The 72089-nt window shown below is 38.7% G+C and overlaps 2 long non-coding RNA genes across 2 annotated transcripts; both read right to left on the bottom strand.

The window, feature by feature from the left end:
* Positions 1–28331: 28331 nt before the first annotated feature.
* On the bottom strand, positions 28332–38337 carry LOC128286463 (uncharacterized). The gene is made up of 3 exons (XR_008277040.1): positions 38266–38337; positions 29360–29401; positions 28332–28480 (listed from the first exon to the last, which is right to left on the bottom strand). It is a non-coding gene; the product is annotated as an uncharacterized LOC128286463 (long non-coding RNA).
* A 31509-nt stretch (positions 38338–69846) lies between these two features.
* Positions 69847–70938, bottom strand: LOC128286612 (uncharacterized). Its single transcript, XR_008277231.1, has 2 exons — positions 70852–70938; positions 69847–70120 (listed from the first exon to the last, which is right to left on the bottom strand). It is a non-coding gene; the product is annotated as an uncharacterized LOC128286612 (long non-coding RNA).
* Positions 70939–72089: the final 1151 nt, after the last annotated feature.

Here is a 72089-nt window from a genome sequence, read left to right as displayed (position 1 = left end):
ATCTAGAGAAAAAAAAAGGAACAAGAGCATTCGGTGATGAAAACAAGTTGTGTTCCTTGGTTCTTCTTGGCCGAATTGAAAGGAGGAAGAAGGGAGTGAAGCCATCGGTCATCTTAGGTCAATATTAAGGTAAGGTGTTCATATTAGTTCTTGAAATTTTAGTTGATCTTGAGTGAGATATCAAGTTATTTTTTTGTAACCCATGATGAAATTTTGATTTTGGATTGAGTAAGGTTTTCGACTATGGTAGCTAATAATGGTGAGTTTTGTTGTTTCATGTTAAAGTTAGGTGAATGATGATAGATGAGTGTTTGAACCATAAAAAGAATTCGGCTACCTTGTTATAAACTAGGGCCGATTGTGAGTTGGTTGTGGTTGAATATTACATGCTTGGTAGAATGGTGGATGAAAGTGCCGAATGTGGTCTTTGGTTTGGCATGAGGTGATAAATAAAGGTTTAAAGGTAGCTTAAGTTAATTGATACTCACTAATGATTTCAAATGGAAGCTTTGTTAAGTGTGAAATGAGTGGCCGAGAGAGAGAACTATAGACTATTGCCGAATGTATGTTGGGTTGATAGAGTCTCCAAATTGATTTTATGTGAGTATGCATGACCGAATATAATCGGCCACATGAGTAAAGAAATGGGTTATTTGATATGTGGTAAAAGTTAAGTGTTAAACGAAATGGAAATGATATCATATTGAATATGTATACTGACCACATGAATGAACACATAGATTGGTGTTGCATGTATTCGGTTATAAGTAAGCATATTGGTGGCTTAATCTTGGCTTAGACAATCGGCTAAAAGAGAGTGTGGGTTAATATGTTGAGTTGATTCATGATTTCATATGTATGTGACTTTAATGTCTAATGTATATATATATGGGTTAAGTACCTTGATTTTCTCTTTTTGATGTTCAAATGATTAAATCAATTTATTTGTTAAATTAAGCTCAAGAGCAAAGGGGAACTAAATCCGATAAAGGGAAGGAAAAAGTGATCGAATAGCCGTCGAAATCGTTCGAAAACATCCGAGGTAAGTTTTAAGTGATTAAACGTTGAGTAAATTCAATCATAATAGGACATAATGAGTTGATTTAATAAGATATGATGTGGCCATGATATGTCTTAAACTCAAATGGTAAGTTCATAAGTGCTTGGACTTGGAAATTTAAGAGCAAATTGTAATAATTTGCTTTGGACAGCAGCAGTAACGTGATTTTAGAAAATCACTATAAATTGTTGGTGTGGAATTATAGGCTGAATAAAATATGTAATAAAAGCTTAGTTAGTCTACTTTCTTATAAAAGAGACCGTGGTAGCAAAGAAATTTCCTATAAAGAGATATTTAAAGTTGTGTGGGACAAAGTGTCGAATGACTCAAATCCCTGTTTTGTTTTTGGAAAATCATTATAATTTGTACAAAATGGTTATAAGATAAGATTTATATGATTAGACTCCTTAATGAGTCTCATTTCAAATGAAATCAAATATAACACATTATGAATTCTGTACAATGAAAAATTTGATTCAGTAGTGAAGAATGGTCGATTAGTCAAACAAAGGAAACAGGGAAATTTAAGAAAAATATGGTATTGATTGGACAAACCTAAAATTCTGGAAATTTTATGGATGGAAGATATACGAGTCTATATTCAGGGAAAATTAACGGAAAGTGATTTGGAGTTTTGTAGTTCCAGTTATAAATAATTTAGTGACTATTTCTCAGGAAAACAGCTCGTAGTGATATGTGATTTTGTTGTAAACATGGATAAAACTTGTTTTAGTTGCTCATAAGCTATTGATTAAACCCATACGTGAATTCTAAATCGTGATATTGTATAACGATATATGAGTGTTAGACGGATCTCTGATGTTAAAATTTGTGAAATTGTAAGTTTATGAGTATTCGAATATGAAATGATAGTATGGCGTGAAATTGAATTATTCATTGGAAAATGATTGATGTAGATTCGGCCAAGACAAAGTGTATACATGATAGTATATGTGGTATGTGAAGTATATTTGGATAATTGTGATGTGAATACATATTTTGGTTTAGGATATTATGTGATGAATGTGAATGTGTATATATGAGATAAGGCCGAATGGCCAATGTGATGAATGTGAACATGCATATATGTGATAAGGCCGAATGGCCAATGTGATGAATGTGAGCATGCATATGTGTCATAAGGCCGAATGGCCAATATGGTGAATATGAACATGCATATACGTGGTAAAGCCGAATGGCTAATGTGAAATATGTATGAGATATGTATATGTGGTAAAGCCGAATGGCTAATGTGAAATATGTATGAGATATGCATATGTGGTAAAGCCGAATGGTCAATGTGAAATATATATATGAGATATGTATATGTGGTAAAGCCGAATGGCTAATGTGAAATATGTATGAGATATGCATATGTGGTAAAGCCGAATGGTCAATGTGAAATATATATATGAGATATGTATATGTGGTAAAGCCGAATGGCTAGTGTGAAATATGTAGGCGATGTGCGTATATTGTGGCCGAACGACCAAATGTGAAAGGTGTGTATTATTAGATATTTGATGAGGCAAATGATTTACAAATATGACAGTCGATGTGAATGTTGTAACATGTGATTAAATGTACATGAAACTTGGAGATTATGTCCGGGTAAGACCCGACGACTACGTGTGTGGAGTATGTCCGGGTAAGACCCGATGACTACGTGTGGAGATTTTGTATGGGTAAGACCCGATAACTTCGTGTGGAGATTTCGTCTGAGCTAAAGGTCTCGCCGATAATCCGAGTAGAGGTTAAAGCTATAAGACTTCGTAATAAGAATTGCTTATAAATATATTCAATGCGAAAGGTTAAACAAGTATGTACTCCAAGTTTATATGTGATCTTGATTTGAACTAAATCATAAGGTAGTTATGTGATGCATACGAGAGCAATCTATGAGACTATTCCTATGATTATGTGACGTCGGATCAGTGTGAGAGGTTATATGAAATCATACGATATATCTATATCACATGAGCTCACTTTTATGTGAAAGTTTATCTGCCTATTGTATATGATGAGATGTGCATATTCGGTAAAGGGATGGTATGCCCGAAGGAAGAGTGAAATAAAAATACGAACAACTATGTTATAATTTGATTGTTTTCTGTTGACACTGCTTAAAACTTACTAAGCATTGTAATGCTTACTCCGTTTACTCTGTTTCCTCTGTTTTATAGATCTCATTGCGAAGCTACAGGCTCGAGGATCGTCAGCAACTAGTCACACTATCACTATCCACCGCTTGTTACTGTTATGTTTAGAATTATTTTATGGCATGTATAGAATAGACTAGTGGCGGAAGAATATTGTTGGTTAATGTATATAAACCATGCGAAAATGGCATCTTTTGAATGTTTACTTAGTGAAGTTTAATTTTACCTCTAGCTGTGCTTAGTACTTATTTAAATGAACGATCTTTATTTCAAGAAAAGTTCAAAATTTTCTTTGTTCGATATGAGTTACAAGTCGGTAATGCCCTTACCTATTCTAGCAACGGTTACGGGATAGGGGTGTTACATTTTAGTGGTATCAGAGCTACGGTTTAGTCGATTCTAGGACTAACGTAGCACGCGTGAGTCTATTTATACATGCCATAAAGTGATAAAATTATAGTGTGATGATTTTTGACTATTAAAATGTGTTTACTGTATTGTAATGAATCTTGATCTCGATCGAGCTATAGCAAGCTTCTGACTATGAGAATTTGCGATATAACTTCACTTAGATATGCCTAAATTATTAAGTTGATCAGGTACGTATCATGTACTCGTATTTGAATTTCGATTTGGATTGAATTATAAGGGTATAAGTGATGCAATTTTGAAAGAGTGTTATGACTACAAATGTGATTTTTGTATGTGGTTATGGAACTGGAAGTTGAATGGTCGATAAGCATGTTGTGTTTGTATTCAAGTAATGTAAATGATATACTAATGTGTATTGCTATATGTGTATATGTACATGAGAATTGAGAGTGATATATCCGGGCTAAGTCCCGAAGAGCATTCGTGCTAGTGATATATCCGGGCTAAGTCCCGAAGAGCATTCGTGCTAGTGATGTATCCGGACTAAGTCCCGAAGAGCACTCGTGCTAGTGATATATTCGGGCTAAGTCCCGAAGAGCATTCGTGCTAGTGATGTATCCGGACTAAGTCCCGAAGAGCATTCGTGCTAGTGATATATCCGGGCTAAGTCCCGAAGAGCATTCGTGCTAGTGATGTATCCGGACTAAGTCCCGAAGAGCATTCGTGCTAGTGATATATCCGGGCTAAGTCCCAAAGAGCATTCGTGCTAGTGATGTATCCAGACTAAGTCTCGAAGAGCATTCGTGCTAGTGATGTATCCGGGCTAAGTTCCGAAGAGCATTCGTGCTAGTGATGTATCCGGGCTAAGTTCCGAAAGCATTCGTGCTAGTGATATATCCGTGCTAAATCCCGAAGAGCAATCATGCTGGTGACGTGTATTCGGGCCTTCGTGCCTAGTAAGCTTTGTGCCGGTAATTTGAGCAAAGTTTAAGTGTTCATTACTATACGAATTCAAATTTAAATGAGATGATATGTTTAAAAGTGTACATACATGATGTTTATAGACTTGGTTAAGTCATTTCAATGTGTAATAACGAATGAATAAGAGCACTATGTGTGTGAATGATTAGAGGCACTGTGTGTGTGCGAATTCCTTTCACCGAGCACTATGAGTGTGAGATCGGTCAGTGGGCACTAAGTGTGTGAAGTGGAATTCATGTAAGACCTCGTCTGGGACGAAGGCATTGATTTGAGATAGTGTGTAAGACCATGTCTGGGACATGGCATCGGCTCGATATGTGAGAATATGTAAGACCATATCTAGGATATGGCATTGTAAGAGCTATATGTGCTTAATGAGTATCCATAATGATTTCGAATGATTCAACGGGTATATTTAAGATGATAAATAAAGTAAGATCAGAATAAGTGATACAGGTATGTACGGAAGGTATGTGAAAATCAAATGAAAGTAAAAATTTGTGAGTTCATATTATATTATGTTATGAATACTAAATAAGTGAATACGTAAAAAGATGGTGGATATGTTGTTAAGAAATGAATTCATATTATAAATGTGTTACGGATTTAGTTTATGGAATGCTTGGTATATGAAGTCATATGTGCTATTGCTAAATGACCCCTATTTTTTTTTTTGTTAATCATATTCAAGAAATTATTTCAATTAAGTTCGACATTTGAAAGTCTGTAAGAATTTTTGATGAATGCTGATAATTTTGGATATATGGGTTATGTACTAAAATAAATCCCATGCCGGTATACTATATGAGGCTTTATGCCAAATCGATTGTATACTGGGTATCGTTATGATGATTGAATGTGCTAAATGAATTCAATGTTCGGTATGTGGAAGTTGATTTTGTTGGAAATAGGTTAAGTTGAATAGTGAGATATGATGGAGTTATAAAGGATATTCATTGGGATGTTTGAGTATATGTGTACTTTCGGTCAGGTTACAGCTTACACATGTTAATATGTGCTTAATATGTGTTTGAAATGCATTTGTGAATTAAATTAAGTGATTATTGCTTATGAAATCAAGAAAATGAGATATATGTGCATACTTGTAGAAATGTTTATGTATTTGTTTTAAGATAAGAAAATGATTTTATAGATCGATGCGAAATCAATAATGAATTACAATTGCTATCGATGAGCTAATGTTTATATGAATATAATTCTATAAGTGGACGTTATCCTAAACTATGCATCGGTAGAAATTTTCGGGGACGAAAATCCCTAAAGGGGGGAAGAGTTGTGACACCCCTAAAGTGACCCTAGTCGGAAAGCGGTTTTGGGACCGCTAAACCGAGTCACCAAATTATTTGAATATGATATTTATTGTCTAAAATATGTGAATATGAATGTGTGAAAGTTTTAAGCTTCGATTTAGTAAATTGCATGTGAATTTAGTCAATAGGACTTATGTGTGACACTTTTGAAATGTGATAGGTTAATCTATAAGGATCTATTAGTGCATGTAATCAAAAGGGTGGACTTGCATGTCAATTTTCCCCCCCTAATTAGTAGTGGCCGGCCATGAGCATGAGGGTGGACAAAATGTTATGGCTAAAAAACATGTCATGAACATGTTGGGTTAATGCTTTATGTTAGGAAAAATAAAATAAGGAGTATGGGCAATAAAATAATAATGGGAAGGTAAATGATGATGAAAGAAAAAAAAAAAAAGAGATTATCATTCATTTTTCTTCCTAGCCGAATCTAGAGAAAACAAAAAGGAACAAGAGCATTCGGTGATGAAAACAAATTGTGTTCCTTGGTTCTTCTTGGCCGAATTGAAAGGAGGAAGAAGGGAGTGAAGCCATCGGTCATCTTAGGTCAATATTAAGGTAAGGTGTTCATAGTAGTTCTTGAAATTTTAGTTGATCTTGAGTGAGATATCAAGTTATTTTTTTTGTAACCCATGATGAAATTTTAATTTTTGGATTGAGTAAGGTTTTCGACTATGGTGGCTAATAATGGTGAGTTTGGTTGTTTCATGTTAAAGTTAGGTGAATGATGATAGATGAGTGTTTGAACCATAAAAAGAATTTGGCTACCTTGTTATGAACTAGGGCCGATTGTGAGTTGGTTGTGGTTGAATATTACATGCTTGGTAGAATGGTGGATGAAAGTGCCGAATGTGGTCTTTGGTTTGGCATGAGGTGATAAATAAAGGTTTAAAGGTAGCTTAAGTTAATTGATACTCACTAATGATTTCGAATGGAAGCTTTGTTAAGTATGAAATGAGTGGCCGAGAGAGAGAACTATAGACTATTACCGAATGTATGTTGGGTTGATAGAGTCTCCAAATTGATTTTATGTGAGTAAGCATGACCAAATATAATCGGCCACATGAGTAAAGAAATGGGTTATTTGATATGTGGTAAAAGTTAAGTGTTAAACGAAATGGAAATGATATCATATTGGAATATGTATACTCGACCACATGAATGAACACATAGATTGGTGTTGCATGTATTCGGTTATAAGTAAGCATATTGGTGGCTTAATCTTGGCTTAGACAATCGGCTAAAATAGAGTGTGGGTTAATATGTTGAGTTGATTCATGATTTCATATGTATGCGACTTTAGTGTCTAATGTATATATATATGGGTTAAGTACCTTGAGTTTCTCTTTTTGATGTTCAAATGATTAAATCAATTTATTTGTTAAATTAAGCTCAAGAGCAAAGGGGAACTAAATCCGATAAAGGGAAGGAAAAAGTGATCAAATAGCCGTCGAAATCGTTCGGCAACATCCGAGGTAAGTTTTAAGTGATTAAACGTTGAGTAAATTCAATCATAATAGGACATAATGAGTTGATTTAATAAGATATGATGTGGCCATGATATGTCTTAAACTCAAATGGTAAGTTCATAAGTGTTTGGACTTGGAAATTTAAGAGCAAATTGTAATAATTTGCTTTGGACAGTAGCAGTAACGTGATTTCAGAAAATCACTATAAATTGTTGGTGTGAAATTGTAGGCTGAATAAAATATGTAATCAAAGCTTAGTTAGTCTAGTTTCTTATAAAAGAGACCGTGGAAGCAAAGAAATTTCCTATAAAGAGATATTTAAAGTTGTGTGGGATAGTGTCAGAATGACTCCGAAATCCCCTGTTCTATTTTTGGAAAATCATTATAATTTGTACAAAAATGGTTATAAGATAATATTTATATGCTTAGACTCCTTAATGAGTCTAGTTTAAAATTAAATCAAATAGAACACATTATGAATTCTGTAAAATGAAAAATTTGATTCGTAGTGAAGAATGGTCAGATTAGTCAAACAGTGAAACAGGGGAAATTTAAGAAAAATATGGTATTGATTGGACAAACCTAAAATTCTGGAAATTTTATGGATGGAAGATATACGAGTCTATATTCAGGGAAAATTAACGGAAAGTGATTTGGAGTTTTGTAGCTCCAGTTATAAATAATTTAGTGACTATTGCTCAGGAAAACAGCTCGTAGTGAATATGTGATTTTGTTGTAAACATGGATAAAACTTGTTTTAGTTGCTCATAAGCTATTGATTAAACCCATACGTGTATTCTAAATCGTGATATTGTAAAACGAAATATGAGTGTTAGATAGATCTTTGATATTAAAATTTGTGAAATTGTAAGTTTATGAGTATTCGAATATGAAATGATAGTATGGCGTGAAATTGAATTATTCATTGGAAAAATGATTGATGTAGATTCGGCCAAGACAAAGTGTATACATGATAGTATATGTGGTATGTGAAGTATATTTGGATAATTGTGATGTGAATACATATTTTGATTTAGGATTTTATGTGATGAATGTGAATGTGTATATATGAGATAAGGCCGAATGGCCAATGTCATGAATGTGAACATGCATATATGTGATAAGGCTGAATGGCCAATGTGATGAATGTGAGCATGCATATGTGTGATAAGGCCAAATGGCCAATGTGGTGAATATGAACATGCATATACATGGTAAAGCCGAATGGCTAATGTGAAATATGTATAAGATATGTATATGTGGTAAAGCCGAATGGCTAATGTGAAATATGTATGAGATATGCATATGTGGTAAAGCCGAATGGTCAATGTGAAATATATATATGAGATATGTATATGTGGTAAAGCCGAATGGCTAGTGTGAAATATGTAGGCGATGTGTGTATATTGTGGCCGAACGACCAAATGTGAAAGGTGTGTATTATTAGATATTTGATGAGGCAAATGATTTACAAATATGACAGTCGATGTGAATGTTGTAACATGTGATTAAATGTACATGAAACTTGGAGATTATGTCTGGGTAAGACCCGATGACTACGTGTGGGGAGTATGTCCGGGTAAGACCCGATGACTACATGTGGAGATTTTGTCCGGGTAAGACCCGATAATTTCGTGTGGAGATTTCGTCTGAGCTAAAGGTCTCGCCGATAATCCGAGTAGAGGTTAAAGCTATAAGACTTCATAATAAGAATTGCTTATAAATATATTCAATGCGAAAGGTTAAACAGGTATGTACTCCAAGTTTATATGTGAGCTTGATTTGAACTAAATCATAAGGTAGTTATGTGATGCATACGAGAGCAATCTATGAGACTATTCCTATGATTATGTGACGTCGGATCAGTGTGAGAGGTTATGTGAAATCATACGATATATCTATGTCACATGAGCTCACTTTTATGTGAAAGTTTATCTGCCTATTGTATATGATGAGATGTGCATATTCGGTAAAGGGATGGTATGACCGAAGGAAGAGTGAAATAAAAATACGAACAACTATGTTATAATTTGATTGTTATCTGTTGACACTGCTTAAAACTTACTAAGCATTGTAATGCTTACTCCGTTTACTCTGTTTCCTCTGTTTTATAGATCTCATTGCGAAGCTACAGGCTCGGGGACCGTCAGCAACTAGTCACACTATCACTATCCACCGCTTGTTACTGTTATGTTTAGAATTATTTTATGGCATGTATAGAATAGACTAGTGGCAGAAGAATATTGTTGGTTAATGTATATAAGCCATGCGAAAATGGCATCTTTTGAATGTTTACTTAGTGAAGTTTAAATTTTACCTCTAGCTGTGCTTAGTACTTATTTAAATGAACGATCTTTATTTCAATAAAAAGTTCAAAATTTTACTGTTCTGATATGAGTTACAAGTCCGGTAATGCCCCTTACCTATTCTGGCGACGGTTACGGGATAGGGGTGTTACATGACACTTCTCTGACCATTCAAACTTAATGTATTTTTCCAGCAACCTCATCAAAGGAGTTGCAATCATCAAAAATCCTTTTACAAAGCGTCAGTAATAGCTGGCAAAGCCCAAAAAGATTCTAACCTCGGTTACATTCTTTGACGGCTTCCACTCGACAATAGTAGATATCTTATTCGGGTCAACTTGGATGCCATCACCCGAAACAATGTGACCCAAAAATCCTACCTCTCGAAGCCAAAACTCACTTTTGTTGAACTTAGCATACAATTTCTTGTCTCACAAGGTCTGTAAAATAGTCCTCAGATGTTCAGCATGCTAAGACTCATTACGGGAATAGGTCAAAATATCGTTAATGAATACCACAACAAACTTGTCGAAGTATGATCAGAAAACACGATTCATTAAGTCCATAAACGCGGCTGGGGCGTTCGTTAGACCAAAAGGCATGACTAGGAACTCAAAATGACCATACCTCGTCATGAAAGCCGTCTTAGGCACGTCTGACTCTTTAACTCACAACTGGTAGTAATCGATCTCAAATCCATTTTTGAAAATACTGTGGCTCCTCTCAATTGATCAAACAGATCATCAATTCTCGGTAACGGATACTTGTTCTTGATAGTTACCTTGTTTAGTTGTTGGTAGTCTATACATAGCCTCATTGAACTATCTTTCTTCTTTACAAATAATACTGGAGCACCCTAAGGTGAAAAGCTCGTTCTTGCAAAACCTTTATCTGTCAATTCTTACAATTGTGCTTTTAACTCTTTCAGTTTGATTGGCGCTATCCTATACGGAGCAATAAAGAGAGGACCTATCCTAGGCACCAGCTCAATACCAAACTCTACTTCTCTAATAGGAGGTAATCCAGGTAGCTCTTCCAGAAACACATCCGAATACTCGCATACTATCGGTACTGATTCCAATTTCAACTCAGAGTCTTTAGTATTCAACACGAAAGAAAGGTAGGCTTCATATCCTTTTCTTATCCACCTTGAGCCATCATTGAGGTAATCACAACCGGCGGAGTATCCAACTCATTTGAATCAATTCGGGGAATCTCACCATCTGAACATTTCTACTCTATATACTTGCTACCACAATTTACAATCACATCATGCACAGCCAACAATTCATGGCAAGTATTTCATCAAACTCATCAAATGGAAATAACATAAGATTAGTCGAAAAACTATGACTTTGAATCGTCAAAGGACAATTCTTACAAACTTTATCAACTAGGACTGACTTGCCTAGAGGGTTTGACACCTTAATCACAAATTTCATAGGTTCTACAGACATATCCATGCTACACACCACGTTCATGCAAATGTACGAATGGGTTGACCTTGGATCAATTAAGGCAATGACACGAGTATTATAGATAAAAAAAATGTACTCGTGATGACATCAGGAGCAGAGGCTTCCTCTCGAGCGCGTCTTACATAAGTTCTTGCTAGGGCTCAAGCCTCTGATTTTGCAGTAGCATCCTTAGCAATAGTTCGACAGCCACTTACACTTCTAGGATGTCTCAGGGGTCTACCTCGAGAAATAGAAGCATTTGGCTGTGGGGCTAATTCAACCTCTTTATTAGCTCGCTCTAGGCAGTCTCTGAGAAAGTGGTCAAGAGACCCACATCTAAAACATACTCCACTCGTGAAATTTGTTGTAGCTTTTACACTTTGGCTTTTGATCATCTACTCTTCCCACACTAGTCACCATAGGGGAAAAAGACTTCGAGTTATGTCATTTGGAGCTTCTTGATCTACCTAAATATCCTACCGATGAAGTGGAGTGTTCTTGATTACTTCTCGATTTCTTTGTGGGGAATAAGTATGCTCTACCGCTAGACCTTTTCTTCGACACTCGAGCTTCTCTTTTGGCTTGCTTTCTTTCATTATTTAGTTCTTCAGCCTTTATGGCCCGATCAGCTAATGCGAACAATTCTCGTATTTCCAGGATCCCAATCAGTAATTTAATTTCCTCATTCTAGCGTTCCTCGAAGTGCTTACACATTTCTATCGCTGATTGAACTCACTTCGTTGCATACTGACTTAACCTTACGAATTCCCTTTCATACTCTGACATAGTCTTATTTCCTGGTTTGAGTTCCAAGAACTCCTTTCGCTTCGAGTCTAAAAACCTTTGACTGATGTATTTCTTTTTAAACTCAGCTTGGAAGAACTCTCATGTAATGTCTTCTTTTGGTACCACTAAGGATATCGTCTTCCACCAGTGGTATGCAGTATCTTTCAGAAGAGACACAACACATTTCAAGCATTCCTCGGGTGTACATAACAATTTATCCAAACCTCGCACAGTTTTTTAGAGCCAGAACTCAGCTCGTTCAGTATCATCCTCGACCTTAGCCCTAAACTATTCATCCCCGTATTTCTTAAGTTTATCCACTGGGGCCTTACTAATACTCACTGGTTCAGGAACCCTTGGTACTTCATTAGATCGGTTAGCAGGTGGAGGTGGACATGGTATTTCAGGGCAATTTCTCAAGTATTCCCCGAACCACTCATCCATCATGTCGAAAAAGGTTGCTCTCGCCTCTTCCCATCCTTCAGACATAGGCCTTCTACTACTACTAGAAATAGCTCGCTGTACTGTAACACCCCGAACCCGAGACCATCGCCGGTGTCGGACACGAGGGGTTAACAAGCCAAGTTCACTTGTTTTGCATTTGACATTTCCAGTCAGGCTGGAAAACTGCGTCACTGTCGCCTTAAAAAATCATATCTCGAGTTTCAAAACTCGGAAACTGGTTTTGTAAATTTTCCCTGAATTTAGACTCATATATCCATCCATGGATTTATTTCTAGAATTTTTGGTTGGGCCAATTGGTACAGTTTATTAGTTAAAGTCACCCATGTTACAGGGATCGACTGCTCTGACCTTCGCGCGGTATAACTTGAATATCTCTCTGTACAGGGCTTTAATGCTGGTACCGTTTGTTTCTAATGAAACTAGACTCAAAATGGAATCTGTACATATAAGGTATGTCTCCTAATTATTTTGGATAATTTATAGTAAATTTTAAAGTTGCGACATGGAACCCAGAAACCGTTCTGGCCCTGTCTCACAATAGCTTTAATATCTCTTAACATGTAACTCCTATGACCATTTCGTTTCTTCCATATGAAAATAGACTCATCAAGGTTAATTTACATAGCTTATTCACTATTTAATTCCATTCCTACGAATTTTGGTGATTTTTCACATTCACGTCACTGCAGCTGGCAGCATCTGTTTTAAGGTAGGTCTTACCTATTTGGTAGTCTCCATGAACCAACTAGTCTTGCCATACATAGGTTCATATATGATCATTTTAACCATGCCAATGGCTGATCATATGACCAACATTCCCATTTCAAGCCATAACCACATCATGACACCAAATATATACATACAAACCACAATTAGTCTAAGTCGATACTTCACTTTTACGAGCCATTTTCGCATGGCCGTACATATATACATCACAACATATTCAACCAACAAGGGTAGTCCTATACATGCCATTTCAAAGTTCAACCAAAATTTATACCAAAATAGAGGCGTGGATAGTGTGGATGACTTCGACTTTATTGATCCCGAATCCGATTGCTATCGGCGAAATCTATAAAACAGAGCCAAAGTAACGGGTAAGCATTTTTTATGCTTAGTAAGTCTCAAGGAATATAATCAGCTCTAATTACAGCAATACATTCACATAGCCAAATGCATCATTTCATTAATACACATTCTTACTTCACACTTCATCATTATATACTTTCACAAAGTATCAATCAATTCAATAACTGAAATTCATTAGTCGATTGAGCGAATGTTGCTCAAACATGTCGACTTTCCAATGCACATATAACGTACCTTATCCTTTGGGCTTTTCGAGTGTACTAATTGAATTCATTACAGCAACCAACACTCACCTCCAGCCCAAGATTCTTGAATATAACCGGATATAATCACGTGCACAAATGCCTTGGTCTTAGCCGGATAGAATAACTTCATTTAATTGCTTGGTCTTAGCCGGATATAGCCACTAGCACAATTGCCTTGGTCTTAACCGGATATAATTTCAGCATAATTCTCTTGGGCTTAGCCGGATATCATTCAATTTCTCATGTACACATACATCAATAATCATTGGACATACATATTTCATTTTCATTACTAAGGCTCAAAACGCAAATATAATCACAAGCATATTCGCCGGGACTTAGCCGGGTAGAATTCAAATGCTCATACATACATAATCAATAATCAATACACATCCATACTTTATTTCACATAACTCAAGTAGGGTCACTTCTTGAGGACTTACCTCGGATGTTGTCGAACGGCTTTTTCGGCTATTCGATCACCTTTTCCTTCCCTTGTCCAATTGTGGCCCTCTTAGCTCTTGAGCTAATTCAAACAAATTCAATTTATTAAAACCTCATTGTGCTTGCTTATGGCGAATATGACAAGGAGTTTAAATGGTCATATGGCCACTCTTTAGCTTGAATACACAATGGTCATGCACATTTTATACTACATCAAGCAATTCAATACAATTTATTTGAGCATCAAGGAAAAGCTAAGGCCTTCAATAGGCTACCCAAGGCGAATATTCATGTACATGTTGAGGTCAATTTTGCACTTAATACCTCACAAAAACAGCATGCATTTTACTAGTTAATGCTTTGCACATTGTATTAAAACTTATAATATAGCATCAAGCACTTATATGTGTGCTAGGCGAATTGTGCTTGCAATTTCACAAGCATTCTTCCACATCTTCTTCTTTAAACCAATATATTCATCACTTACTTCATAGCCAAAACATCATGTGCAAACATATATATACAATATGAGCATGGCGAATTTCAAGGTGTCCATAGCCATCCAAAATACAAATTTTAACTAACATGCAAGAAGCATGAACCATGCTCATGAATGCATCATGGCGAATATGACAATCATGCTCCATTCAACTTCAATCATGGTTAAACACAAAAGAAAACTCAAAATCTTACTCAAGAGTAGACAATCCATCATTGCATGCATCATCATCAAGCTTCACACTTAGCATGCAATGGCTTTATCACCATAACAACTTTGGCCAAATACCATTTCCATGGCATAACAAGGATTTGGGCCATGGCTAACATGCACATCAAATTAGCAACCAAACCATGCATGAAACTCCCAACACAACCTCATACATACCTTAATCTTGATGCAAACTTAGCCAAATCTCCTTCTAGATCTCTTCTAAACAAAGGAAATGAATCAAAATCCCTTCTTCCTCTTAGTATTTTCGGCCAAAAAGGGAGAGAGCAAGCATGAACAAAATTTTTTTGTTTTCTCTTCTTGGTTGCACGGCAATGGGGGATGCTACTCTCTCACACACATTTTTTTCTTTTCTCACCCATGCTTAGTTGTTTATTATTTCTAACATCATCCATTAGTAAAACATGTTGGGAACATGTTCCTTGCCCATAACCTTGTCATGGCGGCCACTCCTCCTTAGGAAGGGGATTATTTGACATGCAACTCCACCTTTTTGTTAACATGTACTAACAAGCCATTTAAAATTAGCCTATCATATTTCACCATGTTTCACTTTGATCCCTATTTAATACTTTCTCATACAAATGGGTAAAATTAGAGAATGAAATTTTCCACATATGCATGCACACACATAGTAAGCATAGAATATAACAATTAATTATTTTTATGACTCGGTTTAGTGGTCCCGAAACCACATTCCGGCTAGGGTCTATTTTGGGCTGTCACAACTCTCCCCCACTTAAGAAATTTTCGTCCCCGAAAATCTTACGTAAATAGGTTTGGATATCGCTCTTTCATAGAATTCTCGGTCTCCCAAGTAGCTTCTTCTATCCGTGCTTGAGCCATAACACTTTCACTAGCGGAACCGCTTGTTTATAACTCTTTCACTTCTCGTGATAGGATACGAATCGGTTCTTCCTCATAACTCATATTAGCTTGAATTTCAATTTCGATGGACTAATCACGTGCGATGGATCGGATCTATAGCGTCGAAGCATCGAAGCGTGAAAGACATCGTGAACCTTTTGAGTTCGGGGGCAAAATCAAGCGATATGCCACTTGGACCGACTTCGCTCGATATCTCATATGGCCCAATGAACCTCGGGCTCAACTTGCCCTTACGGTCGAACCTGAGTATCTTTTTCCAAGGCGATACCTTGAGAAACACTTTATCACCCACCTGATACTCGATATCCTTACGCTTCAGATCCGCGTCGACTTACGACGATCGGAGGCTATCTTGAGACTTTCACGGATTATTTTCACTTTCATTCAGCATCCCTAATCAAATCCACCCCGAAAATCTTGCTTTCACCGAGCTCAGTCCAAAACAATGGTGTACGGCATTTACGACCGTACAAGGCCTCGTAGGGTGCCATCTTAATACTTGATTGAAAGCTGTTGTTGTAAGCGAATTCAATCAATGGCAAATACCGTTCCCATGAACCACTAAACTCGAGGACGCAACATCTTAACATATCCTCAAGTATCTGAATTATCCGCTCGGATTGACCATCGGTTTGGGGGTGAAAGGCGGTGCTGAAATGCAACTTGGTACCCAAAGCTTCTTGCAACTTTTTCCAAAATCGCGAGGTAAATCTCGGATCTCTATCCACACGATGGAAATAGGCACCCGTGTAATCTCACAACTGAGAAGCGTACAATTCAGCTAATTTGTCCATTGAAAAGTCCGTGCGTCGACGGGGACAAAGTGGACCGACTTAGTCAATCGATCTACCACGACCCAAACCGCATCCTTCTTACTTGCGACAATGGCGGTCCGGATACAAAGTCCATTGTGACTCGATCCCATTTCCACTCGGGTATCGTGATTGGTGAAGTAATCTGAAGGCACTGATGTTCCGCTTTCACTTGTTGACATATTAAACATCTCAAACAAAGTCGGAGATGTCTCGCTTCATACCATGCCACCAAAACCGACGTTTCAAATCATTGTACATCTTCGTACTCCCGGGTGGATTGCCATTCGGCTACAATGGGCTTCATTGAATTATCGAAATGAGTTCGAATTTTTGGGACACACAGACGACTTTTGAACCTCAAACAATCGTCATCGTTGATTTGAAACTCCGAGTCCTTGTTCGAACACACGAGCCCGTTTTGCAACCAACTCGTCGTCGACTTTTCGAGCTTCTCGAATTTGGTGTGTCAATAATGGTTTGGCTTTCAATTCAGCCACTAACACACCGTCGGATCGGACGGACAAGTGCACATTCATCGCTCGTAAAGTGAATAACGACTTACGACTCAAGGCATCCGCAACCACATTCGCCTTTCCGGGGATATTCAATGATCAACTCATAATCCTTTAACACTCGAGCCAACGTCTTTGTCAGATTTAAGTCTCTTTGGGTCATCAAATATTTGAGACTTTTGTGATCCGAGTATACATGGCACTTTTCACCAAATAAGTAATGTCGCCAAATCTTCAAGGCGAATCGAGGCGCCAATTCGAGATCATGAGTCGGATAATTTTTCTCATGTGGCTTTAATTGCCTCGACGCATAGGCCACAACTCGACCTTCTTGCATTAATCGCAACCTAACCCAAGTAGAGAGGCGTCGCTATAGATGACAAACTCTTTGCGGACTCGGGTTGCACTAGAATTGGGGCTTCATCAAATAAGTTTTCGATTAATCGAAACTTTTTGGCATTTCTCCGTCCATTCGAACTTAACATCCTTTTGGAGTAGCCGTCATCGGCGTGGCTATCGTTGAGAAGCCTTTTACAAATGTCGATAATAACCAAGCAAGCCCCAAAAGCTCCAAACCTCGGTAATATTTCTGAGGCTTCCAATTAAGTATGGCTGAAATTTTATTGAATTCGACTCGAATACCGATCAGATACCACATGACCCAAGAAGCTAACCTCTCTTAACCGAACTCACACTTGCTGAACTTAGCATATAATTGCTTATCCGTAAAATTTGCAGCACTAACCGTAGGTGTTCAAATTTTGTTCGGTCTCATTTCTTGAATAGACCAAGATGTCATCAATGAACACGACTACGAATCGATCCAAATATGGTCTAAAGATCCGATTCATTAAATCCATAAATCTGTAGGGCATTAGTGAGCCCAAACGGCATCACTAGGAACTCATAGTGACCATATCTTGTTCTAAAGGCAGTCTTGGGTACGTCCGAATCTCGGATTCGCAATTGATAATAGCCCGATCTCAAATCTATTTTCGAGAACACCGAGGCTCCTTCAATTGATCGAACAAGTCATCGATACGTGGTAACAGATATTTGTTCTTTATCGTCGCTTTATTAAGTCGACGATAGTCGATGCACGTACCGCATGGTTCCATCCTTCTTTTCACAAACAACACCGGCGCACCCCAAGGCGAGAAACTCGGGGCGAGCAAAACCTCTATCCACCAATTCTTGCAACTGAGCTTTCAACTCCTTTAATTCCGTTGGTGCCATACGATACGGAGCTATCGAAATTGGAGTGGTACCGGTACCAATTCGATGCCAAATTCTATTTCCGAACAGTGGTAAACCGGCAATTCTTGGGAAAACATCCGGTATTCACAAACCACGGGCACAGATTCGGGTTTCTTTTCTGATTCCTTGTCATCGAGCACGTACGCAAGGAACACTTCGCACCCTTTTCTTACATATTTCTGGGCCAACATCGCTGATATTACAGCTGGTAACTCCATTAAGTCCGTAGACTCAACCCGAATTATTTCATTATTCGCGCACCTCAAATCGATAGTCTTGCTCTTGCAATTTACAACCGCATCGTGCATGGTCAACCAATCCAAACCAAGAATAACGTCGAACTCATCGAGCGGCAAAAGCATCAAGTCCGCGGAAAACAAGAACCTCGAAACACTAGGGGACTTTTCTTGCACACTTTGTTGACAAGCACGTAATGACCCAAGGGTTTGACACCGAATTACAAACTCGAGAGACTCAATGGGCAAAGTCTTCTTTGGATGCTAAGGCTTCACATATATATGAATGAGTAGAACCGGGTCAATCAAAGCAATCACATTTGTATTGAAAAGAGTGAAAGTACGGTAATAACATCCGGAGAGGCAGATCCTCGGCGTGCGGCGTATGGCATAAGTCCTAGCAGAGCACGAGCCTCGGATCGATGGTAGCATCTCTAGATCCTCTCGACCGCCAACGACATTGCCCATATTTCTAGGTGGCCTACCTCGGCGATGGTAGCACCGGGTTTGCACTCGACTTACATTCTGTTCATGCATCCTCGGGCAATCCTTCATAAAGTGGTCGGCCGATCCACACTTATAGCAGGAGCGATCACGAAACCAACAGCTCCCCGAATGCCATTTGCCACAATGTGGACACTCCGCCCTCTCTCGGCGATCATTTCCACCACCGGCGATCGAGGTGACTCGTGTGGTCACAGGGGGTCGATCGCGTCCTCGTCTAGAAAAGCCCGAAACGCCTCTAGACCGGCTCACATCGTCTCGAAATCTCTTCGATGCTTGTTGAAGAGACTTTCCGAGGACCTCTTCGAATTCTCCGGTTCCCACATCGCTTTTTGTTTCTCCTTTCTAAGCTCTTCGGCTTTACAAGCTCGCTCAACAAGTACTACGAACTCTCGTATCTCGAGGATGCCAACAAACATCCTTATATCATCATTCAGCCCATCCTCGAAGCGTTTACACATAATAGCCGGACGAAATGCATTCTCGCAGCTGGCTAAGCCTCACAAATTTTCGTTCGTAGTCGATAATCGACATCGAACCTTGCTTAAGATCAAGGAATTCCCTCGCTTTTGGTCGATGAATCTCGGTGATATACTTTTTTGGAACTCGGTTTGAAAGAATTCCCAAGTCACTTGCTCTCTAGGCACCACAGTCGAGTACTCCACCAATAGTAGGCGGACTCGCGTGGCGGAGATGGTACACTTTAAGCACTCATCGGGTGTCAGGATAGCTCATCAAGCACCGGATAGTGTTATCTAACCAAAATTCAGCTCGCTTCGGCATCATCATCATCCGTAGCCTTAAATTCAGTGGCCCCATGTTTTGAATCCTATCGATTGGGGCTTACTTGACCTTATTTGGTCAATCACCGGAGGTATTGTAGGTGCGGGGTTGCATTTGTCGGGAATGGAGGTTGTGGAACAGTAGTGTTGGTTCGAATGTATTGATTAAACCATTCGTTCATCGCACTATAAAAGGCTTGCCTAGCCTCGTCATTAGGATTGCTGGCCGTAGGTTGAGAGTCCTTGGCGCTGTCCCTTGCGAGGAGCAGCGCCACACTCTCCAGATCATCAGCTATCGCTTCGGTTGGGATCGGGATCCATTTCTATAAACAAACACAAAGTCAAATTGTCGAAATCACCACACTATCGATTCATCATTTAATGGCATGTATAGCTAGACCCCAAACACATCACGGTAGTCCTAGAATCGACTAAACCGTGGCTCGATACCAATAAAATTGTAACACCCGAACCCGAGACCATCGCCGTGTCGGACACGAGGGGTTAACAAGCCAAGTTCACTTGTTTTGCCCATCCATTTGACATTTCCAGTCAGGCTGGAAAACTGCGTCACTGTCGCCTTAAAATCATATCTCGAGTTTCAAAACTCGGAAACTGGTTTTGTAAATTTTCCCTGAATTTAGACTCATATATCCATCCATGGATTTATTTCTAGAATTTTTGGTTGGGCCAATTGGTACAGTTTATTAGTTAAAGTCACCCATGTTACAGGGATCGACTGCTCTGACCTTCGCGCGGTATAACTTGAATATCTCTCTGTACAGGGCTTTAATGCTGGTACCGTTTGTTTCTAATGAAACTAGACTCAAAATGGAATCTGTACATATAAGGTATGTCTCCTAATTATTTTTGGATAATTTATAGTAAATTTTTAAAGTTGCGACATGGAACCCAGAAACCGTTCTGGCCCTGTCTCACAATAGCTTTAATATCTCTTAACATGTAACTCCTATGACCATTTCGTTTCTTCCATATGAAAATAGACTCATCAAGGTTAATTTACATAGCTTATTCACTATTTAATTCCATTCCTACGAATTTTGGTGATTTTTCACATTCACGTCACTGCAGCTGGCAGCATCTGTTTTTAAGGTAGGTCTTACCTATTTGGTAGTCTCCATGAACCAACTAGTCTTGCCATACATAGGTTCATATATGATCATTTTAACCATGCCAATGGCTGATCATATGACCAACATTCCCATTTCAAGCCATAACCACATCATGACACCAAATATATACATACAAACCACAATTAGTCTAAGTCGATACTTCACTTTTACGAGCCATTTTCGCATGGCCGTACATATATACATCACAACATATTCAACCAACAAGGGTAGTCCTATACATGCCATTTCAAAGTTCAACCAAAATTTATACCAAAATAGAGGCGTGGATAGTGTGGATGACTTCGACTTTATTGATCCCGAATCCGATTGCTATCGGCGAAATCTATAAAACAGAGAGCCAAAGTAACGGGTAAGCATTTTTTATGCTTAGTAAGTCTCAAGGAATATAATCAGCTCTAATTACAGCAATACATTCACATAGCCAAATGCATCATTTCATTAATACACATTCTTACTTCACACTTCATCATTATATACTTTCACAAAGTATCAATCAATTCAATAACTGAAATTCATTAGTCGATTGAGCGAATGTTGCTCAAACATGTCGACTTTCAATGCACATATAACGTACCTTATCCTTTGGGCTTTTCGAGTGTACTAATTGAATTCATTACAGCAACCAACACTCACCTCCAGCCCAAGATTCTTGAATATAACCGGATATAATCACGTGCACAAATGCCTTGGTCTTAGCCGGATAGAATAACTTCGCATGCAATTGCTTTGGTCTTAGCCGGATATAGCCACTAGCACAATTGCCTTGGTCTTAACCGGATATAATTTCAGCATAATTCTCTTGGGCTTAGCCGGATATCATTCAATTTCTCATGTACACATACATCAATAATCATTGGACATACATATTTCATTTTCATTACTAAGGCTCAAAACGCAAATATAATCACAAGCATATTCGCCTTGGGACTTAGCCGGGTAGAATTCAAATGCTCATACATACATAATCAATAATCAATACACATCCATACTTTATTTCACATAACTCAAGTAGGGTCACTTCTTGAGGACTTACCTCGGATGTTGTCGAGCGGCTTTTTCGGCTATTCGATCACCTTTTCCTTCCCTTGTCCAATTGTGGCCCTCTTAGCTCTTGAGCTAATTCAAACAAATTCAATTTATTAAAACCTCATTGTGCTTGCTTATGGCGAATATGACAAGGAGTTTAAATGGTCATATGGCCACTCTTTAGCTTGAATACACAATGGTCATGCACATTTTATACTACATCAAGCAATTCAATACAATTTATTTGAGCATCAAGGAAAAGCTAAGGCCTTCAATAGGCTACCCAAGGCGAATATTCATGTACATGTTGAGGTCAATTTTGCACTTAATACCTCACAAAACAGCATGCATTTTACTAGTTAATGCTTTGCACATTGTGGCCCAAAACTTATAATATAGCATCAAGCACTTATATGTGTGCTAGGCAATTGTGCTTGCAATTTCACAAGCATTCTTCCACATCTTCTTCTTTAAACCAATATATTCATCACTTACTTCATAGCCAAAACATCATGTGCAAACATATATATACAATATGAGCATGGCGAATTTCAAGGTGTCCATAGCCATCCAAAAATACAAATTTTAACTAACATGCAAGAAGCATGAACCATGCTCATGAATGCATCATGGCGAATATGACAATCATGCTCCATTCAACTTCAATCATGGTTAAACACAAAAGAAAACTCAAAATCTTACTCAAGAGTAGACAATCCATCATTGCATGAATCATCATCAAGCTTCACACTTAGCATGCAATGGCTTTATCACCATAACAACTTTGGCCAAATACCATTTCCATGGCATAACAAGGATTTGGGCCATGGCTAACATGCACATCAAATTAGCAACCAAACCATGCATGAAACTCCCAACACAACCTCATACATACCTTAATCTTGATGCAAACTTAGCCAAATCTCCTTCTAGATCTCTTCTAAACAAAGGAAATGAAGCAAAAATCCTTCTTCCTCTTAGTATTTTCGGCCAAAAGGAGAGAGCAAGCATGAACAAAATTTTTTGTTTTCTCTTCTTGGTTGCACTGCAGCAATGGGGGGATGCTACTCTCACACACATTTTTTTTCTTTTCTCACCCATGCTTAGTTGTTTATTATTTCTAACATCATCCATTAGTAAAACATGTTGGGAACATGTTCCCTTGCCCATAACCTTGTCATGGCCGCCCTCCTCCTTAGGAAGGGATTATTTGACATGCAACTCCACCTTTTGTTAACATGTACTAACAAGCCATTTAAAATTAGCCTATCATATTTCACCATGTTTCACTTTGATCCCTATTTAATACTTTCTCATACAAATGGGTAAAATTAGAGAATGAAATTTTCCACATATGCATGCACACACATAGTAAGCATAGAATATAACAATTAATTATTTTTATGACTCGGTTTAGTGGTCCCGAAACCACATTCCGGCTAGGGTCTATTTTGGGCTGTCACATGTACAGAAGCTAGAGCATGGCTCTCAGCTCTCTCAGACTCATCTTGGGCTTGATTGGAAGACATTTACAATATTCAAATACAATTAAAAAGGTTAGGAGATGCCACACAATCATAACTTGTATAATGGCATGTATACCTAGACTCGAGACATGCTATGTTAGTTCAAGAATTGACTAAATCGTAGCTCTGATACCATTAAATGTAACACCCTTACTCGTACCTGAGATTGGGACAAAGTACGAGGTGTTACCGGACACATACTCAGACATTTCAGAATGACGAGTCATAAAATTTCATTTACAAATCCAAACCAATTGAACAAATCACATTGTCTCCATTATGGACCTACGAGGTCCAAATCATACATTAAAAATGATTCAGGACAGAACCGAGAACTTAAGAAAATTTTATAAAAATTCCTAGGGTTAAGCCTCACACGCCCGTATGAAGGCAAGGCACACGCCCATGTGCTTGGGGACACGCCCGTGCCTCTCACCCGTGTTGAATTATTAGATTTATTTTCCATTTCGAACCTATAGGGGTTTTCACACGGCCAAGCACACGCCTATGTCCTTAGCCCGTGTCCCTCACATGGCCTAGACACGACCGTGTCATCGCCTGTGTTCAAAAACTCAGACATTCTATTTATGATTTCATCATTCATTTTGAGGCACACAGTCATGTCTCTGCCCATGTGTTTACTACCATGCAAACTGACCTAAAATTTTTAAGTGCAGGGGATACACAGCCAGGCAACACGCCCATGGGGGTTGACCGTGTGTCACACATGGCCTAGACACATACCTGTATGCCTACCTGTATGGACCTTTTTAGGGCTATTTTCCAAGCCTTTGGTCCCCCACTAACAACCATACACACTTATAGACTTCAATAGTATTTAACATGGCCTAATTATACTCTTAAACAGCCTTGGCACAACTCATTTCGTGTTAACCTCATCTCATCAGTTAAGTACATGCTAAATTATCCTTTTCGTATTAGGAATTAACATAGCACATTTTACACTTTACACTTTGGCCATATTATAACCATATACCGTTATATGCTATATCCACTCTCAAGTTATTAGGTCCCATTCAATGACTCCATCCATGATAAACCTCATTCTCATATCTCATGAAACATTTAAACATAAACATGCATCATTAGTAGGTTTACAACCTACATCAATATGAGCCATATCTCATGGCCATATACAAAATAATAAGTATACAATTTAAGCCCTTACATTGGCTAGCGAAATGACACATATAACAAAATAACCAAAAACCCTATACATGCCATTAAACAAAATAAAAGTATCTATATACCAAAGCGAAACAAGTCGATAGAGTGTTGATTCTCCAACTGTCTTCCAATCTTACGAGTCCACGACTTTATAAGACAGGGAAAAGAGAAGGGGGTCGACATTTATATGCTTAGTAAGTCCAAATAATTGGAAAGTAAACTTATCGATTAATTAGCATACAACCATATTAGGCAGTGATTCGAACAGGCTGAAATAGTTTCCCTATCACATGCACTCAATCATCAAGTTAGTCTCATAACAATGCATCATATCATTAGTCTTAGATGAGCTCATCAATTCAATATTTTCATCTTTACTTCTCATGTTAATCCCGTTCAATTTCTCAGAAATCTTGATGGATAGCCCAATTATCGTCAAGTCATACGAGTGATCATCTCAAGTACGCACTCCCGCGAACCTTACATCTTACGGCGAGATTACCAGTCCAGGCTATATCCTCCATAGTAATAACTCATAGAACAATGTCAGGATTGCCTGTCCAAGATAAACCCCTTTTTACGACAATTACTCTCATAAGTTCGGATCTGAATTGCCAGTCCAGGCTAAATTCAGTCCTCAATCGGATTACTCGTCTAGGCTAAATCCTTAATGCATCCATATTCTGCGGGAGGCTCGATCGCTCAAGGAACACCCATCCGGGCTAGATCCTTTCTATTTTGAGATCATCGAATTACCTGTCTGGGCTAAATCCTTTTCTACAACACATGCAGGATCTCATGTCATGTAAGCCATAATTTATCCATCAGATTTCCCTTTTTATTTCAACCGGGACATTTATCATCTTTTCATTTACGCTAGCACATTTCATGGATTATCGTGCAATGAATATCAAAATTTTCATATGTTAAAGTACATGCATTATAAGTATATTAAGAGTTTACTTCAGTTTATACGAACTTACTTGGAAGTCGTTTCAGATTTATGTCTCGGTTATTTCGAAACCTTTCGTTTTCCACGATCGACCTCCAGAATTGGTTTCTTGGGGTCTATATCAATAAAATTAGATTATTAATACATCACATTATTCGTTTTAGGCCTAAAACTCACCCCCCAGAAAAATGACCATATTGCCCCTAACCTTTCACAATATTTACAATTTAGTCCTAAGTCTCGTAAAATGAAATGCATGTAATTCCTTGGCTACCCAAGCCTAGCCAAACATTATTCACACTTATAGCAGCCCATGTTTTTCCTTCATTCCATATTTTTCTACCCACTTTCACAACTTTTACAATTTAGTCTTTTAAGTCATTTCCATAAAAAACCACTTAGTAAAAGTTGTTTACCATCCTTTAAACTCTCATATTTCTTTATAAGTCATCAAAACTCAAACATCTCATGCATGGGTAATTTTTTAAACATGAACCCTAGCATGAGATATGGGTAGAAATAGAAAGAGCATGTTACGAGGATCTTAAAAATACGAAGAACATTAAAAACGGGGCTAGGATTACTTACTATCAAACTTGAAATGTTGGAAAGTCCTAGCTTGGAGATCCCTAGAATTTTGACAGCATAGAGAATAAAATGAGCTGATTTTAGCTTCATTTTTCCCTTTTTATTTATTTTATTATGAAATGACCAAAATGCCCTTCCCTACTAAACTTCCAAAATTTTTCATATATGCCCATTTTTGTCCAAAAACCATAGAAATTGGGTAAAATACTCTTTAAGGACCTCTAATTAAAATTCCAAAGTAATTTCATAAAAATTTCTTTTAGAATCCAAGTTTTGCTATTTATTCAAATTGGTCCCTAATTTCCAACTGGACACCTTATGCATAGAATTTCTTCATGAAACTTTAACACATGCTTATTCTCATATCCTAGACCTCATAATGATCATAAAATAATTATTTTAACATGGAATTTGTGGTCCCAAAACCACTATTCTGACTAGTCCCTAATTCGGGATGTTACAGCCCAAAACATGGGATAAGATGCTAACGCCATTTCCCAGACATGGTCTTACACTGGCTAGTATGTCAAAGTTGATTCCATGTCTCAGAAAGTTCTTACACTAACTTTCATATTTCGAGGCTGATGCCATGTCCTAGACAGGTCTTGCACTGGCTCTCATCTATCAGTGTCGATGCCATGTCCCAAACAGGTCTTACACTGACACACAACAAGCTGACGCCATGTCCCAGGCATGGTCTTACACTAGCTTGTATATCTCGAGGCTGATGCATGTCCCAGACATGTCTTACACTAGCTCTCGTCTCAATGCCGATGCATGTCCCAGCCATGTGTTAAACTGGCTTGTATATCTCGAGGCCGATGCATGTCCTAGACATGTCTTGCACTGGCTCTCATAATGTGGCTGATGCATGTCCCAGACATGTCTTACACTAGCACACATATCACCCAATGTCATGGCATGAATATCCAAATTTATTCCTAATGTTCGACCGGGAGTCTTTATTACATTAATTTCTCAACATGCATACTCATATTCACAATCAAAACAATTTATACAATCTCAATTCAATCACACATCATAATAATATAGTTGCATTTTTAACATACAACTTACCTCGGATTACAAAACGTAGACGACTAGTCCATTTAATCTACTTGCTTGGCCTTCCTCCGGTCTAGGTTCAGATTTTGTATTTCCTGATCTAAAATAATAAAAATTTTACTCATTTAATCACTAAATAAATTTAGACAACCAAAAATTCACATTTTTGGTAAAATGACCATTTTGCCCCTAGACTTTCACAAAATGACCATTTTAGCCCTAGGCTTGAAAATTGATTTTTATCGATTTTCTTCATGTCTTAAGCCTAGCCAAACCCCTTTTACTCTTATAGCAACCCAAAATTTCCATTATTTCACCACATTATTATCTATTTTACAATTACTACAAACTATTCCTTTTTAGGCGTTTTTCATGAACACCGCTTCACAAAAGTTGTTTATTAAACAAGTAAGATTCATTTTCTTCCATAAAACTTCAGCAAATATCATAGATGCTCTCATGCTGAATCTCTATAACATCACAAAACCCCGCCCAGACGTTATGGCCAGATTCGGCATGCCACATCGAAGCGTTCAAAACATTTTATATTGTTGATCCAGGAAAACTTACTTAGTGTTTTAAAAGATAATTTCATTATAGGTTAAAGTGAATGGAAGCTGTGCACCAGGTAGGAAACCGAAAAAGAGGTGGTGAGTCCATCGGACTGCTTAAGTACCAAGCTCCCTTCGGATCTAATCCTAGACATGCATACCGCTATTGCCACACCTTAACATCATAGATATTTCTAGGAAACCGATTTGATTAAGTCATTTTTAGGAAAAGTGATTAATTTTGGAAAATACTTTCATTGCGGAAGCTTTGCTTGTTGTCGTGTTATTTTGAAATCAATTGTTGTTTTTGAAAACGCGCCCTAAAGCTATCCAATTTCAACAGTTAAAATAAGTAATACCTATCTTAGTAATACATATTAAAACCATCAAAAATAATTAAGCGACCTTATTACATTTAAAAACCCAAAACTTCAAACGTAAATAAAAGGATGTCCAGTTCACCAGAAGAAAATCAAACTTTCAGAACGGGTGGCCACTCCGAATTCCCTCACAGCTCCAAGCCCACTATGGTTGGGGATTACCTGCGTGGATGTAAATAAAAGGGTTAAGTTTGGGGAAACTCAGTGTGTAAATTAACCCAACCATAGCCTATATCAGCTCAAACCACTGAAATAGAATAAGTTGGCCTTAGCCCAGGACAGAATTCAGAATAAAGCCCATAGGCCCATAACAGAACAGATATTACATGTTTATGCAGAAACCCAACCCAAATTCATCCATAACCCGTACCAGCCTTACACCATGTAGGGAGACTACTCGACCCACCCAATCGCTACACACCACAGAAATCACAGTGAGGCTGCCAGATATTGTGACGAAGTCACCAGATACAGATATTATGGCAGAGCCACCAGAACAGATATATGTGGCAGAACCACCAGATCAGATAATTGTGGCATAGCCACCATGACAGATATATGTGGCAGAGCCACCAGACAGATAAATTGTGGCATATCTACCAGGACGCTTCCTCCATAGTATAACCCAAGTCCCCATGCAACAGATATATAATCATGGCATACATCGTACAGAATCAGATCGTCATGCTTTTCAGTCAAAAGTAACCCTAGGGGTATAATGGTAATTTTGCATACATAGGGGTATCCAAGTAATTTAACTATTCTTAAGGTTTTCATACATAACATAGTCATTTACATACGATTAGAAACACTACCGCGATTTCTTAACAATTTGGGCCGTTGGCCCATTATCCCGTTTTTGGCCCATTAAGCCCAAAAATATCAAAATGCACAGAATCGCGCACTCTGCAGTCTTATCACTTTAATTTACCATATACATCAAACTATTAATCTCATGAGCATTCAAACAATCGCAAGATCTCAAAATACCGGCTTTTCGGCTTGTGTCGATCTATTCTATAAGAGGTGTTAGTTACACACCTGTTTGCGACGATATGCTGATGAGATCCACACACGAACCGCCTACAATTGGATTACTAACACGTTAATCTAACTATTCAAATACGAACTACGTATTAACCCCTTACAATATTCAGCCAACCACACCTATAGATCAGAGTAAGCTTATAAAAAATCAATAAGCAACTTATTAACAAATTTTTGTCAGTGTTTACAACATAATCATAATTTCACTGCAAGTTGTCTTCCTAAGCAACAGTCAATAAATCATTTATAACTGGAGCTACAAAACTCCAAATCAAGTTCCATTAATTTTCCCTTAAAATAGACTCATATATCTTCTATCCATAAAATTTTCACAATTTTTGGTTTAGCCAATCAATACCAGATTTTTCTCAAAGTTTCCCATGTTTCACTATTTGACGAATCTGACCACTCTTCATTACGAATCAAATTTCTCATTGTAAAGAATTCAAAATATGTTCTTATTTATTTCATTTGAAACTAGACTTAATAAGCTTTAATTACATAATTTATTCAGCTTCTAATTCATCTCCCATAATTTATGGTGATTTTCTAAAATCACGTTACTGCTGCTGTCCCAAGCAGATTTATTACCAAATCACTCTTTCACACATACCTTGCATGCATGTTATTTAAACATGTATATCACCAATCAATCATCACATATCTATGATTTTATTTAAGTATAATCTCCATTTCATCATTTTAAAGCACAACATGTTAGCCGATTTTTTCCATTTAGCATCTAAGGCACATGCATGCTCATTTGTTTGGCTCAACTTCACCTATCTTCCATTTTTCATCAAAAGAACATGAAACAACAACCATTTCCTTCATTTTAATTCATGACTAAATGCTCACAACACAAATAAAAACCAAAATATGCTTCAAGAGTTAATGTAGAATCAAGAAGAACTCATGAACCTCAAAATAGAAGCAAGGTACCAAGAACTTACCTTGAATTTTCCTCCTCCTAGTGACCGAATACTCAAGAGCTTTCTCCTCTCCTTTCTCTTCTCTAACTTTCGGCTATGATGAACAAAGATGGACAAAAATTTGTTCTTTTAATCCTTTTGTTATTTTATTACCCAACATTTTATGACACAAAATAACCTATATTATTAGTGCCATACCTATGCCATAATGTCAATAAAAAAAATGCCCATAATGCTTATCATGCCCATCATGGAACATTTACCTAACCCATTATCATTTTTTTTGTCAATTTGTACCATAAATTATGGATATCAAGTGCACATATTGTCTTCAACAACATGATGGCCAGCCACTTCTTGTAAAATGGGAGGTTTGACATACAAATCCTCCTATTTTGCACTACTATTTATTTGGCCACTACAAATTAGCCTATAGCATTTTCAAACATTTTCACATAGGTCCTATTTCATAATTTCACTCATAAATGACAAAATCAAAGCATGAAATCTTGCCAACATTCACAGAATTCCCAAAAATTGGGGCATTACAACTCTACCCCCCTTAAAGAAATTTCGGCCTCGAAATTTACCTGATCCAAATAATTGAGGGTATTGTTGACGATAGTCTCTTCGATTCCCAAGTAGCTTCTTCCTTCCATGATTACATAAAGCGCTTTCACTAACGGAATGATTTCCTTCGAGAACCTTAACATCTCGAGCCATTATTTGCACGGGCTCCTCCTCAAAGGTCAAATCATCGAACTTCAATTTCGAATGGCGGGACATGAGCAGGTCGAACGATAACGCCTTAACATAGAGACGTGAAAAACATTGTGAATCTGTCTAACTCGAGGCAATTCCAAGCGATAAGCCATGGGCCTACTCACTTCAAAACACGATAAGGCCCAATGAACCGCGGACTCAACTTGCCCTTCTTCTTGAACCTTAATATCTTCTTCCAAGGAGAAACCTTTAAGAAGACCATATCACCCTCGAGTACTAAATCTCCTTACGCTTCAAATCGCATCGACTTTTGCCTATCGATGCTTCTTTTAACCGGTCCCTAATTATTCGACCTTATCCTCGTGATCGACTACCAACTCGGTCCAAGAATTTGTCGCTCTCCTAGTTCGGTCCAACAACTAGGTGTACGACACCTTCGTCCATCTGAGGCTTCATACTGGTGCCATTTGAATACTACTTACCGTAAGCTGTTATTGTATGCAAATTTCGCCAACGGCAAGTAATCCTCCCAACTACCTCGAAAGTCAATCACACATCCCCTCAACATGTTCTCCAGAATCTGACTGACCATCAGTTTGGGGATGGAAAGCCGTACTAAAGTTCAATCGCGTCCCCAACGCCTCATGCAACTTTTGCCAAAACCGAGATGTGAATCTGGGATCCCGGTCAGAGACAATTGAAACTGGAACTCCATGAAGTCGTACAATCTCCGCCACATACAGCTTGGCTAACTTTTGAAGTGAAAAGTCAGTACGTACAGGTATGAAATGGGCTGATTTGGTCAACCTATCCACAATCACCCACACCGAGTCTTTCTTTGATGGTGTCAAAAGCAACCCACTCACAAAGTCCATGGTTACCCTCTCCCACTTGCAAAGTGGTATCTTTACCGGCTGTAACAGTCTAGAAGGTAATTGATGCTCAGCTTTCACTTGTTGGCATGTCAGACATTTTCCTACAAACTCCGTTACTTCTCGCTTAAGTTCAGACCACCAGTACAATTCTCGCAAGTTGTGATACAACTTATTCCCTCCAGGATGCATGGCACATAGTCCCCCATGAGCTTCCTTCAATATTGTCTGCCTTAAATCAGAGTCCCTCGAAACACAAATTCTTCCTCGAAAACACAAAACTCCATCACCATTTAAACTGAACTCAGAAGTTTCCCCTTCCTTAACTTGTTGAAAACGAGTAACCAAAGACTCATCTTCCAACTGCTTTTCCTTAATCTGGTCCACCCAGGTTGGCCTTACTTGCAATTCACCAACAAGCGCCATCATCATCTGAGACTCAAACGAGCAAACATTGCTCTCGGATCGAGATCTGGTTCTACGACTTAAAGCATCGGCTACCACATTAGCCTTGCCTGGGTGATACTCGATCGAACAGTCATAATCCTTAAACAACTCAATCCATCTCCTTTGCCTAAGGTTCAGCTCCTTCTGAGTCAACAAATACTTAAGACTCTTGTGGTTTGTGTATATAATACACCTCTCCTCGTACAAGTAATGTCTCCAAATCTTAAGTGCAAATATCACTGCCGCCAACTCCAAATCATGAGTAGGATAGTTCCCTTCATGAGGTTTAAGCTGTCGTGATGCATATGCAACCACCTTACCCTCCTGTATTAACACGCAACCCAAACCCACGTGTGATGTGTCATTGTACACAGTAAAATCCTTTCCAGACTCCGGCTGAATCAACACAGGTGCTTCAGTCAAAACTTTCTTCAACTTCTCAAAAGCTTCCTGCTGCTTCTCAGTCCATACAAACAGTACTCCTTTCCTTATGAGTTTTGTCAAAGGTGCTGCCATCACAGAAAAACCTTCCACAAACCTTCTGTAGTATCCTGCCAACCCTAGGAAACTTTGAATTTCAGACACCGTCCTAGGTGGCTTCCACCCCAAAATTTCTTCAATCTTTCGAGGGTCCACCTTAATCCCTTCAGCAGAGACCACATGTCCTAAGAAGGTTACCTCCCTCAACCAAAATTCACACTTGCTAAACTTCATGAAGAGTTCCTTCTCCCTTAACACTCACAGCACTATACGGAGATGCTCATCATGTTTCGCTTCAGTTTCAGAATATACCAGGATATCATCAATGAATACGACTAGAAATCGATCCAAGAATGGTTGGAACACTCGATTCATTAGATCCATAAATGCTACAGGAGCGTTCATCAGTCCAAATGGCATAACCAAAAACTCGTAATGACCATACCGAGTCCTGAATGTCGTCTTATGGATATCCGCCTCCTTGACCCTTAACTGATGATATCCAGATCGGAGGTCGATCTTAGAAAATACAGAAGCCCCTCTAAGCTGTCAAACAGATCGTCAATCCTTAGCAGTTGATACTTATTCTTAATTGTCAGTTTGTTTAACTGGCGATATCAATGCACATCCGCATTGTACCGTTCTTCTTCTTCACGAATAGCACCGGTGCTCCCCATGGAGACACGCTTGGCCTAATGAAGCCCCTATCCAACAACTCTTGAATTTGTGCCTTTAGCTCCACCAACTCCTTCGGTTCAATTCAATACGGTGCGATAGACACTGGTGCCGTTCCAGGCAATAAGTCGATTCCAAACTCCACTTCTCGATTAGGAGGCAATCTTGGAAGCTCCTCCGGAAAAACATCTTGGAACTCCTTTACAGTCCTAACCTTATCCACTGGCAATCCCTCCTCTTCTGACTGACTTACAAATGCCAAATAGACCTCACAACCTTTCCAAATCCACTTTTCGACTCTTAATGCCGACACCACATTGGACAAATAATCCCTTCGCTCACCTATCAGCATAACCTCCTCATCCTTTGTGGTCCTTAACACCATTCGTTGAGCAGCACAATCCAGAGTCGCTTTATGCTTAACAAGCCAGTCCATTCCCAAAATGAGATCAAACTCTCCGAACGGTAACTCCATCAGATCTTCAGGGAAAATCTTACCTTGAGTTTCTAAGGGTACATCCCTATACAGTTTGTCTACCGTAACCAAGTGACCCAAAGGACTTAGTACAGATACCCCACTCACCATCTTCTCAGAGTGCACACCCAACAACCCAGATATGGCACATGCAACATAGGAATGAGTAAATCCAATATCCACCAAAGCAGTATATGGCATGCCAGAAACCAAGAACATACCAGTTATGACGTCAAGTGCGTCGCCCTCCTCTGACGACAAGCTGCATACACCAAAACTGGCTGTCGAGCTTCAGCATTTTCGACACCCCTACCAAGTGCCCCCCGACCTCGACCGCTTCCATTTCCACCCCTACCTTGTCCACGTCCTCTCAGTGGTTGGGGCCTACCCCTTACGGGTTGAGCAATCCTCTGTTCAGCAGCTTGAACCTGATCAACTTTCTGAGGGCAGTCCCGTACTCTATGCTCCATAGATCCACATCGAAAACAAGCACCAGAGCGTTTCCTACACTCGCCCAAATATACCTTACCACAGTCTCCACAGATTGATGGTCAGACCACGTTTATCGGCACTGCTCGAACTAGTTCCTCCACTCTTGCTCTCTTAATAATCCTATTTTCACCACCCGAGGGTCCTGAATCCCTCCGAAAATGATTTCGATCCTTCTCCCGATTTTGCTTTTCAGCACGCTTAACCTCCTCAGCGATCCTTACCTTCTCCACCAAGACCACGAAGTCTTGCTCCCTCTGTGGAGCGATTAACACCCTGAGGTCATCTCTAAGACCATCCTCGAAGCGCACACTTCGCTCATACTCCGTAGCAACTATGCCCACGGCATACCGGCTCAACCTCAGAAACTCGGCCTCATACTCGGCAACTGTTTTACCTTCTTGCACCAGATTCAGGAATTCCTTCCTGCGGGCGTCCACATAACTCGTCCCAACATATTTCCCTTTAAAGGCTGTCTTAAACAGTTCCCAAGTTACCCTATCAGCCGGGATCCCTTCTCTCACAGTGAGCCACCACTGATAGGCCTTGTCCCGCAGCAACGATACGGCTCCCTTCAGTTTCTGTTGCACAGAGCAGTCCAAGTCATCCATAAGCCGTTCTGTGGCCTCCAACCAATATTTCGCCACATTCGGGGCTATACCAGACACGCCCCTAAAGTTCTCCGCTCCGTTAGCCCGAAGTCGTTCAGAAATAGATCCCCAAACTCCATTGCCCGTACTTGCCCCGGTAACCCTTTCTAGAACACGAAGCATTGCCTGTGACAAGGCATCATCCTCGGCACCGTGGTCATGAGGCTCTACCTCTGTTACCGGTGGTACCTGTGCATCCACCGCCGGCATATGTCTCGAAGACGAAGATCTCGCTCGAGCACTTCCTCGGCTCCGTCCACGGCCTCGTGTACTCATATCGTATTACCTTGATTACAAATTTTTATGCATCAATTAATATTCCAGTGTTTATTACAGATGTTTTATGAATCAGACAGAAATTCAGAGTTTGTTTTCGCAGAATCGAAGTCTAGCTATAGTTTCAGTCTCTTATCAAATTTTCCTATGGTTTCAGTATCGTATCCTAATAGGGTTTCAGTACAGACAGATAATTCAGGAGAATATTCAGAAAAGTTCAGAGTAATACTTACAGGCTTGGGCCGGAGATTCGGAATGCCACCTTCTAAAGATCTAAATTTTGAAAATCGCGTTTTTCGCAATCTTTATAAAAAAATTTTATTTCATGAAAATCTTTGTTTTTTTTTGTAAACCCATTCCACAGCCGAGTTATTGCAACCTAGGCTTTGATACCACTAAATGTAACATCCCAAAACTCAGCCCAGACGTTATGGCCAGATCCGACATGCCACATCGAAGCGTTCAAAACATTTTATATTGTTGATCCAGGAAAACTTACTTAGTGTTTTAAAAGATAATTTCATTATAGGTTAAAGTGAATCGAGGCTGTGCACCAGGTAGGAAACCGGAAAAGAGGTGGTGAGTCCATTGGACTGCTTAAGTACCAAGCTCCCTTCGGATCCAATCCTAGACATGTATACCACCATTGCCACACCTTAACGTCATGGATATTTCTAGGAAACCGATTTGATTAAGTGATTTTTAGGAAAAGTGATTAATTTTGGAAAATACTTTCATTACGGAAGCTTTGCTTGTTGTCGTGTTATTTTGAAATCAATTGTTGTTTTTGAAAACGCGCCCTAAAGCTATCCAATTTCAACAGTTAAAATAAGTAATACCTATCTTAGTAATACATATTAAAACCATCAAAAATAATTAAGCGGCCTTATTACATTTAAAAACCCAAAACTTCAAACGTAAATAAAAGGATGTCTAGTTCACCAGAAGAAAATCAAACTTTCAGAACGGGTGGCTACTCTGAATTCCCTCACAGCTCCAAGCCCACATTGGTTGGGGATTACCTGTGTGGATGAAAATAAAAGGGGTGAGTTTGGGGAAACTCAGTGTGTAAATTAACCCAACCATAGCCTATATCAGCTCAAACCACTGAAATAGAATAAGTTGGCCTTAGCCCAGGACAGAATTCAGAATAAAACCCATACGCCCATAACAGAACAGAACAGATATTACATGTTTATGTATAAACCCAACCCAAATTCATCCATAACAGCCCCGTACCAGCCTTACACCATGTGAGGAGACTACTCGACCCACCCAACCGCTACACACCACAGAAATCGCAGTGAGGTTGCGGATATTGCATTTAAGTCGCCAGTCTGAATATTGTGGCGAGCCACGTATCAGAGATATATGTGGCAGAGCCACCAGATCAGATAATTGTGGCATAGCCACCAGGACAAATATATGTGGCAGAGCCACCAGATTAGATAAATTGTGGCATAGCCACTAGGACGCTTCCTCCATAGTATAACCCACGTCCCCATGCAACAGATATATAATCATGGCATACATCATACAGAATCAGATCGTCATGCTTTTCAGTCAAAAGTAACCCTAGAGGTATAATGGTAATTTTACATACATAGGGGTATTCAAGTAATTTAACTATTCTTAAGGATTTCCTACATAACATAGCCATTTACGTATGATCAGAAAAACTTACCGCGTTTTCTTAACAATTTGGGCCCGTTGGCCCAGTATCCCATTTTTGGCCCATTAAGCCCAAAAATATCGAAATGCATGTAATCGCGACTCTGCAATCTTATCACTTTAATTTACCATATACATCAAACTATTAATCTCATGAGCATTCACACACTGCAAGATCTCAAAATACCGACTTTTCGGCATTTTGGCTTTTAAACTTGTGCCGATCTAGTCTATAAGAGGGTGTTAGTTACACACTTTATGACGATATCTTGTGAGATCCACACACGAACCGCCTACAATTGGATTACTAACACATTAATCTAACTATTCAAATATGAACTACGTATTAACCCCTTACTATATTCGGCCAACCACACCTACAGATCAGGGTAAGCTTATAAGATATCAATAAGCAACTTATTAACAAATTTTTGTCAGTGTTTACCACATAATCATAATTTCACTGCAAGCTGTCTTCCTGAGCAATAGTCAATAAATCATTTATAACTGGAGCTACGAAACTCCAAATCAAGTTCCGTTAATTTTCCCTTAAAATAGACTCATATATCTTCTATCCATAAAATTTTCACAATTTTTGGTTTAGCCAATCAATACCATATTTTTCTCAAAGTTTCCCATGTTTCACTATTTGACTAATCTGACCACTCTTCATTACAAATCAAATTTCTCATTGTAAAGAATTCAAAATATGTTCTTATTTATTTCATTTGAAACTAGACTCAATAATCTTTAATTACATAATTTATTTAGCTTCTAATTCATCTCCCACAATTTATGGTGATTTTCCAAAGTCACGTTACTGCTGCTGTCCCAAGCAGATTTATTACCAAATCACTCTTTCACACATACCTTGCATGCGTGTTATTTAAACATGTTTATCACCAATCAATCATCACATATCTATGATTTTATTTAAGTATAATCTTCATTTCATCATTTTAAAGCACAACATGTTAGCCGATTTTTTCCCTTTAGCATCTAAGGCACATGCATGCTCATTTGTTTGGCTCAACTTCACCTATCTTCCATTTTTCATCAAAAGAACATGAAACAACAACCATTTCCTTCATTTTAATTCATGACTAAATGCTCACAACACAACTAAAAACCAAAATATGCTTCAAGAGTTAAGGTAAAATCAAGAAGAACTCATGAACTTCAAAATAGAAGCAAGGTACCAAGAACTTACCTTCAATTTTCCTCCTCCTAGTGACCGAATACTCAAGAGCTTTCTCCTCTCCTTTCTCTTCTCTAACTTTCGGCTATGATGAACAAAGATGGGCAAAACTTTGTTCTTTTCATCCTTTTGTTATTTTATTACCCAACATTTTATGACACAACCTATATTATTTGTGCCATACCTATGCCATAATGTCAATAAAAAAAATGCCCATAATGCTTATCATGCCCATCATGGAACATTTACCTAACCCATTATCAATTTTTTTTATCAATTTGTACCATAAATTATGGATATCAAGTGCACATATTGTCTTCAACAACATGATGGCCAGCCACTTCTTGTAAAATGGGAGGTTTGACATACAAATCCTCCTATTTTGCACTACTATTTATTTGGCCACTACAAATTAGCCTATAGCATTTTCAAACATTTTCACATAGGTCCTATTTCATAATTTCACTCACAAATTACAAAATCAAAGCATGAAATTTTGCCAACATTCACAGAATTCCCGAAAATTGGGGCGTTACAATCTCTATGCTTTCTACCATTTTGCAAGATAGCCCCTTCAATAGATAGCTCATGCTACAAGGGCTTCAAAAGTACCAAAATCATCAAAAGTAACCATCTTGATCGCGATTTTCATGTGGGAGGTTTTAAATATTTATAAAGAATCATTCTTGAAACTAACTATTATCACGATGTAGGCAAGTGTACCTATCGAATAGTAGTATAGTTTTAGCAAGACTGGATTATCGAACCCAAAAGAACTAAAAGTACTAGTAATGACTGTCTTTTTATTATCTAGCCTAAGAATAAGGGGGTTTTGTTTTAACTAACTAATTATCTAAACTAAGAATTCACAGAAAATAGAATTGGGGAATTACTTTTAGAAAAACGATTGAATTAAGACAATACCTAAGGAAGAATCCACCTAGACTTCACTTGTTATTCTAACTCTGAATCAGATGATTTATTCATTTAACTTGTTCTATAGAGATCCCTAAGTTATGTTATTATCCCTATTCAAGACTAATAACGTCTAATCCCTAGATTAAATAATTGAGACTTTTCTCTAATTAACACCCTAGGGTTGTATTAACTCGATCTATGGATCCCCTTATTAGGTTTCACCCTAATCCGGCAAAATCTTGTCACCCTATCTCTAGGTGCACAATCAACTCCGCTTAATTATGACAAACGTACTCTTAGACAAGGTTTATTCCTCCTCTGAATAAGAGCTTATCTTGAATCAGTATCTTGGGATATAAAAACAAGAATTAAGAACACATAATTAAGAACAAGTTAAATATTTATCATAAATTCAAAAAATAATAACAAGATTCGTCTTAGGTTTCACTCTGCTTAGGTATTTACAGGATTTAGTTCATAACTAAAAAGGAAACCATCTCAGAAGAATAATGAATACAAAACAGAAAGAAAACCCAAAACTCTTAGAGGGAAACTGAGGGGAGATCTTTAGTCTTGATGGTGAATCCGGCTTCTGAGATGGATCAATCGGCTTCCCTTGAGCAGTTCCCTGCCTCATTCTCTCAGTGTCCTCTCCTCTTCCTTTAGGGTGTATTTATAGGCTTTAGAATGCCTAGAAGCCCTCAAAATTGGCCTTTTCTAAATTAGACTCAACTTGGTCTCGACAAGGACACGCCCGTGTGACACGCCTGTGTGCGATTACTTCAAGCCGTGCTCGAGCCTGTTAAATAGGAAAGGTTGTGTGGTCCACCTGTATGAGTCATGCTTCGATTCTGCCAAATTGACACGGCCGTGTGGTCTGCCCGTGTGAAGAAGTCCAGGCCGTGTTGATTTCGTACTTTGGCCCATTTTCTCCGTTTTTGGCCCGTTTCTCGTTTCTTTCGCTCTCCTATGCTCTTTTAAGTATAAAACATGAAATTAAGGCATTAGGAGCATCAAATTCACCAATTGTAAGGGAAAATCATCCATAAAATGTGTTAAGCATGGGGTAAAAATATGTATAAATTACGGTTTATCTAATACCCCCACACTTAAGCATTTGCTTATCCTCAAGCAAAATTCTCAACTCATAATCAAAATAAATTCTTCTCAACTTAATTTCTATCGATAATATCTCAAACTAATCCACAGGTAATCATATATTGAGAACTCAACCCAAAGAACATCAAAGTTTCAAACACTCCAAGTTGAGCATTTTATTCTGAAAACATAGGTGTCTCCCTTCGTCTAGGTAATTACCTTGAATTGAAAATGTCACAGACTTTACATCCTCACTAAAGATTCACTCAAATCACTCGAGGTGTTTAAGGATAATGAATGAAGCACTCAACAGTTAATAATGAAAAATTATTACCATAGGCTTGCATGAAAATCAAATCTCCACCACTATAAATTGAGATGATACATCAATCAAAAGGTGTTTAGAGAGTTGTAACAAGGCTTGGTTTGGGGCTGTGGTCTCAAGCTGAAAGAAAAAGTTAGAATCGAGATTGAATTGAAAAATTGCCTAACTAGAAAAATAGCTAGTCATCAATTGCGTACAACAAAGCTTTTCTCAGAATATGGAATTTAACTTCTTTAGCTCAGAAGATTACTAATACTAATATGTATACACATTTTTTTTAAGAACAAGGTAGCTTACAAAATAGAATAAAACATAGTTAAACAACTATTTCAATTCAAATCTCGACAAATATGGGGATCAAATTAATTTAAGGGATTTCAACAATAATATGTTAAGGGTTAATATTAAGGGTAATACAAAAAATGGCTTGTTAGGCTCAAGGCGGTTCACTAAGGGTTAATCGTGGAGGTAGGCTTTTCATGGCATGAGTGGGTTAATCCTAAGTGCCTTAATCATTTTGACATATCAAATCAAATGGTGTGATCTTGACATGCATAATCAAGCAAATTCTAGAATAATAGTTCAATACTGACGCACTCAAAGCAATAATAAAAGTGAGCATGAAAGAATTAATAGATGTTCAAAAGGCTCAAAAATCTCACAAGAATTATGGATTTTTGATGTTTAAAACTTGTGAATTCCAACTCAAACTAATACTTAAACTTTGGGGAAACAACCTAAAATTTTAACTTTTTAAAAATCAACTTATCATGCTTGATTCTCTAATGTCTTAAAGTTTAAACAATCAATGCACAAATGTCTATGTTTTAATTCAAGATATATCAATCAAAATCATAAATCAATCAAAATTTATCCTAAATATGATATGAGAGCTTTTCAAGAGAACAAGGCAGTCATTCAGGGATTTGTCTGATAATAAAATGAATACCCCTCCACACTTAAGATGTACATTTCCCTCAATGTACAAAGATAGATATATTGACAAATGTAAGTGTAAGTTCATAAGATAGGGAGAAAAGTGAAACTTCCTGAGTTAAAAATGGATGAAATTCTTGGATTAGCGAGATCGAGTTGTTGGAAATAAAGCTGGAAGACAAACATGATTCTGAAGGACAAAAGGAGAATTGGGGGACTAATTTGATAGTAATCATAAAGATAAGCCATGTTTAAAAACAAAAGAATCTTTAAAAATTAATAAAAGAAAAATGAATAAGATAGATAATCTAAGTTTTCAAGTGGCATGGCCGGTTTACACGCCCGTGTGGATCGTGTCTCGCTCGTGTTTGTCGCGAAGTGAGATGTCGTCACATGGCCTTCGGGACACGCCCGTGTGTCTAGGCCGTGTGGCTACATGATCATGTTACACGACCGTGTGTGATGTGGTTCTCTTCTCCCACGGTCGTGTAGCTCTACACACGCCCGTGTTATTTTGACAGTGTTGTCCACGGGTGCTAGACATGGGCGTGTCACGCGTCCGTGTTCATTTGGTAGATTTGACCACGGCCAGGTCGCACACCTATGGCCACTTATCACATCCCGTGTTGGGAAAGATAACTTTTACCTTATTTTCACATGGTCGTATCGCATGGCCGTGTTCCTGTCAATGGTCATCACACGAGGTGAAGCACGGCCGTGTGATCGGCCGTGTGGAGTTGGGAACCTGTGCGCAAAGACTCTGTTAGTGACCTAAATATTGAAATTTAAATAATTTAAACCGTTAGTACTCGGGTTGCCACCCGAGAAGCGCTTGTTTATAGTCTAAGCTCGACTGTTACCTTGTTGGTTTATATAGGGCGGTTTGTGGAGTCGTAGCTCCTCTCCATCATCTTTAAAATTCTTACCATTATAAAGTTTGAGACAATGTCCATTCACTTTGAAAGTTTCGTGTGATGGGTAACTTACCTCTATTGTGTCATATAGAAGAACAGATTGAATTATGAAAGGTCCTGACCATCGTGATTTAAGTTTCCCAGGAAACAATTTGAGTCTTGAGTTGTATAGTAGGACAAGATCTCCAACTTTAAATTATTTTTGTTGCTTTAAATGAGCGTCATGGCGCCGCTTTGTTGCTTCCTTGTATAGGCATGATTTTTCTTATGCATTGGCTCACCACTCATCAAGTTCATTCAGCTGCATCAACCTATTTTTTCTTACAAGTTCGGGATCAAGGTTTAAAAATTTAATAGCCCAAAAAGCTTTATGCTCTAGTTTGAATGGTAGATGACAACTTTTTCCATAAACAAGTCTGTAAGGTGATGTCCCTATGAGGGTCTTAAAAGCAGTTCTATAAGCCCATAAGGCATTATCTACTTTCATTGCCCAATCTTTTCTCTTTGATTCTACTATTTTTTCAAGGATCCGTTTGATCTCTCGGTTTGCCACTTCAACTTGTCCATTGGTTTGAGGATGGTATGGGGTGGCTATTCTATGATAAACTCCGTATTTCTTAAGAGGTTTTTCAAATTGGGTATTACAAAAATGAGCGCCCCTGTCACTGATAATTTCTATACGTATTTCAAATCTTGAGAAGAGTTTCTTAAGGAAACGTACTACCACTCTAGCATCACTAGTAGGTAGAGCTTGGGCTTCTACCCATTTGGACATATAATCAACTACTACTAAGATATATTTATTCCCAAATGAACTGGGGAATGGGCCCATGAAATTGATACCCCAAATGTCAAATATTTCACATGAAAGCATATAGTTTTGAGGCATTTCATTACGTTTAGACATGTTACCTATCAGTTGGCATTTGTCACATGAAGTAACATACCTGTTCGCGTCTTTGAATAACGAGGGTCAATAAAAACCTGATTCAAGTATTTTATGTGCGGTCTTAGTTCCACTATAGTGTCCTCCAGTTGGCCCTGAGTGTCAATGTTCCAATATTTTTGATGTTTCTGATCTTGTAACGCATCTTCTAATGGCTTGATTTGCACATCTGCGAAAAACAAAGGGGTCGTCCCAAAAGTAGTTTTTCACATCATTAAAGAATCGTTTCTTTTTCTGGTGTGTTAACCCTTTTGGGATAATGTTAGCGGCTAAAAAATTCGCGATGTCTGCAAACCAAGGTATCTTGGATCAGATATAGCAAAAAAATTGTTCTTCAGGAAATGAATCATTTATTTCAACTTCATCTAGTTCTTTGGTATTGGAGTTCTCAAGCCTGGACAGATGATCAGCTGCGAGATTTTTAGCTCATTTCTTATCCTGAATTTCCAAGTCAAATTCCTGTAATAGGAGAATCCATCAAATGAGTCGAGGTTTTTGCATCAGTTTTAGTTAAAAGGTAGCGAAGGGCGGAATGGTCAGTGTAAACAACAACTTTAGACAATATGAGATATGATCGAAATTTATCAAATGCAAAAACCACAGCTAGCAATTCTTTTTCCGTAGTAGTATAATTCTCTTTTGCAGCTGTCAAAGTTTTGCTAGCATAATAGATAGGTTTGAAAATACTTGTCTCTTCGTTGTCCCAATACTGCACTTACTGCAAAATCACTCGCATCACACATTAATTCAAATGGTAAGTTCCAATCAGGTGCAATTATAATTGGAGCATTAATTAATTTATCCTTTAAAGTATTAAATGCTTCTAAACACTCTGATTGAAATTAAAAGGTATATCTTTTTCTAGTAATTTAGTCAAAGGCTTAGCTATTTTAGAAAAATCCTTAATAAATCTTCTATAAAAATCAGCATGTCCTAAAAAGCTTCTAATAGCCTTAACCGAACTAGGAGGGGGTAATTTTTCGATTGTTTCTATTTTAGATTTGTCCACTTCAATCCCTTTTACTAGAAATTTTATGCTCTAATACAGTACCTTCTTGAACCATGAAGTGAAATTTCTCTTGGTTAAGCACAAGGTTCGTTTCCTCACATCTTATTAAAACTCGTTTTAAATTTTTAAGGTAGAGATGGAAAGAGTTACCAAATACCGAGAAATCGTCCATAAATACTTCCATGATATCTTCCACGAGTTCATCAAAGATGGCCATCATATAGCGCTGAAAAGTGGCAGGAGCATTACATAATCCAAAAGGCATTCTACGATAAGCGAACGTACCATATGGGCATGTGAATGTCGTCTTTTCTTGATCTTCAGGAGCTATTGGGATTTGGAAGTAGCCAGAGAGCCCATCCAAAAAGCAGTAGTACATGTGCCCGGATAATCTTCCCAACATTTGGTCAATGAATGGCAAGGGAAAGTGATCTTTTCTCCTCGCATCATTCAGTTTCCTGTAGTCAATGCAAACTCTTCATCCTGTGACTGTCCTTGTTGGGATTAATTCATTCTTCTCGTTGGTCACAACCGTCATGCCTCCTTTCTTAGGGACAACCTGCACTGGACTTACGCAAGAACTGTTAGAAATAGGATAAATAATTCCAGCATCTAGAAGTTTAATTACCTTGGCTTTAACAACTTCCTTCATGTTGGGGTTCAGTCGTCTTTGAGCTTGCACGCACGGTTTGTATTCATCTTCCATCAAAATTTTGTGGGTGCAAAAAGAAGCGTTGATTCCTTTAATGTCAGAAAATTTCCAAGCTATGGCCTTTTTATGTTCTTTTAATACTTAGATCAATTCCTCTTTCTCCTTAGGTTGCAAGTTAGAAGCAATAATAACTGGTAATGTAGAATTATTTCCAAGGAATGCGTATTCCAAGTAGTTTGGTAATTGTTTAAGTTCCAGTTTGGGAGGCTCTTCAATAGAGGGTTTTTGCTTAAGTTCATCGTTTATCTTAATGCCCTCATATTCTACTTGTCTTGAAGAATGCTCATTAGGTTCATCATCTGTCTCCTATTCTTGAGCTAGATATAGTTCCGTCGTGTCCTTCTGTATAATTTCTTGAAAAGAGTCTTGAGTAGTATGATCAATAGAGTCAATAAAATAACATGAATCATCCTGTTCCTTTGAAAACCTCATAGCATCATAAATTTTAGAGATAATCTCCTCGTCACCTACTCTAAGTACCAATTTACCGTCACCCACATCGATTACAGCCCTAGAAGTGGCTAAAAATGGGCGCCCAAAATTATGGGCACTTCCACATCTTCGTCCATGTCAAGCACAACAAAGTCAATAGGAAATATGAATTTATCTATTTTCACAAGTACGTCTTCTATAATACCCCTAGGATATTTAACAGATCTATCAGCTAATTGAATACTCATCCTAGTGGGTTTAGGTTCCCTAAGACCAAGTTGTTTGAATATTTTATATGGCATCAAATTAATGCTAGCACCTAAATCAGCTAGTGCTTTCTCAACATTCAGACTACCAATTAAACAAGGGATAGTAAAACTTCCTAGATCTTTCAGTTTCGTTGGCAGTTTGTCTTCGAACTTCCTTTTATTTATTAGAAGCTCCTTCAAAAATTTTGCATATGTAGGCATCTGCGAGATGGCTTCAACAAAAAGTAAGTTGATATGTAATTGCTTAAAAAGTTCAAGAAACTTATCGAATTGTGCGTCAATGCGGTCTTTTTTCAATTTTACTGGGTATGGAACTGGTGGTTTATATTCCTTCAGCACTGATTTGTCACTATTTTTGGGTTTTTCTTCCCCCCTTTCGCTCATCACGGCCTCTTATGTTAGCTTTTTTTCAAATTCCGCTAACACTTTTCCACTCCTTAGTGTAACTTCTTTTACATCCTCTTTTAATTTGGTGTTACAAGGTAAACTTCCTAGTGGTCTTTCCGAAATTAGTTTGGAAAGCTGGCCTATCTGAGTTTCGGCCCCTTGGATCGACACTTGTTGATTTTTAAGTGCTGTCTCGGTGTTCTGGAAGAGGGTTTCTAACATTGAGATAAATTTAGACAACATCTCTTCAAGGTTCGGTTTCTTTTCCTGTTGATAGGGTGGTTGTTGAAAACCCGGAGGATGTTGTGGTCTTTGATTTCCTTGACCACCCCACGAGAAATTTGGATGGTTCCTCCAACCTGCATTATAAGTATCACTATATGGGTTATTTTGGGGTCTAGAGTTATTATTACCCATATATTGAACTTGTTCCTCCTCGATGCTAGGGTTGAAGGGTTGATACTCTGTGCATGCTCCTCCTCCATTCGTCTCGCACCTCATTACTGGATGTACCTGAGTAGAACCAAGTAAACCATCAATCTTTTTATTTAGAAGTTCTACCTGGTTTGACAGCATAGTAACCAAATCGACGTTATAAACGCCTGTTGTTTTAGTTGGCTTAGTCTTCATGACTTGCCACTGATAGTTATTCAGTGACATCTCCTCTATAAACTCATAAGCATTTTTGGGTGTTTTATTATTGATGGTTCTGCCAGCAACTGCGACAAACATTTGTTGAGTCGAAGGATTCAGGCCATTATGGAATGTTTGAACCTGCAGCCAAAGCGGTAACCCACGGTAAGGGCACCTTCTCAGTAAGTCCTTGTATCTCTCACATGCATCGTAAAGAGTTTCTAAGTCCATCTGCACAAACAAAGAGATATCATTACATAATTTGGCCATTTTAGCCGGCGAAAAATATTTTAATAGAAATTTTCAATCATTTGTTCCCAAGTAGTGATTGATCCTCGTGGTAAGGAGTTCAACCACAATTTAGCCTTGTTCCTCAAAGAAAAAGGGAATAACTGAAGACGAATGGCATCGTCAGAAACGCCATTAATTTTAAATGTATCGCAGAATTCCAGGAAATTTGCCAAGTGAGTGTTTGGATCCTCATCTTGCAAACCATCAAACTGAACAAATTGTTGTATCATTTGAATAGTGTTAGGTTTTAGTTCAAAATTATTCGCAGTAATAGCAGGTCTAACTATACTTGACTCAGTTCCTATTAAAGTAGGTTTAGCATAATCATGCATAGTACGAGGAGTAGGATTTTGATTTGCTAGTTCAACGGGTATCGCAGGAGGTAGCTGATTATCTTGGTTTTCAACCATCTCCTTGGTTAAGGTTTGACTATCATCCTCTTACTCGTTCTCTGTGTATCTTAAGCTTCGCCTTATTTCTCTTTGGTTTCTGCGAACTGTGCGATCGATTTCTTCGTCAAAAAGTAGTGGTCCTGACGGGTTTCTTCTAGTCATAAACTATAAAAACCTGCCAAGACAAAGAAAAAAAATAGATTAATAAATAATAATAAAAATTAAATTAAATTAAATTTCAAGAAAAATAAATGTCTAAAGTAATAAAAATTGAGCGTTCCTAATATCTTAGTTCCCCGACAATGGCGCCAAAAACTTGATTGCGATTTTTGTGCGACAGGTTTTAAATATTTATAAAGAGTCGTTCTTGAAACTAACTATTATCACGATGTAGGCAAGTGTACCTATCGAACAGTAGTATAGTTTTAGCAAGACCAGATTGTCTAACCCAAAAGAACTAAAAGTACTAGTAATGACTGTCTTTTTATTATCTAGCCTAAGAATAAGGGGGTTTTGTTTTAACTAACTAACTATCTAAACTAAGAATTCACAGAAAATAGAATTGGGAAATTACTTTTGGAAAAACGATTGAATTAAGACAATACCTAAGGAAGAATCCACCTAGACTTCACTTGTTATTTTGACTCTAAATCGGATGATTTATTCATTTAACTTGTTCCGTAGAGATCCCTAAGTTATGTTATTATCCCTATTCAAGACTAATAACGTCTAATCCCTAGATTGAATAATTGAGATGTTTCTCTAATTAACACCCTAGGGTTGCATTAACTCGATCTATGGATCCCCTTATTAGGTTTTACCCTAATCTGACAAAATCTTGTCACCCTATCTCTAGGCGCACAATCAACTCTGCTTAATTATGAAAAATGTACTCTTAGATAGGGTCTATTCCTCCTCTGAATAAGAGCTTATCTTGAATCAGTATCCTGGGATATCAAAACAAGAATTAAGAAAACATAATTAAGAACAAGTTAAATATTTATCATACAATTCAGAAAATAATAACAAGATTCTTCTTAGGTTTCATTCCCCTTAGGTATTTAGGGGATTTAGTTTATAACTAAGAAGGAAAACATCTCAGAAGAATAATGAATACAAAACATAAAGAAAACCCAAAACTCCTGGAGGGAAATTGAGGGGAGATCTTCAATCTTGATGGTGAATCCGGCTTCTGAGAATCGGCTTCCCTTGAACAGTTCCATGCCTCCTTCTCTCTGTCCTCTTCTTTTAGGGTGTATTTATAGGCTTTAGAATGCCCAGAAGCCCTCAAACTTGGCCTTTTTCAAATTGGACTCAATTTGGGCTCGACAGGGACACGCTCGTTTGACAAGCCCATGTGCGATTAATTTAGGTCGTGCTCGAGCCTGTTAAATAGGCACGACCGTGTGGTCCACTCATGTGAGTCATGCTTCAATTCTGCCAAATTGACACGGCCGTGTGGTTTTCTTGTGTGAGGGCCGTGTTGATTTCATACTTTGGCACATTTTCTCTGTTTTTGGCCCGTTTCTCATTCTTTTCGCTCTTCTATGCTCTCCTAAGTATAAAACATGAATTTAAGGCATTAAGCGAATTTATCAATTCTAAGGGAAAATCATCCATAAAATGTGTTAAGCATGGGGTAAAAATATGTATAAATTACGGTTTATCACATCTAAATCACTTACTTGAGAGAGGAATAAGTGGTTGAAAGTTTCAAGCTTTCAAAACCCTTAGAATAGCTGAAAATTTTCGTGGTGAAGAAGGTGAAAAGATGATATCCTTCTTTCTTTATTTTATTTTTTTATTTCTAGTCAAAATTTAGTCACCAACTCACCTAACCATTTGACCACTTGATCTTCTTGTCCCTATGGCCGACCATCATCTATAAGAAGCCCTATTTTCACTTAACTCCAGGTCCAATAGAAGCAAGCCCAACAGCCAACCCAGCAGCAATAACGGAAGCGGTGGGCTTGTCGATCGATTCAGAGCCTTTGGAACACAACCAATATCTATTCGAACTCCCTTTACTTGTAGGAGTACATCTTGGATTTGTCGATTATGTTATGGTCGGAGCCCCACTAATGGTGACTTGGTTTGGCACTGGAATGGGTAAGTCACCAATCCCTAAAATGGACTATGTAATGTACTTTATCCGCTGGGTTACGGAGGGGGGCATTTTACCAGAGGTTTATATTGTATCAATCTACCCTTGTGTGCGTGATTCCTATTGAAGCATATACTCGAGGGTGGGTGCAGGGCAAACGATTTCAAAGCGGACTCCCTATTCATTAGATAGAGAAGATCCCCAAGATCTCGTGATCCGTTGCCAAACTTATTCCAATTCAATGAGCATTCTCAATATTATGCCTTCAAGAGGACTCGAACCTCCACGCTCTTTAGCACGAGATTTTGAGTCTCGCGTGTCTACCATTTCACCACTAAGGCATCTTGAAAGTGAATCGTATTCCATGAATATGATATCTATCTAGTGTGATGTATGGAATATATGACAAAGGTGGAGTGTTGGAGTATTTCTATTAATCGGTCATGTCATATAGGCCCGAGTCGGACATCCAATTGCTTCGATTTGAAGTATCCGGAGGATGTCTATATTAAGATTATATTAAATATATATAGATTATATTAAAAATATGGACAATCAAACCTATTTATTTCTCGATTCAATTTTGGTTCTCTAGCTATTTGGTATATCTATCTAGTAAAATAAGACTTTTGTCCTTTATGCAGTTTAGTATTTTTTCCAACTTAAGCTCTCAAACGGCATAATTAGTTCACCAAAATTTTCATACACTCATGTAATCATACTATGACACCAAAAAAATAATAAAAATACTTTCTCAGCCTCGAATTTGTGGTCCCGAAACCACTATTCCTACTAAGGCCGAAATCGGGCTGTTACAATTCTCCCCCTTAGGGATTTTCGTACCCGAAAATCTTACCGATGAATAAGTTGGGATATTGGTCTCTCATGGTCTCCTCAGGTTCCCATGCGGCTTGTTCAACTCCATGTCTATGCCATAGGACTTTCATAAGTGCTATACTCTTATTCCTTAATTGTTTAACCTCCCGAGCCAAAATCTTAATCGGCTCTTCGCCATAAGTCATGTCTGGCTAAATCTCAACCTCAATTGGCGCGATCACATGCGAACGATCCGATCTATATCAACGTAACATGGACACATGAAAGACATCGTGAATCTTTTTCAACTCTGAGGACAAAACCAATTGGTAGGCAACAGGCCCTACTCTCTCAGTAATCTCATAAGGTCCTATAAAACAAGGACTCAGCTTGCCCTTTCTACCAAATCTAAGGACTTTCCTCCATTTCCTTTTGTTTCAAATCTGCGTAGGATTTCTGTCTTTTTAAAGCGGCCTTACAGTCATGAATCACCTTAACTTTCTATTTGGTTTCTTTGACCAAGTCAACCCCGTGAATCTGATTTTCTTTAAGTTCAGTCCAATATAAGGGCGTTCAACACTTACGTCCATACAAAGCCTCATAGGGCACCATTTTCAGACTTGGCTGATAACTATTATTGTAGACAAACTCTACCAGCAATAAATACCTTTCCCAGCTACCTTGAAACTCGAGAACACAACACCATAACATGTCTTCTACGATTTGAATCACTCTTTCTAACTGATCGTCGTTTGCGGGTGAAATGCTGTCCTAAAATTCAGTTTTGTTCCCAATGCCTCTTATAACTTCTTCCAAAACTGTGAGGTAAATCCTAGATCTCTATCTGAAATAATCGACAAGGGCACTCCATGAAGTCTCACAATCTCGGAAACATACAATCCAGCCAATTTCTCAAGGGAATAGTTGGTACGCACTGGTATAAAGTATGCCGACTTGGTAAGCCTATCAACAACAGCCCAAACGAAATCCTTTTTCCTTGGCGTCAAAGGCAACTCTGACACAAAATCCATGGTTACACGGTCCCATTTTCACTTGGGAACCATTACAGGTTGAAGTAAACCCGAAGGTACTTGGTGTTCGGCCTTCACTTGCTGACAAATTTGACACTTAGAAACAAACTCCGAAATCTCTCTTTTCATTCTCGACCTCCAGTACATTTTCTTCAAGTTGTTATATATTTTCACACTACCCGGATGGATAGACAAGCAACCACTATGTACCTCTCGTAAAATCCTCTGAATAAGTTCATTGTCCTTGGGTACACAAACGCTATCTTTGAACATTATACACCCATCGGTACCAATCTGAAAGTCTGATTCACCATATGTATTATTCTGAGTCATCTTGCCTTGCAATTCCTTATCACCCTTCTAAGCTTCACGGATCCCTTGAAGAAACATCGGTCTAGCTCCCAGTTCTGTTAGAACCGAACCATCATTAGCCATAGGCAACTGAGTGTTCATAGCCCTCAAGCCAAATAATGACTTTCTATTCAAAGCATCAACGACTACATTCATCTTTGCTGAGTGGTAATCGATTATCAACTTGTAGTCTTTTATCAACTCCAACCATCTCCGTTGTCATAGGTTCAACTCCTTCTGAGTCATCAAATACTTGAGACTTTTATGGTCGGTAAGTACTCAGCATTTCTCACCATACAAATGGTGTCTCTATATTTTCAATGCGAATACAATGGCGGCCAACTCTAAATCGTGCGTCAGGTAGTTTTTCTCGTGCGGCTTTAATTGTCTCAATGCATAGGCTATGACCATACCTTCTTGTACGCACCCCAATCCATTCAAGGAGGCGTCGCTATTTAACACAAACTGTTTTCCCGATTTTGATTGCACTAAAACTGGGGCTTCGGTCAATAAAGCCTTTAATGTCTCAAAACTCTGTTGGCACTTATCATTCCACTCGAACTTGACCTCTTTTTGTAGCAGTCTAGTCATAGGAGTAGCTATCATCGAGAACCCTTTAACAAACCATCTGTAGTACCTAGCTAAGCCTAGAAAGCTTCTAATCTTTGACACATTCCTCGGCAGTTTCTACTCTACAATAGCCAAGATCTTACTCAGGTCAACTCTAATTTCGTCACCCAACACTATGTGTCCTAAGAATCCGACCTCTCGGAGGCAAAACTCACTTTTACTAAACTTGGTAGACAGCTGCTTATCCCTCATGGTCTGCAAAACAATTCTCAAATGCTCCGCGTGTTCACTCATATCTCGAGAATAAATCAATATATCATCAATAAAGGCCACCACAAACTTATCCAATACAGCCAAAAAATGCAGTTCATCAAGTCCATAAACATCGCAGAGGCATTCATTAAACAGGGTATAACAAGGAACTCATAATGTCCATACCTTGTCCTAAACATGGTTTTCAATACATCCTACTCCTTTACTTTGAGCTGGTAATAACCAGACCTTAAGTCTATCTTGGTAAACACAGTGGCTCCTTTCAATTGGTCGAACAGATCATCTATCCCTGGCAAGGGATACTTGTTCTTTACAGTCACCTTGTTAAGCTATCTGTAATCTATACATTACCTCATCAACCCGTCTTTCTTTTTCACAAAAGTACTGGAGCACCCTGTGGAGAAAAACTCAGTCTCACAAAACCTTTATTCATTAACTCTTGTAGCTAAACTTTCAACTCCTTTATCTCTGTCAGAGCCATCCTATACGGAGCAATCGAGATTGGGTGTCGTACTAGGGACTAACTCAATTCCAAATTCAACTTCCCTTACTAGAGGCAATCTGGGTAATTCCTCCGGAAACACATCTGTGAACTCACATACCACTGGTACTAACTTGATCTTCAATTTAGATGCTTGAGTATTCAACACAAAGGTGAGGTAATCTTCGCACCCTTTTCTCAAATATCTCTCTGTAGTGATAAACAATATCACTACAGGCAAATTATCCAATTTCACCTGATTCAACTCGAAGAACATCCCCGCTTCCATATTTCAACTTAATCACTTTTCTCAACAATCCACTACAACACCATGAGAAGTTAACTAATTCATCCCAAGGATTACATCAAATTCATTAAATGGAAAAAACATCAAGTTAGCTAAAACAATAACCTCTAATTGTCAAAGGACAATTTCTACACACTTAGTCAACTAATACATGTTTGCCTAAAGGGTTGGACACTTTTACCACAAATTCAGTGGACTCGACTAGTATATTCATACAGGGTATCAAGTCCATACAAATATAAGAATGGGTAGACCCCGGGTCAATCAAAGCAAAGACAGATATATCATGGATAGAAAAAGTACCCGTAATCACATCGGGAGACTCTGCCTCTTCACGGGCACATATGGCATAAGTCTTTACAGGCACTCTGCCCTCGGACCTCACAATGGAATCTTTAAGTGTACTTCGACTACCAGCCCCACTTCCCGGGTTCTTCTATGGTCTCCCCCTTGAAGGAGTATTATCAGATCTAACAGCTTGATCTCTATTTTTCCCGCCCATTTTGGGACAACTGCGGATAAAATGGTCAAGTTACCCACATTTGAAACAACCCCTTTCACTACCTCGGCATTCACCGAAATGACATCTTCCGCACTGAGGACACTCTAGTCTATCCGGGCGAGCACTACCAACACTCGCGATAGAAGTGGTTTAGGCTTTTGTCACCGTGTACTCTTTATTCTTACTCTTGCTCGAGAACCCACTGACGCATTTGATCGAGTAGGAAACTCTCTCGATCTTTTGGATGAGGTCTGATGTGACTTCCCCATCTGTCTCTTCTTTGAGTCACGAGACTCAATGTCCACTCTTCTATTTTCCTTGGCCAATTTTTTGGCCTTGCAAGCTCTCTCAAGAAGTACCACGAATTCTCTTCACTCTAAGATACCAACCATAGTCTGATGTCTTCGTTCAATCCATCTTCGAACCTCTTACACATCATGGATTCTGTGGATATGCACTCCGGCACATATTTGCTGAGTCTCACAAACTCGCGCTTATATTCCGTCACCGTCATACGACTTTGCTTCAATTCAAGGAACTCCTTCCCCATTTGATCGATGAACCTTTGACTAATGTACTTCTTACGAAACTCTTCTTGAAAGAATTCCTAAGTTATCCGCTCCCTCGGTACAACTGACATAAGAGCATTCCACCATTTGTAGGCCGAATCTAGTAGGAGTGACACTACACACTTCATACACTCCTCCGGCGTGCATGATAATTCGTCAAATACCCTACTAGTATTTTCAAACCAAAACTCGACCCTCTCTGGATCATCATCAACATTTTCCAAAAATTCCTCAACCCCATGATTACGAATTCTGTCTACTGGAGGTTTCTCTCACCTAATCATGTCTGCTCTATAGGGAGCCATAGGGGCAGGCTGAGAAATCAGAGGAGGTAGGGGAGGTGGAGAGTTCAGATTCGCATGATCGAACTCTGAGTATCATGCATCCATCATGTAGAGGTAGGCTTCTCTAACCCCTCCGCCCTGACTCATTATCACTGGCCCACTATCTACCAGCGTGGTCCCTTCAGTAGGAGTTGGTGCATTACTTTCTACATCATCCGTCGTAGCTACGTCAGTGTAACACCCCAAACCCGGCCCAGACGTTATGGCCAAATCTGATGTGCCACATTGGAGTTAAAAATCCGTGTTTCGTTTTAGTGTTTTAAAAGCCATATATTTTTTGAGTTAACAAAGTGTATAGAAGCTAGGCACCGGTAGGTATCCGAGGCGGAGGAGGTGAGCCATGAAGGTCGCTTAAGTACCAAGCTCTTTGATTGGATCCAATCCTAGACATGGCCACAACCATAGCCACACTTTGTTATATCGAGTTTAAATTTGTTTAAGTGAACGACTTTGATAAATCGATTAATCATGGTGTTGAGATATTTTGAAAACAAGTATCATTTTGAAAACACGTCCTAAGTCTAGCCCATTTGAATAATTATCAACCAGGTTTAAAGTTATTAAAATTAAAATAATCCCGAAAAGAAATAAAAGGAAAGTTAAAATGGCCTTATTACAACCCAAAAATAAATAATATTTAAAGGAAATTTAAAGAAAACCTACGCTTATTTAAAAGTCCAAAGACAATCACCGTGGCCACTCTGAATCCCTCCGCCCAAGTCCCCACATCAAGGCTCACTGCAAGGTTAAGGAAAGGGGTGAGTTTGGAAACTCGATGTGCAACAAGCCCTTTCGAGCCCAAAACAATAATCACTGTTGGGTCTAAGCCCAAATCCAATCTCAAACATATCTTGGGCCATAGCCCTTTTCATATTTCATATTTCATAACACTGGGGTCAAGCCTTTTCAAGTTTCATATTCTTGGGCGAAGCCTTTTATCAGAAAGCGGTATGGCCCATAGGCCCATTTTATAACACATGTAATGTCAAATGAAAGAATGCAACCCATTTGGGGAGACTACTCAACCCACCATCCGCTACTCTCCACCTATACCAACCAACACACCATGTGGGGATTAACTCGACCCACCCCGTCATAACTCTCCACTGGCAGCATAGCTGCTTTATCATATAACTGGAGGCCTAGCCTCTTTTAATAAGCGGGCAAAAGCCCTTTTAATAACCTGGGGCATAAGCCCTTTAATAATCTGGGGCATACCCCTTTTAATAAGCGGGGTATAAGCCCTTTTGATAATGGGGCATAAGCCCTTTTGATAAGCGGGCATAAGCCCTTTAATAAGCGGGGCATAAGCCCTTTTGATAAGCAGGGCATAAGCCCTTTAATAAGCAGGGCATAAGCCCTTTTCACTTCCTCCATTCATATAAAACCCAACCCAATGCATTTATGATTACATCATGTGCATATCATACATATCATGTGCATATCATACATGTCATGTGCATATCATACATACCATGTTTATCAAAATCCCATGTATTAAAATCATACATAAACCCTAGGGGTATAATGGTCATTTTTACCTAGGGGCAAAACGGTCATTTTCATGTTATAGGGGTAATCTTGTAATTTTACCAAAAATTAGGGTTTCCATGTCCATTAATGGTTACAAACAATTCATAGGTGCAAACAGTGATCCTGGCCCATTTTAAGCAAAATCGAGTTATTGGGCCTAAAACCCCTAATGGGCCCTACTTAGCCGATTCATCATCTAGGCCCATTTAGCCTATATTCCATAATGATTTTAACAGTCTTATCATGCAATTTAACAGATTTCCCATTTTCTACCAAATTTACCCAAATGGGCCCGAAAGCCTATTGGGCCCTAATTGACCCTCGAGGCCCAACCTACCGTGAACGCCAAAATCACGTCCCCATTGTTTCCATTGCTCCCAATCATCACCTCATCGATTCTAACTAACTAGTGAGCGTTAAGCTTGCTCACAAGTCCTCGAAATGCCGAATTTGGCATTTCGACTTTTCGCATTTATCACTTTAAGCTATGAAAAGGGTTCGTTACACACCTGAGTTGCGATATTCCTTGACGAGATCTCCTATGCGATTTCTCCTATAATCAACCACTTATAGATTAGACCATGTTATTATTAAACCAAATCGAAAACTACCTATTAACATCACTTACACATTCGCCACCATCCACAATAGCCCTTGGGTTCATACCTTTTGAAGTTGATGACTAGATTTAGTCACTCCGATGATCCAAGCTTTTCACACACTCCTCGATCGGTAGCCTTTAATCCTCACTAGCACCAACAAACCAAATAACACTAAAAACCCTTTTAGCCTTAGTCGACAGAGGGGTTTTCAGCTTTTCTTAAACCATAAGATACAAATGGAAAGAAGGTTCGAATACTTACCAAGAGATCTACTCGTTGAAGAACGTTCCAAATACCTTCCTACCCCATATCCGTTGTGAATCCAACTTAAACGTGCGTAGAAAATAGTCTAAATATTAATTCTCGAATCACTAAAATATGAAGCTTTCGGCTTTTCCAGCAAATATTAATCTAAGCTATTACGAGGGTTAGTACACACATTACGGGTTGAAGTTGAAACGTTTCCATAATCAATCACCTACGATAACCACCACCTATCACTCAAACTTAACTATTCCAATATCAATATATGTAAATCCTAAGCACATCAGTCATACGGAACATAAGGGCATATTCGTCATTTTACCATATAGGGTATTACGGTCACTTTACCCTACTGAGGGCTTTACGGTCTTTTTACCTAATAGGGGTATTTTAGTCATTTCATCCTACAAGGGTGTTTTGGTAAATCTACAAACCAAGGGTATTTCAAGTAATTTTGTAAACCAATGGTATTTCTATAATTTTTAGAAAGTCAAGGTATTTACGTAACTTTGTAAATCGGGGTATTTTGGTAATTTTACAAATTGAGGTATTTCGGTAATTTCACAAACCAAGGGTATTTTGATAATTTTACAAACTAGGGTATTTTGGTAATTTTACAAACTAAGGGTATTTTAGTAATTTTGTAAATCGAGGTAAAATAGTAATTTTGTAAATCAAGGGTAAAATAGTAATTCTATAAATCGAGGTAAAAGCGTAATTACGTAAATCGAGGGTAAAACGGTAATTCTGTAAGTCGAGGGTAAAACGATAATTATGTAAATCAGGGGTAAAACGGTAATTATGTAAATCGGGGGTAAAACGATAATTCTGTAAATCGGGGGTACTTTGGTAATTTTACAAGTCGAAGGTATTTCAGTAATTTTACAAATCGAGGGTATTTCAGTATTTTTACAAACTAAGGGTATTTCGATAATTTTAGTAAACTAAAGTATTCTAAACATGGATAACAATACTAATGGCTCTAAAGCCCATTCTCGGCCCAAATGGGCCCACACGCTCGTGTGGCCCTTTTAGCCCAAATCTAGCCACAAATATTAGATTCACCTAGCCTAGCCCAATATTTACTACACAATCAAACAACTTATCCAATTGGGCTCAGAGGCCCATTAGGCCCACATGACCCCTTTCACCCCATCATGCCCAAGTAGCCATCCTACAGCTAGAGTAGTAAGAAATACACACCTGATAGGAGACTGGAGTTAATCCACGCTCCGAGCACTCTTAGCCGACGCCCAACCCAAACGAGCACGCCATACAGCGAAAGGGATCAGCCAAGAAAGATGCCTTTACTCTCCTCATGGTTCCCTCTATTTAAAGCCAGCTTTGTATCCACTCTTATGCTAGCTTCCCGATGTGGGATCCCTCCAACATCAGAGTTTAAATTCTACACCAACTCTTGCCGCCCCCTTTTAGCAAAATAAATGCTCTTTGCTTGCCATGGGATTCGAACCTATGCCTCCCCTTAAGTGCTCCACACGCTACTTGCCACTAAGCCACAAGGCTTTTTGTGTCATATTTTATCCCCAATTAATTATAAAGTCTAAAGGCCAAAGTCCAGGTTCCTTTAAAAAAACAAAATAAATTGCAAGAGCCAAGGCTTGAACCTGTGCTCTCATACAACCTTAATGACACCACAACCACTAGACTACAAGCTTCCTTGTGTCATTTATTTAACACAATAATTTAAAACCCTCATCCAAGCATCCGTGTTTTTTCACTTAATACCAAAATTTTGCTAAAGCCCAAGTTTGAACCCAAGATTTCTCTAACACTTCTCAGGGCCATTAACCACCAAAGTGGACATTTAATTGTGTCATTTCATTTCACAATTAAATACCTATATACAACCTCCTTACGGACCCCCACTCAAGGCCCAATACTTCTAGGCCCAAAATCGGGGTGTTACAGTCAGGATCCATTTACTATATATAAAAGCACAATTTATTTTGTCAGGAGTCGTCACACTATCAATATACAACTATGTCATGTATAGCTAGACTCGTACTCACATTAGGTTAGTCCTAGAATCTACTAAACCATAGCTCTGATACCACTAAATGTAACACCCTTTACCTAAGTTCGAGGCCAGGACTGGGCACGAGGCATTACCTGACTTAAACTCACGCACATGAGCATATCTGAATCATAAAAACTCGATCAAATTTAAAACTTTTCAATAATTGTCTAAAAGACCTTAATATGGGCCTACGAGGCCCAAAACACACTTTGAGGACACTTTTGGGATAGTCTGAACATTTTTGGAAACTTTAAAAAATACCACTTGAAATAGGGGCACACAACCATGTGGAAAGGTGACACACCCGTGTGGCCATTTTGACATGGCAGAGCTGAAGGCCCGTGTGACTCCCACGGCCTAAGTAAAATAGGGACACGCCCTGTCCCTTACTCGTATGATTCATTTTCTAAGTCAAACCTACAGGGGTTTTCACACAGTTGAGCACAAGCCCGTGTCCCTCACACAGCCATGACACGCCCATGTCGTAGCCCGTGTGTAAAAACCTTGACATTCTGTTTCTAACATCAGTAAAAAATTAGAGGCACACGCTCGTGGCCAGAGGCCGTGTCCTCCACACAGCTGAGACACACGGTCGTGTCTCTGCCCATGTGCTTGCTACCATGCATACTGAATTGGAAATTCAAGGTGTAGGGGACACGCGGCCGAACAACACACCTATGGGCTGACCGTGTGTCTCATACGACCTAGGCACACACCCGTGTGTCTAGTTGTGTGGACAAAATAAGGCTATTTACCAAGCCTATTTGCCACCTTTACTAGCACCAAGCTATACTACACCAAGACAAACCAATTTCACACACACCCATATGGCTAAATCAGCCCCCAACCGAACATTCCACACATTAAGGCCACTCTACTTAATCACAAACAAACTCAACAACATACAAAATCATTCAATTTACTCATTCCCAAAAGAAGATCTCATTTGCATGTATCAATAATCAATATTAGCCACTATATATGACATTATACAAAATGACTCAATAGTTATGACAAGTCACTCGTTTGACCCAAAATAATGTGTCCATTACAAAAAGACTAGTTCCTATACATGCCAAAATCAAAATGATAAAACTAGCTATACCAAATGCTTCAAGGATAGTGTGACTTGCTTCTCCGACGTAAGGCGATGATCCACGAGCTACTTTGGTGGCACTATAAGAAAATGGAAAGGGAAAAAGGTAAGCATAGAGCTTAGTAAGTCGCATGTAAATAATAAATAACTACAAGTTACCATAAGGGATCATACTCCCAAAATAACTCAATTTGCACATGAAAGTGAGGATTCATAAAAATTAATTGTCTATATTCATCTCTTACAAAACATACAATGTTGATTGAATTCACATTTCATACTTCATGTAAAATACACAAATGGTCATAAGCATAACTTACTCACTTTTCTTCCTTACTAAACATAAAACGTAAATGAAGCTCGTATTTTATAATTCTCATTTAGGTACCTGTACCACTCACCACATGGTCATAAGTTCTCTCATTTCAATATAAACCATAAATCTCTCGTTGAACCATTTGGAATACTACAGGATAATCAATAGCCCCAAACATGGTATAAAATGTCAAGCCATGTCCCAAACATGGTCTTACACTAGCTAGTACGTCAAAGTCGATGCCATGTCCCAAATAGGTCTTACACTGACTTTCATATATCGATGTCGATGTCATGTTCTAGACAGGTCATACACTGGTTCTTATCCATCGGTGTCGATGCCATGTCCCAAATAGTTCTTACACTGACAAATAACAAGCTGACGCCATGTCCCAGACATGGTCTTACACTGTAACACCCCGAACCCGAGACCGTCGCCGGAGTCGAACGCGAGGTGTTAACAGACTTCAACCCACTTATTGACAATTTTCAGACAAGCTGCCAATCTGAGTACTAGTCGCTCTAAAATTCATAACTTGAGTTTTACAACTCGAAAATCAGTTCCGTAAATTTTTCCTGAAACTAGACTCATATGTCCATCTACATATTTTTTTCTAGAATTTTTGGTCGAGCCAATTAGTACAGTTTATTAGTTAAAGTCTCGCCTGTTGTAGGGATCGACTACACTGACCTTTGTGCGTTACGAATTGGATATCTCCCTGTACAGGGCTTCAATACTAATGCCGTTTATTTCTATAGAAACTAGACTCAGAGAGGAATCTACACATATATGGAATGACTCCTAATTATCTCTGGTTAATTTACAATGATTTTCCAAAGTTGGAACAGGGATCCAGAAACCGTTCTGGCCCTATTTCACAAGAACTTTAAAATCTGTTAACTTATAACTCATATAACCATTTCGTTTCTTCCATATGAAAGTAGATTCATCAAGGTACACTTACATAATTTATTTGCTATTTAATACCATTCCTACTATTTTTAGTGATTTTTCACATCCACGTCACTGCTGCTGTCAGCATCTGCCTTAAGTAGGCTTTACCTATTTCATACTTTCCATGATTCAATTGGCCCTTCTTACATACATAGCACAAAGCGTGATCATGATTAACCATTCCAATGGCTAATCGTTTCAAAATAATTCCATACCTCATAAGGGTCAACATACAAACGATTATAGTTCTATGCTAAAACGTATATAAGCCATTTTCGCATGGCTATTCAAGTTTACACAAACGGAAGGTACATGACCTTCAACAAAGGATGGTCCTATACATGCCATTTCAAAGTTCAACCAAAATTTGTACCAAAATGGGGCTTCGATAGTGTGGATGACTTGACTTCTTTGATCCCGAATCCGATAGCTAACGAGCGAAACCTATAAAACAGAGAGCCAAAGCAACGGGTAAGCATTTTAATGCTTAGTAAGTCTCAAGCAATGAAATCAGCTTTGACTAAGGTATTTTATTCACATGGCTAATTAAACCACTTTACTAATTCACATTCCCATACTCATACTTATTTCACATCACCGACCCTTATGTTCATACACAAAAGAACAACTTAGCCCAAGGTAGGTAGCTCGTTTATCAACTTAGCGCATACTTACTTGTAAGAATTCAATTAGTACAAGCACATACAAACATACCTCATTGCTGGAATTTTCACAAGTGTATAAGCTGAAATTTTCACAGCAAGATTGCTCACTTCGAATCACATACTTTCGGATTTAACCGGATATAGCGACTCAAGACGATTGCCTTGGTCATAACCCGGATTTGGTGACTTGCACAAAGGCCTTCGGTCTTAGCCGGATATATCAACTCGCACGAATGCCTTTGGTCTTAGCCCGGATATATCAACTCGCACGAATGCCTTGGTCTTAGCCGGATATATCAACTCAGACGAATGCCTTCGGCCTTAGCCCGGATATATTTCCAATGTTCACTTACATATATATCAATATTCAAGACACGTCCATAGTTCATTTTCGTTACTAAAGCTCTAACACAAAATATCTATCAACCTTTACTATTTCGCTCAATGGCCACACAAACAAGGAGCATAGTTTTGATATAATTCAAGTAGGGTCATCACTCAAGACTTACCTTGGATGTTGTCGAGCGATTTCGACGGCTATTCAACTACTTTTTCCTTCCCTTTATCGGATTTAGCTCCCTTTGCTCTTGAGCTAATTTACACAAATTTAACTTATTAAAATCTCATCATGATGGCTTATGGCGAATATGACAAGGAGTGTAAATGGTCATATGGCCATCCTTTAGCTCAAATACACAATGATCATGCACATTTTACATCACAACAAGCAATTCAATACATTCAAACATCAACGTGAAGTTCAAAGTACTTGGCCCTTATATACATTAGGCATCAAAGTTGTATATGTACGAAATCATAAATCGAACTCAACACATTAGTTAATATTCCTCTTAGCGAATTTTCTAAGCCAAGAATAGGCATCAATATGCTTGCCTCAAACCGAATGCATGCACACTAATTACCCCTCATGTGGCGAATATACACTTAATACCACACAAAAAAACAGCATACATTTTACTACTAACACATTACATATCGTAATTCATTGCACATCTCTTATTTACTTCATAATCAACACATCATCACAAGCGAATATACACTTTGAATTAGTATATATGTCATACCAATCCATCATGTGCAAACATATATTCATGTAGGTGCAAGGGCCAATTCTCAAGTGGCTTATATCCAAATATATACACATTTCCAAAGCTTAAATCTTACTTACCATGCAACATGCATGAATTATACTTATGGATATATCATGGCGAATACCACAACACCACACCATTTCAATTTGGTCATGGTGAAACAAAGAACTTAGTATCTCATTCAAAAAAATGCTAAAAGAAAATCTAAGAATCTTCAATCCTCCATCACATGTATCACTTTCAAGCTTGTTATTTAACATGCAATGGCATTAACACCACATTCACTTTGGCGAATTTCATTCCCATGACATAACAAGGATTTGAACCATGGGCTAACAAGAACATTAAGCTAGCAACTAAAAACATGCATGAACCTCAAACATACCTTAATCTTGATGCAAGTTTAGCCAACCTCTTCCTAATCCTCTTCCAAACCAAGTATGAAGCAAAACTCCTTCCTTAACCTTAGTATTTTCGCCAACAAGAGAGTGAAAAGAGATGAACAAAATTTTTCTTTCTTCCTTTAGGACATTCGCCAAGCTATGGAGGAAGATGGACACTTTTTTTTTTTGTTTCTCATCTACTAACATTAATTGTTTATTCCATAACCCTTATTTTATTCTTTCCATCATAACCCATTTACCAAACATGTTTCATGACATGATTTTTGCCCATAAATCCTTGTCATGGCGGCCACTAGCTATGGGGGAAATTTGACATGCAAGTCCATTGTTTTGCATGCATCCTTTAATTAGTCATCACACATTTCCTCATACTTTCAAAGTTTATTACTAGGTCCTTTCTAGTGAAATTCACATCTATAATTCTAAATCAAAGCATAAAAATATCACACATGAGTTAACACACATTATAGGCAATAAAATAAATATTAAATTATTTTTATGCCTTGGTTTTGTGGTCCCGAAACCACATTTCGACTAGGGTCGTTTTAAAGGTGTCACAACTCTCCCCACTTTAGAAATTTTCGTCCCGAAAATCTTACCGTAAATAGGTTTGGATATTGCTCTTTCATAGAGTTCTCGGGTTCCCAAGTAGCTTCTTCTATCCCGTGTTTGAGCCATAACACTTTCACTAGCGGAACCCTTTTGTTTCGCAACTCTTTCATTTCACGAGCTAGGATACGAATCGGTTCTTCTTCATAACTCATATCGGCTTGAATTTCAACCTCGATGGACTAATTACGTGCGACGGATCGATCTATAGCGTCAAGCATTGAAACATGGAAGACGCGTTGTGAATCTTTCCAAGTTCAGGGGCAAGATCAAACGATACATAATCGGGCCAACTCGTTCGGAGATTTCAGACGCCCAATGAATCTCGGCTCAACTTGCCCTTACTACCGAATCTGAGTATCTTTTCCACGGCGAAACTTTAAGAAACACTTTATCTCCCACCGATACTCAATGTCCTTTCGCTTCAAATCCGCATACGATTTACGACGATCGGAGGCTATCTTGATTTTCACGGATTACTTTTACTTTCTGTTCAGCATCTTTAATCAAATCCACTCCAAAATTTTGTTCTCACCGAGCTCGGTCCAAAACAATGGTGTACGGCATTTACGCCGCATACAAAGCCTCGTAAGGCGCCATCTTAATACTTGATTGAAAACTATTGTTGTAAGCGAATTCAATCAAAGGTAGGTACCGCTCCCACGAACCACCGAACTCGAGGATGCAACATCTCAACATATCCTCAAGTATCCGAATTATACGCCGGATTGACCATCGGTTTGGGGGTGAAAAGCGGTCTGAAATGCAACTTGGTGCCCAATGCTTCTTGTAATTTCTTCCAAAATCGCGAGGTGAACCTCGGATCTCTATCCGACACAATGTAAATCGGTACCCGTGTAATCTCACAACCGAGAAACGTACAATTCAGCTAGTTTATCCAATGAAAATCCATACGCACGAGGATAAAGTGAGCCGACTTAGTCATCTATCAATAATAACCCAAATTGCATCCTTCTTACTTGTTGACAACGGCGGTCCGGACACAAAGTCCATTGTGACTCGATCCCATTTCCACTCGGGTATCGTGATCGGTGAAGTAACCTCGAAGGCACTTGATGCTCCGCTTTCACTTGTTGACATATTAAACATCTTGCAACAAAGTCGAGATGTCTCGCTTCATACCATGCCACCAAAACCGACGTTTCAACTCATTGTACATCTTCGTACTCCCGGGTGGATTGCCATTCGCTACAATGAGCTTCGTTCGAATTATCGAAATAAGTTCAATTCTTTGGAACACACAAACGACTTCGAACCTCAAACAATCGTCATCATCAATTTGAAACTCCGATTCCTTGTTCGAACACACTCAGCCCGCTTTTGCACGCAACTCCTCATCAATTTTTCGAGCTTCACGAATTTGATGAGTCAACAATGGTTTGGCCTTTAATTGGTTACTAACACATTGTCGGGTAGGATAGACAAGTGTACATTCATCGTCAGAAGCAAACAAAGGATTTCCGCTTAAGGCATCCGCAACCACATTAGCCTTTCCCGGTGATAGTCAATGACCAGCTCATAATCCTTTAACACTCGAGCCAACGTCTTTGTCGCAGATTTAAGTCTCTTTGAGTCATCAAATATTTGAGACTTTTGTGATCCGAATACACATGGCACTTCTCACCAAATAAGTAATGTCGCCATATCTTTAAGGCGAATACGATGGCGACCAATTCGAGATCATGGGTCGGATAATTTTTCTCATGTGGCTTTAATTGTCTCGACGATAGGCCACAACTCGACCTTCTTGCATCAATACGCAACCTAACCCAAGTAGGGAGGCGTCACTATAGATGACAAACTCTTTGCCGATTCGGGTTTGTACTAGTCTTCGAGCTTCCGTCAAATGAGTTTTCAATTGGTCAAAACTTTTCGACACTTTTCCGTCCATTCAAACTTGACATCTTTCTCAAGCGCCGTCATGGGTGTGGCTATCATCGAGAATCCTTTTACAAACCGTCGGTAGTAAGCAAGTCCCAAAAAGCTCCGAACCTCAAGAATATTTCTTGGAGGTTTCAGTTGAGTATGGCTGAAATTTTGCTTGGGTCGACTCGAATACCGATGCAGATACCACGTGACCCAAGAAGCTAACCTCTCTTAACCGTAACTCACACTTGCTAAACTTAGCATATAACCGCTTATCCCGTAAAATTTGCAACACTAATCTCGGTGCTCGCATGTTCGGTCTCATCTCTTGAATAGACCAAGATGTCGTCGATGAACACAACTACGAACCGATCCAAATATGATCTCAAGATCCGATTCATCAAATCCATAAATACCGTAGGGCATTAGTGAGCCCAAACGGCATCACTAAGAACTCGTAGTGACCATATCTCGCTCAAGGTGGTTTTGGGTATGTCCGAATCTCGGATTCATGAATCGATAATAGCCCGATCTCAAATCTATTTTTGAGAACACCGAGGTTCTTCGCTTGATCGAACAAATCATCGATACGTGGTAACGGATACTTGTTCTTTATTGTCACTTTATTAAGTCGACGATAGTCGATGCACAACCTCATGGTTCCGTCCTTCTTTTCACAAACAACACTGGTGCACCCCAAGGTGAAAAACTCAGGCGAGCAAAACCTCTATCCATCAACTCTTGCAACCGAGCTTTCAACTCCTTTAATTCCGTTGGTGCCATACGATATGGAGCTATCGAAATCGGTGTGGTCTGTGTACAAGCTCAATGCCAAACTCTATCTCCCGAACAGTGGCAAACCCGCAATTCTGGGAAAACGTCCGGTATTCACAAACCACGCACAGATTTGGGTTCTATTCTAACTCCTTATCATCAAGTATATACGCAAGGTATGCTTCACACCCTTTTCTTACATATTTCGGGCCAACATTGATGATATTACGGTGGCAACCCTTCAAGTTCGAGACTCAACTCGGATCATCTCGTTGTTTATGCATCTCAAATCAATAGTCTTGCTTTTGCAATTCACAACCGCATCATGCACGGTCAACCAATCCAACCCAAGAATAACATCAAATTCATCGAACGGCAAAAGCATCAAGTCCGCCGGAAAACAGGTACCTCGAATTACTAGGGGGCATTTCTTACACACTTTGTCGACCAGCACATAACGACCCAAAGGATTTGACACCCGAATTACGAACTCAGTAGACTCAATAGGTAAAGTCTTACTGGATGCTAAGGTTTCGCATATATAAGAATGAGTAGAACCAGGGTCAATCAAAGCAATCACATTAGTATCAAAGAGAGTGAAAGTACCCGTAATAACGTCTGGCGAGGAGGCATCCTCGCGTCGCAGATAGCATAAGTCCTAGCTGGAGCGCGAGCCTCGGATCTGGTCGCAAAGATCTCTAGATCCTCTCGACCACCACTAGCCTTGCCCGTATTTCCAGATGGTCTACCTCGAGAAGTGGTAGTACCCGGTTTCCCACTCCGATCTACATTCTGTTCAGACAACCTCGGGCAATCTTTAATGAAGTGGTCAACTGATCCACACTTGTAACAGGAGCGGTCACGGAATCTACAGCTTCCAAAATGCCATTTGCCACAATACTGGCACTCCGTCCTCTCTCGTCGATCATTCCCACTACTGGCGATCGAAGTGATTCGTGTGGTCACAGGGGGTCGATCGCGATCTCGTCTAGAAAAGCCCGAAGTGTCTCTAGATCGGCCTAAGCCATCTCTAAGTTTCTTTGATGAACTGTTGGAAGGGCTTCCCGAATAACCTCTTACGAAACTCCTTGCTCCCGCTTCGCTTTCCTTTTCTCCATACTAAACTCCTCGGCTTTGCATCGCCGCTCGACGAGAGTCACAAACTCTGATTTCCAAAATGCCAACATACGCTTTATCTCATCATTCAGTCCATCTTGAGCGTTTACACATCACACTTCGAAGAAATGCATTCTCAGCCAGATCGGCTAAGCCTCACGAATTTTCGTTCATAGTCGGTAACCGACATGGAACCTTGTTTAAGTTCGAGAAATTCCTTTCGCTTTTGGTCCATAAATCTCGATCGATATACTTTTTCCAAACTCGGTTTGGAAGAACTCCCAAGTTACTTGTTCGGGCACAACAGAAGTCGAGTACTCCACCAATAGTAGGCGTAATCACGTAGCAAGGAGATGGTACACTTTAGGCATTCATCGGTGTACAAGATAGCTCATCGAGTACCCGGATCGTGTTGTCCAACCAAAATTGGCTTGCTCGGCATCATCACTATCCGTAGCTTTAAATTCAGTAGCCCCATGTTTTCGGATTCTATCAACTGGGGCTTATTCGACCTTATTTGGTCAATTACGGAGGCATTGTAGGTGCTTTGGGTGTGTTTGTTGGGAATGGAGGTTGTGGAACAGTACAGTATTAGTTCGAATGTATTGGTTGAACCAATCATTCATCACGCTATAAAAGGCTTGTCTAGCCTCGTCATTCGGATTGCTAGCAACAGGTTGAGAGTCCGCCGGCTGTCCTTTGTGCGGAGCAGCGCCACACTCTCCACATCATCACTATCGCTTCGGTTGGGATCGGGATCCATTACTATAAATAAACACAAGTTCAAACGTCGAAATCACCACACTATCATATAATCACATAAAATGGCATGTATAGCTAGACCCAAACGCATTACGGTAGTCCTAGAATCGACTAAACCGTAGCTCTGATACCAATAAAATTGTAACACCCGAACCCGAGACCGTCACGAGTCGAACGCGAGGTGTTAATGACTTCAACCCACTTATTGACAATTTTCAGACAAGCTGCCAATCTGAGTACTAGTCGCTCTAAAATTCATAACTTGAGTTTTACAACTCGAAAATCAGTTCCGTAAATTTTTCCTGAAACTAGACTCATATGTCCATCTACATATTTTTTCTAGAATTTTGGTCGAGCCAATTAGTACAGTTTATTAGTTAAAGTCTCGCCTGTTGTAGGGATCGACTACACTGACCTTTGTGCGTTACGAATTGGATATCTCCTGTACAGGGCTTCAATACTAATGCCGTTTATTTCTATAGAAACTAGACTCAGAGAGGAATCTACACATATATGGAATGACTCCTAATTATCTCTGGTTAATTTACAATGATTTTCCAAAGTTGGAACAGGGGATCCAGAAACCGTTCTGGCCCTATTTCACAAGAACTTTAAAATCTGTTAACTTATAACTCATATAACCATTTCGTTTCTTCCATATGAAAGTAGATTCATCAAGGTACACTTACATAATTTATTTGCTATTTAATACCATTCCTACTATTTTTAGTGATTTTCACATCCACGTCACTGCTGCTGTCAGCATCTGCCTTAAGTAGGCTTTACCTATTTCATACTTTCCATGATTCAATTGGCCCTTCTTACATACATAGCACAAAGCGTGATCATGATTAACCATTCCAATGGCTAATCGTTTCAAAATAATTCCATACCTCATAAGGGTCAACATACAAACGATTATAGTTCTATGCTAAAAACGTATATAAGCCATTTTCGCATGGCTATTCAAGTTTACACAAACCGGAAGGTACATGACCTTCAACAAAGGATGGTCCTATACATGCCATTTCAAAGTTCAACCAAAATTTGTACCAAAATGGGGCTTCGATAGTGTGGATGACTTCGACTTCTTTGATCCCGAATCCGATAGCTAACGAGCGAAACCTATAAAACAGAGAGCCAAAGCAACGGGTAAGCATTTTAATGCTTAGTAAGTCTCAAGCAATGAAATCAGCTTTGACTAAGGTATTTTATTCACATGGCTAATTAAACCACTTTACTAATTCACATTCCCATACTCATACTTATTTCACATCACCGACCCTTATGTTCATACACAAAAGAACAACTTAGCCCAAGGCGGTAGCTCGTTTATCAACTTAGCGATACTTACTTGTAAGAATTCAATTAGTACAAGCACATACAAACATACCTCATTGCTGGAATTTTCACAAGTGTATAAGCTGAAATTTTCACAGCAAGATTGCTCACTTCCGAATCACATACTTTCGGATTTAACCGGATATAGCGACTCAAGACGATTGCCTTGGTCATAACCCGGATTTGGTGACTTGCACAAAGGCCTTCGGTCTTAGCCGGATATATCAACTCGCACGAATGCCTTCGGTCTTAGCCCGGATATATCAACTCGCACGAATGCCTTGGTCTTAGCCCGGATATATCAACTCAGACGAATGCCTTCGGCCTTAGCCCGATATATTTCCAATGTTCACTTACATATATATCAATATTCAAGACACGTCCATAGTTCATTTTCGTTACTAAAGCTCTAACACAAAATATCTATCAACCTTTACTATTTCGGCTCAATGGCCACACAAACAAGGAGCATAGTTTTGATATAATTCAAGTAGGGTCATCACTCGAAGACTTACCTTGGATGTTGTCGAGCGATTTCGACGGCTATTCAACTACTTTTTCCTTCCCTTTATCGGATTTAGCTCCCCTTTGCTCTTGAGCTAATTTACACAAATTTAACTTATTAAAATCTCATCATGATGGCTTATGGCCGAATATGACAAGGAGTGTAAATGGTCATATGGCCATCCTTTAGCTCAAATACACAATGATCATGCACATTTTTACATCACAACAAGCAATTCAATACATTCAAACATCAACGTGAAGTTCAAAGTACTTGGCCCTTATATACATTAGGCATCAAAGTTGTATATGTACGAAATCATAAATCGAACTCAACACATTAGTTAATATTCCTCTTAGTCAATTTTCTAAGCCAAGAATAGGCATCAATATGCTTGCCTCAAACCGAATGCATGCACACTAATTACCCTCATGTGGCCGAATATACACTTAATACCACACAAAAAACAGCATACATTTTACTACTAACACATTACATATCGTAATTCATTGCACATCTCTTATTTACTTCATAATCAACACATCATCACAAGCGAATATACACTTTGAATTAGTATATATGTCATACCAATCCATCATGTGCAAACATATATTCATGTAGGTGCAAGGGCGAATTCTCAAGTGGCTTATATCCAAATATATACACATTTCCAAAGCTTAAATCTTACTTACCATGCAACATGCATGAATTATACTTATGGATATATCATGGCGAATACCACAACACCACACCATTTCAATTTGGTCATGGTGAAACAAAGAACTTAGTATCTCATTCAAAAAAATGCTAAAAGAAAATCTAAGAATCTTCAATCCTCCATCACATGTATCACTTTCAAGCTTGTTATTTAACATGCAATGGCATTAACACCACATTCACTTTGGCGAATTTCATTCCCATGACATAACAAGGATTTGAACCATGGGCTAACAAGAACATTAAGCTAGCAACTAAAAACATGCATGAACCTCAAACATACCTTAATCTTGATGCAAGTTTAGCCAACCTCTTCCTAATCCTCTTCCAAACCAAGTATGAAGCAAAACTCCTTCCTTAACCTTAGTATTTTCGGCCAACAAGAGAGTGAAAAGAGATGAACAAAATTTTTCTTTCTTCCTTTAGGACATTCGCCAAGCTATGGAGGAAGATGGACACTTTTTTTTTTTGTTTCTCATCTACTAACATTAATTGTTTATTCCATAACCCTTATTTTATTCTTTCCATCAT

Source organism: Gossypium arboreum, chromosome 13 (genome assembly GCF_025698485.1).
Source record: "Gossypium arboreum isolate Shixiya-1 chromosome 13, ASM2569848v2, whole genome shotgun sequence".
Classification (NCBI taxonomy): domain Eukaryota; kingdom Viridiplantae; phylum Streptophyta; class Magnoliopsida; order Malvales; family Malvaceae; genus Gossypium; species Gossypium arboreum.
The sequence above is the reverse complement of the archived record's forward strand: the minus strand, read 5'-3'. Positions and strand labels throughout refer to the sequence as shown.